This window comes from Carlito syrichta, unplaced genomic scaffold, assembly GCF_000164805.1.
Source record: "Carlito syrichta isolate Samal-C Ts95f unplaced genomic scaffold, Tarsius_syrichta-2.0.1 Scaffold287926, whole genome shotgun sequence".
Classification (NCBI taxonomy): domain Eukaryota; kingdom Metazoa; phylum Chordata; class Mammalia; order Primates; family Tarsiidae; genus Carlito; species Carlito syrichta.
The window spans coordinates 180,833-252,921 of record NW_007232022.1 but is presented as its reverse complement, the minus strand read 5'-3'; the positions used below and the strand labels follow the sequence as shown (position 1 = coordinate 252,921).

The following is a 72,089-nucleotide window of genomic DNA, read 5'->3' as shown; positions in this document are numbered from 1 at the left end:
CTCTGGTCTCTGGTTTTCAAGCCTACAGGGGGTCTGTGCCAGTCTCCCCCTTCATGGACCTAGAGCACCAGGACACCAGGACAGGGGGTTACTCAAAGTCCTTCCCCCCCATACCATCTCCTCAAGCTTCCCTCCCCAGGGCCAGGGTAGGAAGAATAGGGAAGGATCCAGAAGAGTCACCTCCTCCATCTGCCTGGCAGCCATGGCACCTGCCTTCCAATCAGGATGCCGTTACCGGGGTGACTGGCTTGGCTGGCAGTCCCCGAGGCTCCTGACTCTGCTAGGCCGGCCCCCTATCCTAATGAAGAGCTAATTAACATGAAGAGCATTGATTTAGCCAACTGCTGCCTTGTCAAATTACCGCTCAGCTCAGCAGCAGTTTCAAAGCTGCCTCTCCATTCAGAAAACATCATTCACGAAAAGCGTAGGGCTAAACCCTCCCCGTGTTTTTATTTGTATCTTCATTTACTTTTCTTTTTTTTTCAGTCAAAGGCTCACTCTGTTGCCCAGGCTGGAGTGCAGTGGCACAATCACGGCTCATTGCAGCCTCGACCTTCTTGGCTCAAATGATCCTCCTGTCTCAACCTCCCAAGTACCTGGGATGCACCACCATGCCTAGCTAATTTTTTCTTTCATCTTTCTGTAGAGACAAGATCTCGCTGTGTTGCCCAGGCTGGTCTCAAATTCCTAGGCTCAAGTAATCCTCCTGCCTCAGCCTCCAAAAGTGCTGGAATTACAGGTATGAATCACCGCCCCCAGCGCCATGTTTTTAAATAGCGGTTTCCCACACTTCTGCAATTAGAAGCATCACAGAGGTATCCCTCTCACTGCTTTCAAGGGGGGACTTTAGTGCATTTGGTAACATTAGTCCTTGCCTGGGGGATCAAGGTATTGGGGCAGGAATCGGGTTCCATTTTCTCTTCTGGTTCACAAACGTGTGTGTTGCCAAGAACAAGCAGGAGGCCATGGCTGGCTCTAGTTGTCTCAAAACCTTACAGGCAGGGGAGACATCATGCCTCCTGCGAGCCTAGTCTACGACAAGAGCCTCTTGGGTTTGTTTCAATTCCTCATTCTAAATGGTGATCATTCATCTCCTGGAGCGACCATACAGGAACAGCTGGGGCCAGACACCAACCTGAAGGCAAAACCAAGAAATCCAAGTTGTGTTCTCACAGGTGCTTAAGATAGGGTGGTGTCTTCATCATACTTTTACTTTCTGATCATTGATCTTTAACATCTACAAGAAGGCCACTCGTTGCTCCCACATAAACTTTGGCTCACCCAAAAACATCTGGAGACTTTGGATGGACCCCAAACCAGTCACAGGGAAAGGGATGTCACCCAGGTGTCACTTTCAAACATAGCTGGCCAGTCAGCCTCATGACCAAGTCCTGCACATCTCCTGAGTGGCCTGATCTGACTTGCTGTGTCCCCGCCAGGGAGCTGTCAGCATAATCAAAGTGTAAAATTCTTTCTGGTTTCTTCTAGACCTGTGTCTGGCCACAGCATCCCTCACCCAAGGCATTATGGCTAAAGCAAGTGGAGACCAAGATTCTAAATCTGTGACCACTGAAGGGTCATTCATTGAGGGATTTGACTGAAGGAAGTGAATTGGAAGCCAAGAAAAAATTCCAAGGAAAAAAAGGACCCTGAAAAGAGGTCATTACAGACTCAATCGCTCTCCTTTTTCAAATAGGCTTAATAGATTAGTCTAGAATTTGTTGGAGATATTTTTCATCTAGATTTCAGGGAGATACATGACATGACAACTTTATGTGGTGGTGGTGGTGGTGGTGGTGGTGGTGTCGCTGTTATTGTCTGAGTCAGAGTCTCACTTACAGCTACCACAGCCTCAACCCGCTGGGCTCAGACGATCCTTCTGCCTCAGTCTTCCAAGTAGTTGGGACTATAGGCACGTTGTCACACCCAACTAATTTTTTTTATTTATTGTAGAGACAAGGTCTTGATATGTTGCCCAGGCTGGTGTCGAACTTCTAGGCTCAGGCAATCCTCTCACCTCATCTCTCCCAAAGTGCTGGGATTACAGGCATGAGCCATGATGCCTGGCTAACATGACAACTTTATGAGGACATTGGAGCAATGTATCATTATACATCCAGATTGATGGGAAACCAATTCAACAAACGCTAACCCAGGACTATTGATTAAAGACAGTTGGCTTCAGGAAGGTCAGAGCTACTAACTAGGCTGCAACTGTGACTTGGAGAAGGATGTGGAAGGCATGCTTATCTAATTTGCAAATACCCTGAGGTTGAACACAGTCCTGAACAGGTCTGATGATAAAGTTAAGGTCGGTGAGTCACTTCTCTAATAGCAGAGCATTGTGATAAAGCGCACAGGCTCAGAGCCTGATCTATGTGGGATTGAATCCCAGCTCCACCGCTGGCTAGCCAGTAACCTTTGGCAGTGTTGACAAAAGGATGCCAAACTCTGTGAAATATTTCAGATGGCTTATTCTGAGCCAACCATGAGTGACCTGGCCTGGGACAGTCTTGAGAACCTGTGTCTACTGTGATTGAATTGCAATTTGGTTATATACATTTCAGTGAGACAAAAGTTACAAAAACCATAAATCAACTCATGTGAGATTTTCATGGTTTGGCCAGGAAAGAGGGACTTCTCCAAGCGGCAGCCTGCAGGATATAGGTGGATTGAAGGCTTTGTTAACTGGCACTTTGTTGTTCCTATCTAAGGAATTTTGGAAATCAGCAGAGGATAGAGTGCCCAGAGTCTGCGAGTCCACAAGAGATGGCTTTGCAGGGTCATAAAATATTTTGATTTCTTTTTTTTATCTGTTGTATGATGTTATGCCTGAATCAGGTTGAAAAACAAACTTCAGCACACAGGGTAATAGGGTCATAAAACCCTATTGGTAGGTCCCTATCAGGTGTGACGCCCCAAGCCTCTTAGTTAGAAATTTAGATAAGAGATAAAAAGCCCAGAGTTTAGTCCTCAGCAGATGACTTGGACTCTGACTGTCAGCTCCATCACTCAGTGAGCTTATTATTAGATCAATGAGAGGATTGAAAGGGAGAGTATCTGAAAAGTGCCTGGAAGAGAGTCAGTTTTCTATAGCTATTAGCCAGTGTTGCTGTTTGAGGACATCAGGCAACTCTCATTTTACCAGTCAAGGTCTCATCAAGAACAGACAGCACACTCAAATTAGGAGAATCTAAGAATGAGTTGATCACAAAGAGAATTTTTACAAAGGCGGGGTTAAGGTTTAAAAAACCCCAAAAATAGCACTGTAACCCACAGTAGCAGCTGCAGAGCTGTTAGCACCCGTGAGCCCAGAGGCTGAGGGGAGGAAGCAGATATCAGACTCAGAAGGAGAGAGAATAATGAAAAGAAGACCACCACGGGAGCTGTGACCTTGGGTTCAAGGACACAGGTGACCACGCTGGCAGGGAGTCAGGTGCATAAACAACTTCACCTTCCTTCAATTCCAGCTGGAACCACTCATTGGCCAAACCTAACCAGAAACCCAAGGACAGTGGGTCTGGAGGGACAGAAAGACACCTGGCACAAATATGTAACATTTAATGGGGACAAACGTAAAACCCTACCTGTAATTTCAAAAAAGCAACTAAAAAATAATCAAGATGGCAGATACTTGGCTAAAGAATCTGGAAACAATGACTTAGAGAGTTCAGTTAGCAACGAATCCAATATCCATTCATTCATTTATTCAGCAAATGTAGGAAATGCATGCTGTGTTCAGCAATATAGGAATAAATAGAGCAAGAATGTATCCTGAGCCAAGGACATACTGGCATACAGTCAGTGCTCAGTGAATGGAGTTGAACATGTGACTGAATCAAGTTAAGTATGGTCAGTCTTGAAAAGTCCAATGTTGACACAGGATGATTTGGTGGCAGCAACAACTAGGTGAGGGGGCCATGGGGTGGGGACAGATAGTGTCAGACTGGTCACAAAGTTTGCTGAGTGGTGGAAAGGAGATGGGGAGACCCTCTCCTGGACAGTAATGCAGGCTCCCTCAGGTCCCATCTACCAAGAGAAGCATGACATCCAAAAGCGTGATGCTTTCCCAGGCATCCTAAGTCAACCTCTTCTCAGCTGCCTCTGCCAATGGGCCAGGAGCACAGAGAGGGCAGGCGGCTGGCTTGGGCAGACTCCCGCTCTTGGGCAGGTATGGTCCCACCGCACCGTGTAGGGAGGGGCCCCTGAAAGCTGTCAGTCTGAAGGCCTTGGAGAGACACAAAGGGGGTGTGGACTTCTGCATGGATGGACGCCCAAGCCCAGTAACAGAGCAGAGCAGGGTGTGGTCCAGGGAGTGCCGGGGTCAGACTCTCGATCACCATCACCACCCAGGAAATGAGAAATCCAAACAGCAGAGTCAATGGGCAATCTCAGCTGATGGTTTGGCGAGAAGGTCAGCCCAGGGGTGCCCGCGGCTCCATCTGCTTGGCAGCATCCTCCGCCTCCCAGCCCCGGTCTGAGGCCCGAGGTGTGCTGATGTGGAAGAGGTGAAACAAAAAATAGCAGAAGCACTAAAAGGCATCAAAATGGATGAGTTCAAAAACTATTCTGAGCAGTGGGAAAAGTGTCTCTGTAGGTGTTTTGCATCAAACGGAGAATATTTGAAGCCAACTGACATTTAAACATGTAAGAATAAATACACCATTATTTTTATTAGCAGGCAGTGGTATGCATTCTCCACCTCCCAGCCCCAGTCTGAGGCCCGAGGCCTCCTGCAGGCCTGAGAGCCGCCTTTGGGAAGCCCCTCCCCATTATTTCCAAAAGTTCGGCAAATACGGGCTGCAAGACACCACGAAAAACCCAACCCAACCACCTACAAGCTTTATGATTTGGGGCAAGTCACTTCACACTTCTGAGCCTCAAATGGAAATATTCCTACTTCCCAGGAGTGTCGTGAGGAACAATGAACTGATGATGGTAAAATATTTAGCACGGCGCCTGGCACAGAGCAGAGGCTCACGGGTCCACGCCTTCCTCTTCCTCCCGCATCCCCTGGTTGATGCGTTCCAAGAGGAATCAGGGCAGGGCACTTCCAGGACAGTGGTTCTGAAAGCAACTGGAGTGAGGGGATGGAGTGATACCTGGGGCAACACCGCCATCACTGTGGCCTAGAGGAGGCCAGAACGTGAGAACGAGAGCCCTCCCAGTTCTGCCAGCTGTCAGTCCCCATCTTGGAAGTTCCCCAAGGACCATGGCAGGCCCATCAAGGCAAGGATGCCCAGGCAGTACCCTCAGCTGTAGACATCTGCAGAGTCCAGGGTTCAGTGACCAATCCCTGGTTCCCTCCTGACTCAGGGCCACTAGAGACTGAAGGGCATCCCGTCTTTCTGGGCCCATCCGTGAGCACTTAGCTGGGAGCTTCTGCTTTTTCTTATCTTTGACTCTCCTAGCATTTCTCCACATCACTAGCCAATGAGATGCATTTGCCAAAGGTCCATCCTCTGAGCCGTTTGAGTGCACAAACTTTCCAAAGGGGAAGCTCCTAGAATTCCAGGGTTCCAGGTGCCCAAGGGCTCTCAAAACTTTCAGGGGAACAGACCTCTTGAAGAAAGCAATTAGCAGTCTCCCCCAAAACGGCTAATACAAATAATGGTGTATTTATTCTTACATGTTTAAATGTCAGTAGACCTCAAAGTACTCTCCGTTTGATGCAATACACCTACAGGGACACTTTTCTCACTGTTCAGAATAGTTTTTGGATGCATCCATTTTGATGCCTTTTAGTGCTTCTGCTATTTTTTGTTTCACCTCTTCCACATCAGCAAAATGTTTCCCTTTGAGGAATTTTTTCATCTGGGGAAACAAAAGAAGTCACTCAGGCAAGATTAGGTGAATAAGGAGGGTGAGGCACAGGGGTCATGACATTTTTGGTCAAAAACTGCTAAACACTCATCTCGGTATGGGCAGGTGCGCTGGTAAATCGCCCATCACAAGATGGGCAAATGTGTTGAAAGAATCTCCAGAAAAAATTCACTGAAGCCAAACGTGGCCTCTCACAACAGCACTAGCTGGTACACTGATGCCGATGGGGTCCTAGAACACTTACCTAGTGGGGGAAGCCTGTACTACAAGGGGCCTGCCTTCGAAAGATAATTCCTGTTTGGTTTTTTTTGTTTTTGTTTTTGTTTGTTTGGTTCGCCTTCTTATACACAAAATATTCTTAAATTTCAGGATTTTCATAAGATCCCCTGCCATGGATCCATAGATCCCAGTTAAGAACCCTGACATCACCCAAGGGCCCTCACATTGCAGATGTGGGCGCTGAGCTCCAGAGAGGGGAAGGGACTTAGCCAAAATCACACAGGAGTTAACAACGGCAGAGCAAGGGAATGCTTTTTCCCATCATGCCTCTTGATAGCTCCCTCGAGCTTCTTGATGTTCCTCCCAGTGTGAGGACAGGAGAAATAAAAGATGAAACTACAGCTCTATATCCTGGCCAGAGACGGGGTCACCTGCCTACACTTTCTTTTGACTAACCCTGGAGAAATAGCCCGGCTCCTCTCCAGCTGCCAGAGCCATTTCCACCACTAGATGGCGCTTGCGCCGTGTGTTAGACTGGAGTTCCAGCCTGAAAACACTTGAACATGAGAGGCTCTAACTTCCTCCTCCTGACTACAGATGGGGAAACTGAGACCAAGAGAAAGTAAACAACTCCTGGAGTTATCCTGGGTAATTATCTTTCTTAACTAGGATCTTCAGTCTCCTTCATGCAACACCAAGTAAGGCATGTAGGCTACAATCCGTTTCCAACTTTGGGTTTCCTGGGCATTTCTTGGGGAGCGACTTGGGGAAGGGGGCCATCTTCAGACCTCTGGACCAGGCGAGCAAGGCACGGGCTTCTGAGCCCCTCACTCTGAGCCATCATGAACCCAGCTCTATGCTACCTGTTTGACACACAGGGCTTTGATGTAGGGTTTCATTCAAACAAAGGGTTCTGTGGCTAAAAATACTTGGAAAACCCCTGGCCTGGGTGGCCTCTGAGGTGCCTATGGCCCAGGATTCCACAGCTCTACTCCAGTAATATGAGTGGTTTCAAACACTCAGAAGTTTCCATACTGGCACAGTCATGTGACCCCAGTATCCTGGAGAAATTCTGGGGAGGCACCCGGCCAGTAGGGCAGAGCTGGGATTTAAACTCAGGCAGGCCTACAACTCCAGGCGGGAGCTCCTTCACAGTGTCAGCAATGCACGTTCACTGAGCATCTACATGGCTCCAGAGACTGACCTTCTACATGCTCAGCATAGCCACATTTGCTATTTAATCTGCCTCCCCCAACATGTGTCACTGTGTATAAGAATTATCTCCCCATTCTACAGATGAGAAAATGGAGTCTCAAATGATCTGTTTAAGACAGAAAAATGAGCTAAATGTTGTCAAGGATGAGATTACTTTGGTCTCCCAGTGTCTCCAAGGGAGCCCTAGGAATGAAAGGCAAGAAAATGGTGAGTACACCCGGAGCTGCCCCAAGGCTTCTCCCTGTGGTCACTGCCCCTGCCCTGGGGTCCATCTCTCCATCCCCCACTCATGCTCAGTTCTTCCCGCCTTTCTTGCCACCATGAATCCCCTGGCCGCACCAGCCTTGACTCCAGTTAACCCTCCGCTGACACAGAGCCCAGGAAGCCTGAAGCCTAGATTGGGCAGGAGTCTACTGGGCCCCAACTCACCCTGCCTGCAAGCCCACCACTAGGAGTGGCAACACTGGGGGCTGAAAACCCTCCCACAGGAAAACTAAAACCCCAAGGAAGACACTTATTTTCATCCAAAATCAGACATTTGAATCCCAGAGTGGATGAGAATCTGATCTTTTCTGGAGAGCTAAGAGAGAAGAAAACCCATGAGGACTCTTGGAAGGACACAAGGGTCACGGAGGGGTGGGGGGCTGTGCGTGCTGCAGATCTCCCCGCAGGCCCTGCTTCCTCGGACTCTCACGTCCTCGAGTGTCTGTTCAGGGCCGGGCCCTGTGCTGGCTGCAGCCGCAGAGATCCAGAAGGTCAGTCCTCGCCTGAGGAAGGCAGAAGCACACACACAGTGCCACGTGAGGGCCAGGGACGGAGCCGCCCCGTGGGCCCGTGGAAACCCAGGCAGAGGCCGTGGTCCTCCCCAGGGAGTCGGGGAAGGGGCCGAGAACCAGGAAGGCAAGTTCGGGCAGCTCCAGTGTTGTGTGTGTGAGTGCACGCGTGAGTGTGTGAGAATGCATGTGTGGGTGTGGGTGTGATTGTGTGAGTGTGAGAGTGTGTGTGTTTGTGTGTGAATGCATGTGAGGGCATGTGTGTGTGTGTGAATGTGCGTGTAAGTGTATGTGAGTGTGAGTCTGTGAGAGTGTATGTGAGAACGTGTGAGTGTATGTGAGGAGAGTGTGTGAGTGTGTATGTGAGAGAGTGTGTGAGTGCACGTGAGGGCATGTGCGAGTGTGGGGGGAAAGTGTGTTTGAGCGTGTGAGAGTTTGTGTGAATGTGTGTGTGAGCATGCGTGTGCACACATGTGCATACTGACCAGAGGAGATGAGGACCTTCTTTAAGCAAAAGGATACAAAACCAAAATTGAGGACAAATTCTAACATTGATTTAGAATTAGAAAAGATGTCACTGCAAGCTACAGTTTTTTTTTCAATGCTGGGAAATATTACCAACATCACAAAAATCAGAAAAGGAACCTGTTTTTATTAATATGCCTGACTTGCCTCGAAAATACTTTTCTCTTGCATGTATTTTTGTTCATTAAATCTTTGATATCCTCTGCATATGACAAGTGTGTGATGTCATTTTTTTGTCAATAAGACATAAAAACAAGTCAGTCTTTTCTCCAGCATGGTAGATCAGAACAAAAGTTTATTGTTGATAATTTCACAACTTATTATTTGTAAAGAGAAGTAAATATTGAAGATTGTTACCAATTGGGGTAAACCTCTGTCAAGGACCTTTTATAGCTCCTTCAAGATCCTCGACATCTTACACTGTAAGTTTTCTTTTGCAAGAGTTTATCTTAATTCTCTTTCAATTGAAGGCACATGTTAACCACCGTTACCAACATGCTTAGAGTTGCAGCACATTGTAGGTTTCATGTTATCTTTGTCAATGTTGGTATTTATTCCAAATCAACGAGGAATTTCCATCTTTTCCAAATATGTTCATAAGATTGGCTCCTCTTCATTAATTGGATAAACAAACCATCCAAGAACTAATCCGTTACTCACATTCAAAATTTACCTCTTCTTCATAATGAATTAATACAATATAAATGTTATAATTTACTCAATGCCAGGTTAGTGCCTGTAAATTTTGTTACCTATCCTTATAGCTTTTGTTTTATATTTCATTCATTTTTATTTAAATATCCTCTCAGTTCTTTAATCAATAAATTGAAAGGTATATCAATTTAAGGATGCCCTTGTATATGTCCAGGTCAAGATTCCACGATTTCCACGATTTCTCACTTATTGGGATGTCTCACAAACATCCCAATAAGTCTTCCCAAACTAACGTTAAAATTACGTGTGTGAGCTTTATGCATCTTCTTTAAATAAATTGTTTGCATCTTGTATCCGTATTTGAGTTTCTCTTCTAACCTTAAAAAAATGTGTTTGGTCTCCTTAAAATGCCATGAGCCCACATGGTAGGACTTGGCCTGGGAATTCGGGGTTCTGGCCAAGGAGAACTTGAATTGGGGGTACATGGGGTTCGTGTCAGGTTCACCGCCAGTTCGATGCAAAGTTAAGTTGTCATAGCCCTCTCAGCATAGGAGGGGCTCCCAGGGTGGTTCCCTCTACCCCTTGCGCCAGGTCCCCCGATGTCAGGTCCCCGAGATGTTGGGCCAGCAATCACCTGGATGTCACATGGCTCCTCCCCCATCGCGGACGCACAAGCAGGTGTGACAGAAGGCACGATGGAGTGGAAAGAGTCAGTGGGCTTAGCCAGTTGCAGTCAAAATACCTTTTGGCAAATTTTTTAAAAATTCAATGTCAAATGAACACTTATGAGGGCCCCTTCTGGACCCTGGGAGGTTCTGGGCACCAATTTTCCTTCGCTTCCTGTAAATAACACCTCTGTGGATAAAGGTGTGTCACAAGGAGCTAAGGGAATGCCAGGCAAAGGCAGCAGCACGAACGAAGGCGTAGAAACCATTTGTTCAAAAATAGATAAGCCCTGTGCAGCCAGGGAGACATGAGGTTGGTGAGATCCACCCAGGCCAGATGACCAAAGGCCCATGTTTCCAGCCAAGGATGTTAGACCACAGCTGGAGCAAGAGGCAGCACCGTGCTCCCAGATTATAGACACTGCTTGCCTTACCCTCTGCTTCCTGGGTTGTTTGTTTTTTGTTTTTGAGTTGGAGTCTCACTCTGTTGCCCAGACTGGAGTGCAGTGGCCGCTCCGGCCACTGCAGCCTTGACCCACTGGGCTCCGGCAATCCTTCTGCCTCAGCCTTCCGAGTAGCCGGAATTACAGGCACACGCTACCATGCCCAGCTGATTTTTATTTTTTTATTTTTTTATATAGAGATGAGGTCTCGCCAAGTTGCCCAGGTGGGTCTCGAACCCGCGGGCTCAGGCAATCCACTCACCTCAGCCTCCCAAAGCACAGGATTACAGGCTGAGCCACCGAGCCCAGCTCCTGGATTGTTTTTTTAACCCCTTGTCTTTTCTTTCCTTTATAACTAAGAGCTTTTTTCGGTGCTCTAGTCAAATGTCCAAGGAAGGAAGTTGGGGAGGAGGATTTGAGAGTACCTACTCTTTGAAAGCAGAACTTTAGAGATATGCAGAGTCCAGTCCCACCTCAAGTGATTCGGCTCTCCCCTCTGTAGGCATCCTGCATGGCCTCCCCTTGGACAGTTTTGTTCTCAACAGCGACGGCTCCATCAACAGGAAGCCAAGCATGTTGGCTGCGCAATGCCAGGCTGCATTCCCTGGAGTGGGCACTTCATGGTTCAGTGGCCTCACTCGCCACCTTGGGCTCATCTTGATTTAGTTTTCACATGCCTGCGAGGCGGCCGGGGCAGCTACTATTATTCCTATTTTACAGTTGAGGGAACCGAGGCCCGCAGGGGCTCAGATGACTCACTGTAAACAGGTTAACAAGGCCCCGCTTTCATGAGTCATCCTCCTGGGCCGAGGCCAGCTGGGCCCCAGCACTGCCTAGATTGTCCTGTCAGCTGTCACAGGACAACCTGCCTTGGGAGGCATGTCGGAGGTGATCCAGGCCGCCTCCGAGGGCCACGGTTGGCAGCGGGGCCACTGTCCTTCCCACCCACCTGCCACCCATGCCCCAGCCATGTTCTCAGGGCTGAACATTGTGTGATGTTGATCAACAAAAAATAACCTGACCTCTGATCCTCTACGAAACCCAAGAGGATCTCACCTTCCAGAAACCACTGTAGTCACACAATGAGTTAGAGAAAACAGATGGGGATGGGACACTTGGGACACGGGGATGAATGGAGCCACTCAGTAGTCCTGGCCTGCACAACCACCCAGGACTGGGAGCAGAGCAATGTCACTCGTTCCAAGCGCCATCCCCTTTGACATCTCCGGCTGGCTCAAAACTCACTACTTTCCAGAGTGCCAGGCTGGAAAAAGAGCAGGGGATGGAGCCGGTGTTTCCTTGCGAGAGCACACATTGAAAGCTCTACCAGTCATGAAATCCGATGTGCTGGGCCTCACACAAGCTCAGCCGCCGGGGACCTCATCCCAGAAGCTTCTGTCCCTCCCCCATGAGAAGGTAGTGAAAGAGAGTCATTGCCCATTCATTTCTTGGGAACCACTGGAGGGTTGCTGTAGAGTGCCCCGCCAAGAGTGGCACCTCCAACTTAGGGGTCTGTGGTGGAGAACGGATGGCTTCAGATCACAGGGCAGGTGGGGTACAAGGTGGCCTTGAATGAGGCTGCCTGATCTGCAACCCAAGATATGTGAAGTCGGGGTCCCTCCATGGAGTCTTGGCCGCCCCGATCTCTGCCCTTCTGAATCAAGGGAAAATGGGATTTGCCACAGGTCATGGACTTCCTTGGGCAGTGTGTATCCTTGCTTCTCACCCTGTCATGTGCACACAAATCCCCTGGGCATTTTCCTAAAACAGATTCTAACTCAGCAAGTCTGGGGCGGCCTGAGAGCCCGCATTTCTGACAAGCCCCCAGGTGATGCCAACGCTGTTCCGGTCTGCAGCCCACCCGCCAGGGCTCGTGGCTTGATATACTCCTAGGCCTCATTTCGTTTCCATCTGAGGCCAAGTAGGCAGGAGTGAGGGGCCAAGGGCAGGACAAACAGATGTCACGTGGAGCCGTAGCATCTGTGACAGCAGCAAGTGGGCCACTTCTCTTTAGAGAGCCTCTCATCCCAGGATTCAAAGGTGGCCCGTGGAGGCCCCGGAACAGTTTAATTTTTCCAGCATCCCCGCAAGGCATTGAATCAGCACTTACTGTTTTTCCTTCCTCTGCTCACCTAGAGCCCACATTATCAAACCAGGTACCCCGAGAGCTCCAAAGCTGGCCACGATCGTCAACGGGGGATATTCACCAATTTCATCACTTCATCACTTTGCAGGCCACATGTGTGATGGCTAAAAACCACTGATGCCAGACCTGTCGGTGTTGATCTGGATTTCACCTCCTATAAGCTGTGAGGCCTTAGAGAATCTCTCTGAACATTAGTTTCTTCATCAATGATACATGATAAAATAGGACTGAAGAGTGGAGATATCACATTAAGAACTGCCTATAAGTACTAGTGCATAATTAGTACCCAACAAATATTAGTTACCATAAACAATATTATAATTTTTTTTTTTGAGTCAGGATCTCAGTCTGTAACCCAGGCTGGAGTGCAGTCGTATAATCATAACTCACTGCATCTACGACCTCCAGGACTCAAGTGATCATCCTGCCTCAGCCTCAGAATCTCTGGGACTACGGTGCTCACCACCACACTTGGTTTGTTTCTTTGTTTATTTATTTATTTAGTAGAGATGAGGTCTCACTACATTGCTACATTCCTGGGCTCAAGCAATCCTCCTGCCTCAACCTACCGAAGTGTTAGGATTACAGGCATAAGCCACTGCCCCTGGCCTATAATGTATTATTATTCTGAATGAGAAACTACACCAAATCTCACTCTGCCCTAAAATTGGTTGGCCAGCTACTGGAAGCTGCTTCGGAGTCCAGGGTTCATTGCGCCTCCCTTGCCCCTCTAATATTACTCACCAATTGTCACTTGATGGAAGGCAGTGTTTGGGGAGAGAGCCCAGATGCCTTTGTCACCCCACCAATAAACCTCAGGAAACTTGACAAGCATGTCTGGGATTAAATATTTGTGTCAGGGTGTATTCACTTAGATTTAAACACAGGAGATTGTATTAGTGTCCCAGGGCTGCCAGAACAAAGTACCAAAAACCGGGTAGCTTAAAACAGTATAACTTATTCCCTCACGGTTCTGGAAGCCAGAGGTCTGAAATCAAGGTGTCAGGTGGGCCACCCTTCCTCTGAAGGCTCTAGGGGAGGCTCCTTCCTTCCCTCCAGATTCTGCTGGCTCCAGGCATCCCTTGGCCTGTGGCAGCACAGCTCCAGAGCATGAATTCATGTGAACGTATTTCTGTATCTCTCTGTCCTCTCCTCCTCTTATAAGGACCATCAGTCATTGGATGTAGAGTCTAACCTACATCTAGGGTGATCTCATCTCAAGATCACTAACTAATTATGTCTGCAAAAGCCCTATCTCCAAATCAGGTCATATTCTGAGATACTGGGTAGACATGAACTCTTATTCATTATTCAAAGTTGGCTGACATCACTCTCCCACTTCATTACCAAAAATGCCCTAAGCCCAGTGCTTGAGTACACTGCAGTGTGTACCCTCTGTGTATACATATGGCATGTGCAAGACACAAGGGCATTTGGGAGTGAAAGGCATTCCTTCCCTCCCATCCTTCCTTCCCATGGCAGAAGGTCCATGCCCAGAGAACAGCCTGGAAGACGTCACTCATAAACAACCCAAGGTGTTGGGAACATACAGCCTTGAGGAGTAAAGGACTAGGGTACTGGCAGCAAAGACATGTCATTACTGCCTGCAGTCCTTGAAGTTACAGGTGGATGGGGCATTATGGGTACTAGGAAGGCAGGGACTGAAGGGGAGTAGCGCTTTGTTTCATATGAAGAACTTTCCAAAGATGTGACCTCCTCCCCTTCTACCTCTCCCTGGAGTGAGGCTACTCCCTGAGGCTCCACTCTCAGCACCCTACCCAGGCGTCCAGGGCAGCCACTAGGTGGTCTTGATGCAGGAGAGGTGGCACCACATCCAGGTGCTTAGCCTCGCCCAATCCTCCTTCCTGAGCTCCAGATCTGGCCATCTGCTAGAAAGCTCCACCCACTGCTCACACAAGAACTGGAAGCCCAGTACATTCAACCCATCCATTATCTTTACCACCTTACCTAGACAGGTCTCCCTCCTCCATCCCACAGAACAGGGCATCTTGGCCTCGACACTCCTGGCTTTGTGGGCTGGATAACTCTCTGGTCTGGGAGACTGTCCCATGAATTGTGGAATGTTCACCAACCTCTGCTTTATCCCTGCTTTCTGCCCATGAGACACCAGTCACACCCCCAGCCCCCTGAATTGTGATCATCAAAAATGTCTCCAGCCAGGTGCAGTGGCTCATGCCTGTAATCCCAGCACTTTGGGAGGTGATGGCAAGAGGATAGCCTGACCCCAGGAGTTCGAGACAAGTCTGGGCAACTTGGCAAGACCTCGTCTCTACAATATATCAAAATATTAGCTGGGCATGGTGGCATGCATCTCTAGTTCCAGGCTGCGGTGGAAGGATGGCCTGAGCCTAGCAGGTCGAGGGTGCGGTGGCTGTGAGCAGGCCACTGCACTTCAGCCAGGAGAGGGAGACTCCTACTCAAACAGAAATAGGGAAAAAAATGTCTCCAGGTGTGGTCAAATGTCCCCTGGGGAGCAGAATCACCTGAATGGAGTCATGAAGGAACCTCCAGATAACTGATCCAACACATGAGGACCATCAATGGTGGACTGGATAAAGAAAATGTGGTACATACACACCATGGAAAACTACACAGCCATAAAAAGAACAAAATCATGTCCTTTGCAGCAACATGGATGCAGTGGAGGCCATTGTCTTAAGTGAATTAATGCAGAGACAGGAAATCAAATGCCACATGTTCTCATAAGTGGGAGCTAAATATCAGGTACACACAGACATAAAGATGGGGACAACAGACATTGGGAACTCCAAAAGTACAGAAAAGAAGGAAGGGAGCAAGGACTAAAAAATGACTCTTGAGTACTTAAGTCACTATTTGAGTGATGGGTTCAGTCGAAGCCAAAACCTCACCATCAGGCAAGGTATTCATGGAACAACCCTGCACATGGACCCCCCGAATCTAAAATAAATAAATAGCAAATATGAGGATGGCCTAAACCTGTCCTCCTCCCTCACCCTTCACCCAATGGGGCCTGCCTACTCTGCAGTGCCTGTGTTCCTCACCTTTCTCAAATCTACCCCAACCTCTCCAGCACCAGTGTTTAAGGCTCTACTTAGGGCTTTCTCTCCACCTGGACTATCAAAACAATCCCCTCATTATTCTCTCCACTGTTAATCTCATAGCATCGGCTCCATTGAATCCATTTTCTATACTGCCCCTGAATCTTCTTTCTAAAGCAAACACCTGGCCAGGTCCCTTCCCTTCTTAAAATCCCCAAATGGTTTCTAATGGCCAACCAGATGAAGTCTACATCAGTCCTCCCAAGAGAACTTCTGGGATGATGGGAATGTTTTATATCCGCACTGCCCAATATGGCAGCCACTGCAGTTATTTTTTGTTTGTTTGTTTGTTTTGTTTTTTTGAGTTGGAGTCTCACTCTGTCGCCCAGACTGGAGTGCAGTGGCCGCTCCCGGCCACCGCAGCCTCGACCTGCTGGGCTCCGGCGACCCTTCCACCTCAGCCTTCCAAGTAGCCGGAATTATAGGCCTGCGCTACCACGTCGAGTTGATTTTTTGATTTATTGTAGAGATGAGGTCTCGCTGCCCAGGCGGGTCTCAAACCCGCGGGCTCAGACAATCCACTCACTTCAGCCTCCCAAAGGCGCGGGATTATCTAAAGTTCATGAATTTACCAGACAGTGTGGGTCTACATATGTAGTGTGACCTACATATCCTTAAATGATCTTCTAGAACATCGGGTCTCAAATGGAGTCAGAATCAACCAGGAAGTTTTTCAAAAGCTCAGTCCTTAGTCAGCCAGAGTCTCTGGGATGGGGCGCAGGCAGTGGCACTCTTGAAGCTCCCCAGGTGATTCCCCTGTGCGTGTTAGGTGGGGAGCCATGGCTCTAGATCCCACCTACCTCTCAACCCCTCACCTCTGGGGTTCCCCAACACACATCCCCTGCCCAGTCCCAAACCATTCAGCTGTGCAGAGTAATTTGCATTTTCCAAAGGATACAATGCTACCTGATGTCTTTTTTTTTTCCCCTCTGGAGACAGGAGGTTTTATTGATATTGATGGGAGTAGAAAGGCCCCCAGGACCACAGGGGCTGAGTCGGTCAGTAGATGTATAAGGCCTGGGCACATGGAAGCAGGTTAGGGTACATTCATCTTCTCAGGATTCTGTGACTCCTTCCTGGAGGAAGGGAGAGAGCATCTTAGGGGTGCAATTCCAAGAGCAGCAGGGGCAGAGGTTAGAGATGGCTGAGAGCCTCTAACCCCAGAGGAGGCACCACAATAGGCAGCAGCAACTGTGGAAAGCTGGATGAACTGGTCAGTAGCAGAAAATAGGGAAGGGGTACTGGATTGGCCTCTTGGGAAGGGGTCCATCCTTGGCTTGGGTGAGCTCATGAGAATAACTAGTGTTTCCAAGCAGAGTGGAGCAGGGCCCAAAGCCCCTTTCTCTGCAGGCCTCTTTATGAAGAAAAAGGTAGTCGGAGAAAAAGGCATTCAGGGAGCCCCTTGGAAAGGGGTGCCAGAATTAGTCCGTAAGGCACAGCTGGGGTAGACAAGGCGCCAAGGCACAACTGGTGGGGGAATGGCAAGGGCAGCCTCCAAGCTGAGTGCCAGGGTCACAAAAGGATGCAGGACCACCCACGCTTGATGGGCGTGGGGTTGAGCACAGCCCGGACAGCCTCAGCAAATACTTCCTTGACACCATCCTGCTACAGGGCTGAGCATTCGAGGTAGTAGTGTACAGTGTGGATCTGCTTGGCCAGTGCCTGGCCCTGCTGCTGTGTGATGGGCACCTGGCCCTGCTCCTTGAGGCATCATAGGGTATCAGGCTGGGCTCTCAGGTCCTTCTTGGTGCCCACCAGGAGGATGGGCATGTCAGGCAGCGGTGGCATACTTCTGGATGCCACTTGTGCCACACGTTCTCATAGGAGGGCAGACTGGCAATGGAGAAACAGATGACAAAAACATTGGTCTGAGGGTAGGAGAGTGTGCAGAGGCAATCATACTCCTCCTGGCCCGCAGTGTCCCACAGGTTCAGATTCACTGTGCGCCCATCAACTGCACTCTGGGCGCTATAATTGTCAGACACCATGGGGATGTACTCCTTGGGAAAAGCGTTGGTTGTATAGCAGATGAGCAGGCACGTCTTGCCTACAGCCCTGTCACCCACCACCACACACTTGATACTCTGCACCGCGGGTGCAATTGCTGAAGCGGAGGCAGTGCCTCCTCCCTCTTCTGGGACCCTCTGAATGCAGTGACCTGGTGCCCTCCCCGCGGTGGGGGTACTAGGGTCAGTGGCAGTGACTCCGGGCTCGAGAAGGCTACCTGATGTCCTTATGTCCTCATTCACCTTCTGCCTCCACTGCCCAGAATGCTTCCATCTATCCTGTCTAAAATGACACCCAAACTTTGGGGGCTACAGGCCTGGACAGTGGCATCACCAAGCAATGTATAGGAAGAGGGACAAGAGCAGATTTGGATGGGAAGTACTTCCAGGTAGGGCAGGACCCCAAGTCCTCCAGAAAAGCCAGGTGGAGTGCCAAGCCTTTGCCCCCCAACCTGGAGAGGACAAGATGTTATAGTGGCCACCTCTCAAGGCAGAACATCTGAGAAACAAAACAGCCCAGGGTGACTGGGCTTCACCAGACGAGCCACCTGTTTTGGCTAGCTTTTCCAGATAAGTTCTCAAAGTTCTGCTTCACTTGGTCACTAGACACTAAATAAACCTCAGCCTCCTCATCCATAAAGCAAGGATAATTATGGCATCTACTTCATTGGGTTGTTAGGGGAATTACATGAGCTGACACATGTAAAGAGCTTAGGCCGGGTGTGATGGCTCACACCTATAATCCCAGCACTTTGGGAGACCAAGGTGTGAGGATTATTTGATGCCAGGAGTTCAAGACCATCCTGGGTGACACAGTGAGGCCCTATCTCTACAAAAATGATTTTTAAAAATTAGCCAGGCATCCTGGTGGTGCATGCCTGTAGTCTCAGCTACTCAGGAGGCGGAAACAGGAAGATCACATGAGCCTGGTACTTTGAGGCTGCAGTGAGCTATGATTGCAACACTGCACTCCAGCCTGAGTGACAGTAAGACCCTATCTCTTAAAAAAGGCAAAGGGCTTAGAATGGCACTTGGCACATGATAAGCACTAGGAAATGTTGCTATCATCAGTACTTTCGTGGACATGACGGAGACCCTATAAACATTTCATAATAGGGTGTTTTTATAGGTAAATTCTATTGAATGTTGCAATGTCCTATAAGCTATGTGTGCTTAGCCCTTGGTATTTATTATTTTATTTAATCCTCACAATGATGCTGATGTATTATGGGTACTATTATTACAGATGAGGGCACTGAGGCTCACAGCAGTTGATGACTTGTCCCAACGTCACACAGCTAATATGCGATGATGCCAGAATTTGAACTGGCTCCAAAGCCCATCCCCCCTCACACATGTCACCTCATCGACTCTTCAGAGGTCTGTAAACTGGGACTTCTCCCCATTTTACAGATGAAGTAATGGGCTCAGGGAAGTACAGCAAGCTGCTCACAGTGACGTAGTGAGGAAGAGGAAGGTAGAGTGAGGTTCAGGATCCAGGCTGACTTCAAAGCTACTCATGACCCGTAGCCCCTGGATCTCCACAAAGCCAGTGCAAGTAGTTTACAAAGAAATGCAGTCTTCTGGAGCCCAACCTACCAATAAGGTTTCTGCCTTTGTCATCAGAGCGTTGCCATGGTCTCTGCACACATTTAGCAATTAATTACCACTATTAATTTCCACTATTCCCTGGCTCATGGCATTCCTTCTTTCCTGTCAATTGCTGGCCCTGGAGCCACCCAGGCTGTGGTTCTGAGAAGGGCAGCTCACCCGCTGCAAGAGTATGCCCCAGCACAGACCCCTGCAAGCCCAGTTAGGTGTCGCAGATACTGCCCAAGGCCAGTCACCAGGACTGCTGGGAGCATCCAGATGCCTACACGTCCTAGCAGCCACACCTGGGGATGACTTGATGCGTCACCCAATGGAGCCACTATGGGACACTTAGAAAAACTCGGAGATCTCGGGTGTGGGAGATCCTGGACAGGGAGTTGGGACTGTGGTCCAGTCTCTGCTGCTGATGACACTGTCCTCACCACTAAATCTCCATGGGTTTCAGTTCTGCCCCGCTCCTTCCCTAATCTGCCTATCTTGGGACTTAGCATTCGTTTGCTCACCAGGTTCAGGAGCAAGGGGGTGAAATGGACACTTGCACACCCTTTTTGTTGGTACACACAGCTCACCTTTGGGCCAGCCATACTGCCCTCAGTGTATTTTTTTTTTTTTTTGAACCAAGGTCTCATGCAGTTACCCAGGCTACAGTGCAGTGGTGCAATCATAGCTCACTACAGCCTCAAATTCCTGGTCTCAAGTGGCCCTCCCATCACATCCAGCTAATATTGTGTTATGTTGTTTTTTGAGTTTTTTTTAGAGAGACAGGGTCTCACTATGCCACCCAGGCTGGTCTTAGACTCCTGGCCTCAAGAGATTGACCTATCATGCCCAGCTAATATTGTTATGATTTTGTTTATTTTTGTAGAGACAGGACCTCAATACGTTACCCAGACTAGTCTCAAACTCTTGGGCTCAAGAGATCCTCTGCTTTGACATCCCAAAATGCCAAGATTACAGGTGTCAGCTACCATGCCTGGCCAGGTGCACCCTGAGAGGCCATCCCTGTCCCAACCCTGTGTCCCCACTTCGGGTTGCATGATACTGTCTGATCGGCCACAGACGTCAGCAGGAAATGTGGCCTCCACACCGCCCCCATCCTTGTTGACCTCCTGATGTGGCAGGCTGAGCTGGTGCTGCAGGGGCACTGGTGAGGCAAACTGGTGGAAATACGTTCCCGGGACCCAGCTAGGCCTGGTCAGTGACTTCCAAACCCTGAAGAGCTAGAGGGGTGCATGTGGAGGGCAAGTCTGTGTCCCAGGCAGGCCTGGAGCGAAGGGGAGCATAGCCCAGCCAAGGACAGTGGCTAGGAAAGAGGCTGGCGGCTTCTCAAGGCTCCATTGATGCCCTGTGCAGTGCTGCTGGTTCCGGGTCAGGTTGTAGCGTGGTGTCAGGGGAAACAACCATTTCTGCCTCGCTCCAAAAAAGATTACCGGGACATCCTCAGGATCCCCACAAAAGAGGGTGGACATTCAGAGATCCAGGGTGGGTAATTCCAGAAGACCCAGGCATGGTGGACCCAGTGAAATGTAGAACCTCAGGCCTGTATGCAGATTCATGCGGGACCTGGGGCCTGGAACTTTGAGGTCATTGTGATCCCAGGAAAGACTCGAGTCTGAGGTGGCCGTGGAGCCCGCGGGGTGACAAGCAGGGCGGTGGCTGAGAGGTCTGACTCAGCAATGTGGCAGCTGGAGTGCCCAGCCGGGCTCTGCCAGGAACTGGGGGGAGACACACAACAGCCACCCCCTAACAATCCCCCTGGTTACAACACTCGTCCCGCATAAGGAGAGAAGGGTCAGCAGGGGTAGGTCTGAGGAGAAGGACCACATAACAGCGTGGACATGGGCATCTTGCAGTCATTGCCTCCTTCTGGGTTAGAAAGGGGCATGGACTTGGCCAGCCCAGCTCTGGGAGCCTGAGAAGGGAAGGACTCACCCAAGGCCACCCTACAGGTAAGCAGCAAAAGCCAGAACAGAGCCCAGGTCACATGGCACCTCCACAACACCTGGTCCCCTCCCCTATAACCACACAGAGCTGAGAAAGTTGGGTTTTCTCTCACACAGAGACGGCAGAGTTTCTACATACCCATGTTTACTCAGGCTGCCTGGCACAGAATATTTTCCTGTCATATTGCTGATGACTTGCCTTGTGATCATTATTATTAATGAGATGTGATCTCATATGATAGAGTCCTCTCCCTTGTGTGAAGTATTTTGAATCCCTCTTTTGCAGAGAGAAAAACTGAGGCTCAGATAGATTACGTAACTTATTTAAGATCACACAGCTAATTAGTGACAGGGTCAGGATTCAAACCCTTCATTGAGGCCCCACAGAAATGAGTCAGTGTCCCCCCACTCCTACACCCCCTTATGTGGGTCCAGGATTGTCTGTCCCTCTCTGACCCCACCCTGGCTGTGCAGATGACCAAGGGATAAGCTTTCAACTTGACTTTTAAAAATTGTGATTGGCCGTCGTGGCTCACGCCTATAATCCTAGCACTTTGGAAGGTCAAGGCAGGAGGATTGCTTGAGTCCAGGAGTTCAAGATCAGCCTAGGCAACATATGAGACCTTGTCTCTTCAAAAAAATTCGCTGGGCATGGTGGCGTGCACCTGTAATCCCAGCTACTCCGGAGGCTGAGGTGGGAAGATCACCTGGGCTCAGGAGGTGGAGGCTGCAGTGAGTTGTGATGGTGCCACCACACTCCAGTCTGGGTGACAGAGTGAGACCCAGTCTCAAAAAAAAGAAATGCTACCCTCAGTCTCAAAAGACAAGTTCCTGATGCCAACCCAAGAGAACTCTGAAAATCTTGGGGGGAGAGGCAAAGTCACTCTGCTCTGGAGGTACCCCTGAACTGAGTCAACACTGGCTAGACATCCCTCAGGTTCAAGGTGAGATTATCACCTCCCACCACACCAGTCCTGGAGTTTTCTCTGGAGTGGGGAGCAGGGTGGCTAACCCAGGGGTCAGCACTGCAGAGCATCTTTCCCCAAGGGAGCTATGGAGCTTACAGATCCTTAAGTCTTCACGAAGTCTATGTTCAGCCTTCGCAAGGAGATGAGCCCACGGAGTGCCACAGTGCACATCTTTGTACATGCAACAGCGAAAGAAAAGCCACCCTGCAGAACCAACACAGGCCTGAACTAGATGACATGTGTGCAGGACCCCTGACAGAGGCGGCGCTGGCTCATTTGTAAAGTGAGGAGGATGAGAAACATGCGGTCCCACGGGGAGTTTGAACATACAGATTAATCGCTGGGTGTAGGTGACCAGTACAGATAAATCTGACTTAAACAAAGAAATAGGAGGAAGGTGTGCCTTCTCCTGAAAAGCATTTTTATCAATTATCATCTCAAATTTTGAAATTTTATTTCCAATTCCAAAGCAATCCATGTTGTTTACTTTTTAGAAACAAATTTTAGACATAAAATACACAGAAGAGCATTTGCTCAAACCAAAATTAAGCCATTTTGCTAATCCCACCACTTTGTTGAGTCTATAAAGAAGAGGGTGCATCACCCCACTCCCAGTCCCTCTCTCCAGAGGTAACAACTATTAACTCCCGGAGGTAAGTATCCTTCCAGACTTTTATCTATGTTTAAATAAACCCATGTTGACATGCACAATAGATAAATAATGGTAAAGGCAGTCTAAGTATCTTCCGTATGCAAGAAGGAACAATAAGCCTGTTAAGCAAGAAAAAGAAGATAAAGTTTTGAAATATAAACAGAGAAAGAGCACCCTATTAGTGGATTGACTCTGCCAAGTGGCCTCCCACCCTGTGCCCCAGGTCAGTGGGCAGCTAGGGCTGCAGGGAGTGGCTGTGACTCAGTCTGACCACTGACCCAGGCAGACAGGGGAATGAAGGCAGGAAATGTCAGGAGTCCATCAGGCGCATGGGGCTTATCAATGTGGCATCGGCACATGCCTCTGGGGAGCATCAAGAAGTGCTCTGAATCGAGCTGACAGGCCCATTAGCTGCCAGCTCCGGCCACATCTTGCTGGACTGATGACCCAGCCCACAGCCAGCCGGAAGACACACCCAGATAGCAAGATCCTGTGGGTGCAATTGGGCATCATGCCCAATAAACACAAGTGCTGAGTATCGACTCAACACAGGGTGTTTTTTGCTGGTATCTCACGAAAGTCCCCACAACACCTCTGGAAGATAACTACTACTGACCCAGTTTATACATGGGGAAACTGAGGCTGAGAGGAGTGAAGTCCCCAACCAAAGATCACGTGAGTAGGGAGAAAGCCCAGCTTCTAATCACACACCCTATGGTCTCTTTCTCATCCATAGGGAAGATACCTTTCTCCCCACTTCACAGATGGGGAAACTGAGTCCCAGAGAGGTCAAAATCTACGCCCTCCCAATCAGAAAAAAACCCTATTCCTCCCTCCTGGGGCCGAACATGGGGGCAGTGCTGGGAAATTCAACAAGGGCGGGTTGCATAACATCCCTCGTTCTCCGCCAGAAGCTGCAAACACCCACTTTCCCCATTCACGAATCTGGGCAATGAGTGGTGGGAGTCAGGGAAAGATATTTTTAAAAGCTTGTCTTCAGTCAGGGAATTTCACAGTATAATTATATAGTGAGGACGCCAAATTAGCAGAAAAAGGGTACCCACCAGATGCAGCGGCGGCAACACACCACTGCCGACATCCAGCCCCATGTCCGCAGGTGACTGGTGGCCCCTGTGTGAGCTGAAGAACCCTCTCTTGAGATCCCAACACACGCGACTCTTGGACCCCTAGAAAGACACTGCCGGAAGACCCCGCGGAGATCCCTGACCCAACACCCTCACTTCACACTTAGGGAAACTGAAGTCCCAGAGGAGAAGTTCATCCTTGAAGCCACACCAAGGATAGGCTCGGGACTGTGCCCCAGCTCTGGTGCCTCCGACTCACCCTGCCTCTCTGGATCCCAGAGACAGAAATAGACCAGGCCTGGGCTTCTAGAGGCCAAAATGAACTCATGTGCGGTTCTCTGCATTGTTACCATGGTTATAAATAACAAGGGCTGTGGTGGAGCACAGCAAATTAGTTAATGATGAGAGACAAAACTTCCGACAGTGACACGTTCCGCATGAACAAATTGCTTTCCTAATTCGGTGGCAAGCTGGACCCCAGCGGCAGAGCAAGTATTGTAGTAATTACGGTAGGGGTGAGATCAGGCGCAGTTGTCATTCAGAGCCTGTCTCCGCCTGTCCCACTCTCTCCTCACCAAACAGGACATGAACAATGGCAGGTTCATGTGATCCGTGTCAGCCCCAGGTCAGCAGGAGAGGTGGTGGCTGTGTTCTCTGCGAGCCCCACAGGGAGGCAGCAGCTGGTCCCTGGCAGGAGGGTAGTCAGCTCTTAGAGGTCTGATTAAGAACGGGGTAAGGCTTTTTTTTTTTTTTTTTTTTTTGAGTTGCAGTCTCACTGTGTTGCCCAGACTGGAGTGCAGTGGCCGCTCCCGGCCACCGCAGCCTCGACCTGCTGGGCTCTGGCGATCCTTCTGCCTCAGACTTCCAAGTAGCCGGAATTACAGGCATGCGCTACCACACCCAGCTGATTTTTTGATTTATTGTAGAGATGAGGTCTCACTGCCCAGGCGGGTCTCGAACCCAGGCAATCCACTCACCTCAGCCTCCCAAAGGCGCGGGATTACAGGCTGAGCCACTAGTCCTCTTTCAGTGGGCAGCACGATTGGTTCCATGTTTTTGCTGTTGTGAATAATGCTGCAATAAACATGTGTGTGCCGGTGTCTTTTTTATAGAGTGATTTGAGTTCCTCCGGGTATATTTCCAGAAGGGAAATTGTGGGGTTGTATGGAAGGTCAATTTTTAGATCTTTTAGGAATCACCAAACTGTTTTCCACAGAGGTTGTACTAGTTTACACTCCCACCAACAGTGTAGAAGTGTTCTCTTTTCCCTGTATCCTCTCCAGCATCTGTTGTTTTGGGGGTTATTGATGATGGCCAAATATTATGCAGCCATAAATAAGGACAAAATTATGAACTTTGCAACAACTTGGATGGACTTAGAGTCTATAATACTGAGTGATCTATCACAGAAACAAAGAACTGAGTACCACATGTTCTCATTCATAAGCAGACCTTGAACAATTATCATAATACTATAAGAAAGGGATTGGCAGTCGTGGGAAACTGCCAGAAGAGTGGAGGTGGTTCACACCTCAACAACAAGGGTACCTGCATAATGAACATTTGTATACCTAACCCTGAATTGTACCCCACATGTTTAAAATTAAAAATTAAAAAAAAAGAAGTGGGTAATGCTAAGGACTTAAGTCTCCCAGGAGGCCTTGCTAGATCATTTGGCAAATTTTCTCTGTGTCATCAAGGACCTGGGGATCCTGGCTCCAGTCCTTACTGTGGTGGTTGTTTGAAAAACTGCAATGACTCCTCCCTGCATCCACTCCTCTTTGCAATGTGACTTTGCAGTCCCGCTTCAAGAGTAAGAATCCACTTCCCCTCCCGTGACTCTGGACTGTTCTATTCACTTGTTTTGCCCAACAGGATGTGTGGTTGTGTCATGAGTACTAAAACATTTATCTCTGACCCAGAAGTCTCGTGCCAGCATCCAGGAAATAGTCACAGGCTAACCTATTAGCATGTAAATAAGATGAAATCAAATTCTAGATTCAATACAAACCAGCCACGCTCTTGCCCTAGAACCATTGCAGTCTCTGTTCCCTCAACCCAGAACACTTTTCCCTCAGCAATCCACATGGTCTACTCTCAAATTCCATCAAATGTGTTAGTCCTGGTCCTGTGAGGAGCAGTTGCTGCAGTAAGATTAACCATGCAAGGCTTTTATTAGGGGAATTGCCTTGTGAGAGGAAATAGTGTTGGAGCAGGGGAAGAAGGGATTGCAGTGGGACAGTGGCACAATTCTGACCCCAAGGGAAGGAGGAAAGAGAAAAGGTTGAGTGGAAGAATCCTCTAGTGCTGTGCAAACTAAAGAAGTTTCAGCAAAGCCATTGGAAGTCCCTAAGCTCAAGTGCTGATGAGGCAGTCCTGTGTTTCCCAGAAGAGGTCAACCTTGTCAGGAAGAGGCCTGTGGGAGATGGTAACCTTGACACAAAAGCAGCCAGGGACTCCAAAGCAAACATGCTGTGGGCTTTGGTATTCTTCCCCAATATCTCCATATAAAAGAGCAAGTCCCCACCTCTCATTTCCCCAGCATTCTTCCCTGCTTTATACTTGTTTAATTGCACTTATCACTGATTATGTAAATACTTACTTACTTGTAAATTTTCCCATCTCTGACCACTAAAAGTCAAACCTCATGGCAGCAGAAATTTTTGTCTGTTTTGTTAGCCGCTATATCCCCAAAACATTAGGCTGGCATTCAAAATATATTTTTTAAATTGTTGAATGAATTAATTAATAATGAATAAAATAAGAAATGCTTCCTAATAGGTACTGAAAGACCACTTTCAAATTGTGCAAGTCCCACATTATAGGTTGGATGTTTGTGTCCTCCCAAAATTCATATGTTGAAGACCTAATCCCCGTGTGATGGTATTTGGAGACACGACTTCTGGGAGGTAGTTAGGATAGATAAGGTGATGAAAGTGGGGCTCCCATGATAGAATTAGTGCCCCTGTAAGAAGAAATCAGAGAACTTGCTCTCTCTCCACGAGCATTCAGAGGAAAAGGCCAAATGAGCACAGAGCAAGAAGGCAGCCATTAGCAAACCAGAAAGAGAGTTCTTAGCAGAAATCAAATCAGCCAGCTGGACTTCCCAGCCTCCAGCACTGTGAAAAAAGAAATGTCTTTTATTTAAGCCATCCAGTCTGTGGTCTGTATTTTGTTACGGCAGCCAAAGCTGACTAAGACACTTAAGTTCAATGTTAGGTCACACAGTGGAGCATCAGAAAATTTTCAGACCACTCCAAATAATGCTTCATGATACTCCAAATGTCAACAGGAAGTGGTACTGCCTTCTTAGTGGCTGCCACTAGTTGACAAGGAGACAGGAAATTGTATGTCTGTGGTCGCTGGTGGTAAATATACATGGGGAGGGGAAAGGAGACAATATCTTTGGCTAAGCCTCTAATTTCCCATCCACTTGCATTTCCTGTCTCAGAAAATTCCTGTGTCATCCTGGACACTCTCACGCAGCAGAGCCTGGAAAGACATGGTGACAGGCGATGATGGGCTGGCCCTGAGGTCTAATCAGCCCCTGAGCTCTGGGGGCAGTTTTCCCTACCTTGTTGCTATGGCAACAGAACCCAGCTGCAGGGGCCCACCTGTCACCAACACTGGGGCCAAACTCTGATTGCATCTCAACATGCCTGTCAGTGTGGGAAAGGAGGAAGCGAGCATGCAAAGGCCTTGCGTAGCTCTCGGAAATTGCAGGTGGCAGTTAGGAAGCAAGTACCGGATGCAAAGCTGTGGACTTTCCCAGCTGGATGCCTGGGCCCCTGGGAGTGTGCACAAAACCCCAAGGCTGCCCTCCTTCCATGGCCAGACAGCTGTGAACAGAAGCACTACCAGAAGCGCTCCCACAGGTGAGTACTACAACCCCAGAAATTACACCAAAGCCTCATCTCCTAGATGTGATACTTGTCCCCATATTTACCTTCAAACCAGAAGTGGGAATCCGGGCTCCATCCTGCTCCCCTGTCTGCTGGCCCATGTGACCCTCCCCCAATGACCTACTCTTTCCCCAGAATCGATGTCCTCTACAAGAGTAGAAAAGTCACACCAGGATGTGTCACTCCCAGATTGCCAGACAAGGGCCCCAGGCTCTATGTTCACACATCACCGAGGCCGTGGGTACGCCCTTCTCTTTGTGTCCCTCCCTTGCAGGCGCTGTGTGACCACCCCTCACCACACCATGGCCACTTTCCTGGGCCAGGTCCCTTTTTTCTCTCCACTTAGACTATTGCAGCAGCCTCCTGAACCATCCCCTGTGCTGCTGCTCTGCTCTGACCAGTGGGCCCTGAAGCCCCTCAGGGGCTCACAACATTTTCCATGAATACTACTCTACCAACTGCCAGCCTACCCCTCTCTCCATCAGGGCTCAAAGGTGATTACTCACACCAAGGGTTAAGGGACATCCCAGAAGGGAAGAAAGACATCTTCACATCGTTGTGACACTTCCCCATCTCCACCACCAGGGCCTGTGCCCCAAACCCTCCCTCTCCTGTAGGCCCAAACAGTAAGCATCACACATGTGTGCATGAGCAAACAGAGCCCTGAAGAGCAAGGTGTCACCAGTGCCAGCTGTATGCATGTGGTAGCTCTGCCTCTGTCAGGGCACCCTATTATGTCAGTCAATGTGGGCAGAGTATTTTCAGCTGTGAGACTACTCATGGCTACAAGTAACAGAAGCACAACGCAGCATTTCACATATTGATTATCTTCTACAAGAAGCCCTGAGGTAGGGCGATTCCAGGGTTGACCAGTTCAGCAGTTTGACATTATTAGGGACCCAGGTTCTTTCTGTTTTCTCTTTCTGCCATCATTAGCTTGAGGGGCCTCATCTCCCCTCATGGTCTTAAAATGTCTGCCACAGCTCCAGGCCTCACATGCGAACTAACAGGCAGCAGCAGAAAATGACTTTTTTTTCCTGAGTCGGAGGCTCATTCTGTCACCCAGGCCACACTCACGGCCACTGCAACCTCAACCTGCTGGGCTCAGGCAATCCTTTTGCCTCAGCCTACCAAGTAACTGGAACCATTAGCACATGCCACCATGCCTAGCTAATTTATTTTATTGTAGAGACAAGGTCTCGCCAAGTTACCCAGGCTGCTCTCGAACCCCTGGACTCAGGCAATCCTCTTATCCCCACCTTCCAAAGTGCTGGGATTACAGGAGTGAGCTACCACATTCAGCGAAAATTACTGTTTTATCTCTCACCTCTTCAGAGTCAGATACTCTTTCTCAGAATGCCATGTGTGCAAATATACTCAACCTCAAATTAAATGCACTCATAAACCATTTTTTCACCTGATGATTTGTCAAGAGGCCAAAAGATTAATACTGTCTGGGTTAGGGCAATAAAAATAAGGACTATCATTCTTTCTTGCAGAAGAATAAACTGTTATGAGTTTTATGAAAGAGAAGCAATATCTGTCAGTATTATAAAGGGTATTTGCAGCTGGGCATGATGCCACACACCTGTAGACCCAGCTACTTAGGAGGCTGAGGTGAGAGGATCACTAGAGCCCAGGAGTTCGAGCCTGCAGTAAGCTATGATCGCACCACTGCACTCAACCTGGAAGACAGAGTGAGACCCTGTCTCTTAAAGAAAAAAAAAAAAATCTGTTCTTTCATCCAGAAATTCCAAATTTAAAACAACTAAAGGATTTATAGTAAAAAAATCTTCTCTCACTTCCCTTTTCTTGGTGACTCTGTTTCCCTCTCCAGGAGCAATCTATGTTACCAGTTTCTTGTTCATCCTTCCAGCGAAGTTCTACACATCTATGTACAAATACCACTAAATATATATTTTTATTTTCCTACAAAAATACTTATGCTGTATTACAAATATACAAAGCATGTTATAATATTGTTTATAAAAACAAAAGATTGCACTCTGATTATTAAATTATTATATATCCATCTAAAAAAGCAAAAACTTTGTACTGATACAGAATAATCTCCAAGACATATTAACTGAAAAACAAGGTGCATAACAGTACACATAGCATAGTTCCATTTGTGCAAAATAAAAATATATATTTAGTGGTATTTGCACATAGGTGTGTAGAACTTCCCTGGAAGGATGAACAAGAAACTGGTAACATAGATTGCCCCTGGAGAGGGAAACTGAGTCACCAAGAACAGGGAAGTGAGAGAAGACTTTTTACTATAAACCCTTTAGTTGTTTTAAATTTGGTACCCTATGAATTTATTATCTATTAGTAAATTAGATATAAAACAATTGAAATGAAAAGGTACACTGAAAGTATGAAAACTGTAATTAGCATGTGCTGGTGTAGAGTGTTGGAAATGGATATTATATTAGTTTCCTATACTGCATAAGAAATCATCACAAACTTAGCAGCTTAAAACACATATTTTTCATCTCACAGTTTCCACGGGTCAGGAGTCCAGCCACAGCTTGACTGGGTTCTGTACACAAGGTTTCACAATCAAGTATTGATTGGGCTGCATTCTCATCAGGAGGCTTGACTGGGGAAGAACCCAATTCCAATTTAACAGAATTCATTTGGCTGAGGGTCCCGGATTTTTGCTGGCTTTTATCTGGAGGCCACTCTTAGATTCTAGAGTCTTCCTTCACTTCCTTGCCATGTGGCTGCTTACATCATCAAGCCCAGGAGGGAAGCCTTTCTCCCCAGTCTGCTAAGATGGAGTCTTATGTAACAAAACATAACAGCAGAGTGAGATACCATCACCTTTGCCATATTCCAGAAGCAAGTCCAGGCCCCACACCCATGTATAGGCACAAAGACTTGAACACTAGGAGATGGTAATCATTGGGGAACACCTTAGAATCTATTAGCAGGAGATAAGGTGCTTGAGGAGACAAGCATCTCTGTGCTTCCATATTTTCCTTAACATTTATTGCACAATTCCTATATACCAGGGGGTCCCTCCTGCCTTGCAGCTTAAGGTTTCTGGGGGCTGCATTCTGAACTAATCCTGTCTATCCCCTGCTCCCCCGAGGAAGCAGGGTGAGGAGATCCAGTTAAAAGGGTCCGGGCAAGAGCCAAGACCAAGAAAAAAGCAAAACCTATTGTGTTCTGTGTTGGGAACCATCAAGGAAAAATAGAGACACACAGACTGTCAAGCAGTCTGGGTCCTCTCCTATCCCCAAGTTGACTTTCCTAGTAACGGGAGCTACTCACTGTGGAGGTGGCCTACTGAGACTGGGGACAAGTGAGGTCTTCAGACACCCAGTTCCTTTTGTTCAACTCCCTTCCAAAGCATCATCTTTGTCCTGAGTGCTCCCTCACTGCTAGGGTCTTCTACCACCCTGGGCAGGGCATGGTCTCCCCCAGATCAAGAAACATGAGCTTTATTTATATTGACCAGTGTCCTAGGGGTCCTCCAGGCAAGGCCACTCTGGTTGAACCCTCCATGCCCTCCTATCTCCTCTGGCCACATCCCTCACTTCCAAGGTTCCCACTTAAAAGAAAAGTCACGAATTTTCTCCCAGACCCCCTTGTAAACTTTTGTGATGAAAGTTCCTTGGCTAGCTCCAGGGCTATGCACTTCATACTAGACTTGTAAGAACAGGATGTGCATTAATGTGTCACCAGCGTCATCATAGTACCTACTATGCATTGACTGTTACACATATCTAGGCTGCAATTCTGCTAGTGGGTGTCTGGGGTTCCCATGTGACCCATGTGTAACCTCAGACCCAGAGAATTTTGGAATTGCCAGAGGCCACCCAGCTTGTGAATGAAGGAACAGGATTCAAATCCAAGCCTGTAGGACTGAAAGCCCCAGTCCTTCCTCTCCATGCGGCTGCCCACTGCTCAGTCATGCCAGATCACATGGTCAGTATTCAGCACAGCGACCACATAGTGACTCACAGCATCTCTGACTCCTCAAGGAGGGCCTCCTCACACCCACAGAAAGATAGATTTCACTGCCTTCCTTCTAGAAGCCTGGCAGAGGGACCTGGGAGTGCCCTGGGCTCAAAGCTCAGAGTCTCTCTCTCTCTCTCTCTCTCTGTCATGTTTAAGAGACTCTGAAGTAGCTGACCTGGCACCCAGGCCTTGTCTCCTTGCCCCTCTGCATGGGAAAAGAAGAGCTATTTCTGGGACACCCTTATGACTCCCCTCTCCTGCCACAAAAGGCAATAGCATCAAACCTGGTACTGACAGGTGCTCCAACGTCACTGGATCCAAATGTGTTCTTCCTCTCCACCCATCCTCCCCCAGGCCATCTCAGCTTCTGCTCACAAAACCTCAGTGATAGTGAGTTCACTACTGGACAAGGGCAGCTCAAGCCAAGCAAACCTAGGCCTCCTCTCCAAGGGCTGAATTTAGAAACCCAGCCAATGAGGGGACCTCTCATCAAGTCAAGACACCGGGAGAGGCCAAGAGCAGTGGCTCAAGCCTAAAATCCCAGCACTAAGGGAGCTCAAGACAAGAGGACTGCTTGAGCTCAGGAGTTTGAGACCAGACTAGGCAACATAATGAGACCTCATCTCTACAAAAAAAATTAAAGAATAAGCTGAGTGTAGTGGCACATGCCTGTAGTCCTAGCTACTCAGGAGGCTGAGGCAGAAGGATCACCTAAGCCTGGAAGGTTGAGGTTGCGGTGAGCAGTGATTGTCCCACTGCACTTCTGCCTGGGTCACAGAGTAAGACTCCAACAGAGAGAGAGAGAGAGAGAGAGAGAAAGAGAGAGAGAGAGAAGGGAGGGAGGCAGGGAGGGGAGGGAGGAAACACAGGGAGGAACTTCTTGGTGGAGAGATTCTTTAAAACTAAATGTGGAAATAAAGCATTACAGAATGAGAAGCTAATCCTCATCCACCACTGATGGGTCCTGTCTTAGTCCATTTTATGCTGCTTTAACAGAACACCTGAGACTGGATCATTTATAAAGAATAGAAACTGCTCACAATTCTGGAGGCTGGGGGGGCCCAAGAGCTAGGCTCCGGCACCTGGTGTCTGGTAAGGGCCTTCTTGCTGCATCCTCCCATGGCAGAAGGTGGAAGGACACACGAGTGAATGTTGCATGAAGTCTCTTCTATAAGGACTTTAATCCCATTCATGAGAAGAGGCGCCCTCACGGTCTGGTCACCTCCTAGCAGCCCCATCTCTGAATACTATCACATTGATCATTAAGTTTCAACACCTGAATTTTGGTGGGGACACATTCAAGCCATAGCAATCCCTGCACCTCCCGGGATAGTGCTTAGACTTCCCAGTGTGTCACCCAGGCCCGCCACCCCTCAAAGGGCCCAGCATCGTAACACAGGCCCATCACCTGCTGCACCCTGCTTGTGTTCACTCGACACTCCAGCCAGCCAGCCCCACCACCCAGCTGTTCCCTGAAAAGATCCTTTTGTACTCCCCGCCTTGAGAGGTGACAGTTCCCCATCCCAGACTGCCCCTTCCCCTCTGCACTCCTTCACTTGTTCTTGTGCATCATCTGAGCCTCAGTTCAGTCGTCAGTTCTTCAGTGAAGCCTCTGCTGGCCCCTGCGAGTCAGTCCCTCCCTCCTCTCCAAGTAAAGGTTTCCATTTCCTGAGTACCCGATGAGGCACTCTGTTTGGACTAGGCGTGTGTCAACTCTAGCTTTCATTAGAACCTTTTGTAGAAATCATTAGTATCCTTTTTATTTAGAAAGGGAGGGAGGAAGGGAGGAAGAAAGAAAGAGGTCTGGCACAGTGGTTCATGTCTGTAATCCCACCACCTTGGGAGGTAGAGGCAAGAGGAATGCCTGAGCCCAGGGGTTCACCTAGACAACTTGGCGAGACTCGTCTCTACAGTAAATCAAAAAATTATCTGGGCATGGTAGTACACACCTGTAGTTCCAGCTACTCAGGAGGCTGAGGCAGAAGGATCACCTGAGCCCAGGAGGTCAAGGCTGCGGTGACTGTGAGCGTGCCACTGCACTCCAGCCTGGGTGACAGAATGAGACTCCAACTTAAAAAAGAAAAAAATAGAAACTTAGAGATGCTACCTAGACCAGGACTACATGGGCATATTGGATCCAGAGTTTAAATACAGTTCCCTCCCCTCTTTCCACAACTACCATGTACTGGGATCCTTCCTTCCCCTTGAGGCCAGTGGTTCTTAAACTCTTCTAGACTTTGATCCTTAGTACCAAATACATTTTGTATTATAATCTAGTGCTCACCTACACACACAAAAGTCATAGAACATCTGTCCTTTCTATTTTCAGTACCCTTCCAGCGCCTCTATTTTCATTTTCCTAAATGCTGGTCAGGATCCACTAGATGGATTTTGTGATCCACTAATGGGGTGAGGACCCCCAGTTTTAAAACACTGCTTTGGACTGGCAGCGCTTGCATTCAAGGACCTTGCACGGGGTCTGCACACAGTCGGTGCTCAATATATCCCCAAGCCTGACTTCCACTGAGCCAGTATTCCACCTCAGCCTTGGGAAAATCACAAATTCCCCCAAAGCCAATAGACAAGACAATCCTGGTGGTGAAGCCATTCCTCCCAGTGTTAAGTTCAGAAAGCAGCAGAAGCTTCCAGGTGAAAAGGTGGGAATTGAGCCTCCCTGAGAGAACACTGCTAGTCAATAGGTCCAAGGCAGCAGCTCTGCACAAGGCTCTCTGGTCCTACGGCCAGGGTCGGGACCTGCCATGGTGGTCTTGGAGACAGAGGCACAGACTTTCGGAAGCTATCAGCTCCCTGTGCCACCCTCCCTGGGTGGTGGCATGTGCCAGCGGGGCAGTGACAGGCAAGCGAGTCTCGTCAGCCCCGGATTTCGCCTCTGACTAAACAAAGACTGAGCTCACTAGGAAGCTGGGTTCTAAATTTAGCACCAAACTCTGGGAAACTGGTGCATTTGCCCCCAGCGCCTGTGGCAAAGCGGGCTAGAAAGTTACTGCTCTATTTTTCTCACTCTGCCTGGGCTGTCCTGATGCCCAGGAGTCCCGCTGACTCACCAGGGCCCCCAAGCTGGTGGGAACCGCACCTTCATGACCTTCCTCTGAAAGGCTGCTGCCCTGCTGGGGAAAGGAGGCACAGGTGAAACCCTCAGGGCTCTCTCAGTGTCCAAGGCCTGACAGGCCTTACTCCCCACCCCCCCGACACCCATGGGCTCCATCACCACCTGTCTCTGCAGCCTTCCTCATGCCCCACCCACCTCACAGCCTGAGCTGGGCCTGGTCCCAACTGGCTCTGGGCTGGAGGTGTGAGGGGGAGGCTTGGGGAGGTCTCAGGCCACCGTCCCACTCCTTCTTCGTACTCTTGGGCTTAGGGGAGTGTCCCTGGGTAATGACAACTCCTTCCCCATCATCCTGCCCAAAAAGCTTTTCTTGCAAGAGTGAGCACTGGTGTCCAGAGCTCTTAAATCACAGATTGCAGCTGGGCTCCCTGAGTCCTTGAGTCGTCTCCCTTAATCCTCACACAAATCTTGTGAGGTAGGGACTATGATGAGCCCATTTTACATAGTGGAAAACTGAGGCTTGCAGAGGTTCACTGACTTGCCCGACATTATACACCTGGGCCAGTCCAATGCCACAGTCCTGCTTTTAACAGCTCCTCTCCACTTGCCTCTGTGCCTGGGGACCTCTCCCGGGGCCTGGCACCTGGATCTAGATAGAGCCTGGGACTTTGCTCAACAGTTGCTACCGCCAACACCCCACAGCCTGTGAAACACAGCCTGGGTTAGGATGAGGCTCTGAACTAGAGTCCCTTGCTGGCTGTGTGGGCCTGGGCATGAGGCTCAGTTTCCCCAACTGTAAAAGGGGGTGGCTTTGTAATCTGTTGAGTGGGCTACTCTGGACTCCATTTCCCAGGATACCCTTGTGTATTTCTGGCTAGGGTGGGACACAGGAGACTTTTTGGGGGCGGCCGTAGAGGGCCGAAGTAAAGCTGGCAGCCATTTTGTAGCTCACGCAGGTTGCCACTTACCTGCTGGCTAACCTCATTGGTGTGGTGCCTGCAACTCTCCTACCTTCAGCTTCTTGACTTTCTGGCCAGGTCTGTGTGTTCAGCTCCATGACAGAGGACCAGCATCCCTGCGGAACACTTAAACTGTCACAAGTGGAGGAGGCAAGAGCTGACACAGTCTGCAGTCTGTCCTTGTGGTGTACACCTCCTCCTCCTCCTGAATTGCCTGGGATTTTCCCCATTTTATAAATCAAACAAAAAGTCTTCAGTCTCAGGAACTCCCTAAGGCCTGGAGAAAGAGGATAGTTACTCACTGTGTTCCAGTTTGTGTCACGGGGTCCAGCAGGTCATCTCTCCTTTTCATCCATTTCCTTTCCCAGCTGCCTGCTCCGTGTGTTGAAGGACCAGCATCAGATGCAAAGAAACAGCCTCACAGAGACAGCTTAACCAACCCCACATAGTGAAGGTCAAACCTCTGCAACAAATCTTGATAGATAGATAGATAGATAGATAGATAGATAGATAGATAGATAGATAGATAGATATAGATGATAGGCTGGTGATTGAAAGGTAGATTGATGTGATATACAGATGACCGATGGCTGTAGTGGTAAAGGGATGATATATTCAATAAATAGATAATGATAGAGAGATGAGGATGATAGATAATGATCGATAGATGATGATAGCAAGATTAGACAGATAGATAATGATAGAGAGAGAATAGTGATGATGATAATGATAGAAGATAGACAGACAGACAGACTAGAGAGAGATCATTATCAGGTGGTAACAATGTTTGTTTCATGGAGCTGTAAGCATTAGGTGAGGTATGCACACACATGGTGTCTGGCACAGAGGAAGCAGTCAATAAATATTAGATCTCATTGATAGTTAACAAGGGTCACAAATTGCTTGTGTGTCAAATGACAGTTGCAATAGCTGCTTGCCTGATCCTCCGAGCCACACGTAGGTAAAGCTAGTCTAGAATGATAGCAGTTATCTTTGAATGGGTGTTGACTGGGAGGAGCATGAGGGAACCCAAGGGGTGCCGGCCATGTTCTACACCTGATGGTGGTGGGGACTTCATGGGTATATGCACATGCAAAGCCTCACTGGGCTGTACACAGAAGATGTGCACACTTTACTGCGATATGTTATAACCCAACACAATATTAATTTTTAAAATTTTGTAATGGAAAAAACAGAAAAATGATCGAATTCCCCTCTGGCATCAGTTTCCTGTATAACCTCACATAATGTCTTTGGACCACATCCATAAAGTGGGTGAGCCTCGCCAGGGGTGAGGGAACCGGGCCATATGATCCCCTTGTCCCCAGATTCTCTGGATCTTTGTTTCAAAACAAGCAGGAAAAAAGAGGCAGCTACAAAGAAGGCCAAACAACTGAGGTATGGTCCCAGGTGACAGGAACGGTGCTTTTTATGGGATGCCTGGGACTTGCATTTCTAGGTTCTGTCCTTTGGACAAAGACAATTATGGGTTTGTGTCTACACAGGAAACGCTCATGAAAGTGCTATAGAAAGGCCAGAATGCTAGGGATGAACAGAAACCATGAGATGTAGTTTGGTAGCCATCACTGGGACATGGCAAGGGAAGGTGTATGCCCAAGACCTCATCACCTGGAGAAGGAAGGATGGAAATGCCCATGATTATAGACCCACTACGCACCGGGCTCAGCACCAGGGTCTTCACATGTACCATCCCATTTTACCCAGCAAGGGTACAATGTGCAGTCATTAAAAATGACAGATTGTCCATTTTTTTTACTCATTTGCATTTTCTAATTTTTACTATATGTGTACAGCAAAAAAACTACAGAAATTAAAAATTAAGAAATACATAATGGTCAGAGAAGTTATTTTTCTCTCAGTAATGAGAGGCAACTGTCTTCTAAAGTCAGGAATCAATTGAACACAATCCTACACAGTCCTAAATTAATGCACAGTTAGGCTGTTATTGCACCAGCTGGATCATCCAGGGACTGTGATTGTCCCAGTTGCCAAAGTGTTTGATTTCAACTTTGATTATCTGAACACGGGCTTGGTTAGAAGGAGAGGAGTCCAGGGCGATAGAAAACAGTCAAAGCACTACCGGACTCTGTTGCTATAGCAACAGCACAGTAAAGCTATTTAGCTGTTAACTCCTGAGAGAAAAGGCAGGACAAAAATTAGTGTAAAGTTATAGCACAATTTGGACTGCAGGCACTTAACCTCTCTCCCCCCAGCACTCCTGAGAGTATACTCAGCATGTTCCCAGCTAGCTGTAACTATATTTGAACTAGAGAGAGAGAGAGAGAGTACAGGTATTTGAAGATGATACCTAGAACAACGCTTTCAAAGTACATTGTGCAAACAAATCCCCAAATCCCCCAGGGACTTGGTTAAAAGGCAGAATCTGGCTAGGTGATAGGGATGTTGCTGGCCCACAAACCACTTCACTTTGAGTAGGAAAGCCCTAGTCCAGAATGTTCAGCTTTTGCGAAGAAAGAAACCAGACCAGCATGTCTTGTTCTCTGCTGAGTCCTCAGGCTCTAGCATGTACCTGATACAAAGGTATGTGGGAGAGGGGAAGGAGGCTCCACACATGCTATACCAATGAGCAAATGAATGAATAAATGAATATTGGATTCATTCACATTTATACTGGTCATTTTAGCCAGGAAGTAATGCCCTTGGTAAATGATGAAAGAGCTAGTCTTCTTTCCTCTCTGGGCTTCTGGTCACATTTTAATAGGTCCTGACTTATTGTATTTTATTCTTCCAGAAATTACTATTAATAGATAGGTATATATCTTTGTTCCTGATACAAATGAGAGTATACTATGAGCATTGCTTCATGTCTTGTGGCTTTAAGAATATGTGTATTGGAGATTGCTGAGGTCTGAATGTTTGTGTCATCCCCAGATTCATAAGTTAAAACCTGACCCAGCTTGATTGTAGCTTTGCTGGAGGCTGCAGCTAGGCCTCCAGCAAATAGCAAATACCTCCAGGTATGACAATGATGTCTCTGTTTAGGGCCCTCAGGGCAGGATTCATCAAATTCAATATGCAATGGAAGCTGTTAAACAAGGTTCAGTCACAGTTGGTATAAATCAAAAGCCCATGCAGTGTTGGTTGCACTGAAAAGGGTATCGTCGGAGCTTATAGCTCATCAGAAAAAAATTCTCCATGTTGACAATCATATTGGTATCTCAATTGTGGGGCTTACTGCTGATGCTAGACTGTTATGATATTTTATGCACCGGAAGTGTGTGGATTCCGGATTTGTGTTTGACAGACCACTTCCTGTGTCTCATCTTCTATCTCTAATTGGAAGCAAGACCCAGATACCAACACAAAGATATGGCCAGAGACTATGTGGTGTTGGGGTACTTATTGCTGGCTATGACGATATGGGCCCTCACATTTTCCAAACCTGTACATCTACTTTCTTGACTGCAGAGCTACGTCCATTGGCACCTGTTCTCAAGCAGCTCATACTTACTTGGAGAGACATATGCCTGAATTTATGGAGTGTAATTTAAATGAACTGGTTGATCGTGGTCTGCATGCTTTAAGAGAGACACTTCCTGCAGGGCAGGACTTTACAACAAAGAATGTTTCCATTGGAATCATTGGTGAAGATTTGAAGTTTACCATCTATGATGATGATGGTAAGTCTCCCTTCCTGGAAGGTTTTGAAGAAAGGCCACAGAGAAGGGCACAGCCTACTCAACCTGCTGGTGAACCTTCAGACAAGGCTGATGAACCAATGGAACATTAAGTGATAAACCAGTCTATATGTGCATTATTAAATATGCAAGAATGTAGGAACACCTACCTTGACAATAATCTATGCTTTGAACCAAATTTGCAGAGCGGTGGAATGGTATATTGTAGAAATCAGCCCAGATGTGAGTTTTTTCTAAGCAGTCTTGCTGAAACCATATGAAGGGGTGCATTTTTCTTTGAGAATATCTGCAATACCATTTTCTAGAGAAGATAGGTATTTGACTAATGTTTTTATATGAAGAAAATCGTGTCTTTGCAGTTTTAAAGACAACTGTGAAATAAAATAGTTTCACCTCCTGTAAAAAATAAAATAAAATAAAACCTGACCCCCAAGGTGATGGTATTAAGAGGTAGGGTTTTGAGAAGTGATTGGGTCATGAGGCTAAAACCCTCAAGAATAGCATTAGTGCCCTCATAAAGGAAACCTCAGAGAGCTCGTTAGCCCTTTTGCCCTTTCGCCATGTGAAGATGTAGAGAATGTGTCACCTATAAAGAATGGGTTCTCAACAGACACTAAACCTGCTGGCACCTTGACCTTGGACTTTCCAGCCTCCAGAACTGTGAGCAGTACGTTTCTGTTTTCTATAAATTACTCGGTCTCAGGTATTTTTGTTATAGTAGCCCAAATGGACTAAGAGAGAGACTGTTCCATATCTGCACATGTAGCTCTGCTTCTATCCTTTAAGTAGCCAGATAGGAGTCTGTTCCAAATACACTTTTGTTTTGCTGGACATTTTTTACTTTACAAGTCCTTTGCTATTTCAAACTATGCTATGATAAACACTCTTGTTTTATGTTTTTGTGCACATGAAAGTAATCTGTTGGATAAATTCCAACTGGATGTGTAGTAGGTAAATCAAAGAATGTGCATATTTTTTATGATGCTAGATAATATTTAATTGCCTACCCAAGAAGTTGCACCAATTTGACACCCTCATCAACATTTTATAAGAATGTCTCTTTCCCTACACTTTACATTCTATATACTGACAGTTTTTAACCTTATCAATCTGATAAATGAAGAGGAGTCTTTGTTTTCATTTGATCTCATTAAATATGAATGAGATCAGGTATCTTTCCACATATTTCTATACCATCCTATTAACTAGTAAAGTGTTATTTTGGAAGGTTATCAATTGTGTATTGATTTGGGAACCAGCAGTCTGAATTCTCTTATCATTTCTGATAGTTTTTTTCAGTTGATTCCTTGGGTTTTTCAGTTATACAATGATAGCATTTAAAAATGATAAGTTGATTTTTCCTTTATATTTTTTATTCTTTTTTAAAACTTTTATTGTGGTGGAAAAAACCTACAAGATTTACCCTCTTAACAAAAATTTAATCGCCCAGTACTGTAGAGTTAACTATAAGCACAATAGTGTACAGCAGATCTCTAGAACCTTTTAATCCTGAATAACTGGAACTTTGTACACATTGAATAGCAACTTCAAATTTCCCTACCCCCACAGTCCTTGGCAACCACCACTCTATTTTTTGGTTTTCTATGTGTTTGGTTACTTTTGATACTTCATACAAGTAGAAGCATTTAGTATTTATCTTGTGGTTAGTTCATTTCACTTAGCACAACGTCTTCCAGGTTCATCCATGTTACCCCATCTGGTAAGAATTTCTTCTTTAGAGACTGAGTAATAGCCCATTGTACGTATATGCCACACCTTCTTTCTCCATTCATTCATCGAGGGATGTTTAGTTTGTTTCCTTCCACATCTTGGCTTACAATTTTTACACCCTATTTCTTTCTCTTATTGGTTAGTACTCTGAAAAACTTTAGATACTAATGGTGAGAGTGGGCATTCTTTTCTTGTTCCTGATTTTAATAGTGTTGATATGTTTTCATCATGAAGAAAAATGGTGGCTTTTGGTTTATGATACATTTTTTCCTTATTAAGAAAATATCTGTTCTGCTAAGTTTCCTCAATTTCTATTTTATCGAACATTTTTACCAAGAATAATAATAAATGAAGTCCTAATATTGAAACATCTTTAACTCCTGGAAGGGTTCCACTTGGTTATGGGTCTATCTTTTTTTAAATGTGCTACTGGTTTTCATTTGCTATTATTTTATTGGGATTTGGTATTGATCTTCATAAGTGAAGTTCATCTCTATTAATCTTTTTTATGCTTTGTTGGATTTTAAATCCATGACACTGGCTTAGTACAAAATTTGCAGTGTTCCTTTTGTAGTCCTCTAATACAACTTAAGGGTTTTGCAATTCAAGTTTCCTTCAAGTTTGATAGAAGTTATGTTTTCTTTTTTAAGTTTTATTTTATTTTTAATTGACATATAATAGTTGTGCATATTTATGGGGTACAACATGATATTTTGACACATGTATACACTGTGTAATTAAATCAGAGCAATCACCTTAAACAGTTATCATTTTGTGGTAAGAACATTCAGAATCCTCTCTTCTAGCAATTTTGAAATATATAATATATTATTGTTAACTATAGTCACCCAGAGTTCAATTTTTTTTTTGGAAAAAAAAGCTCGTAAAGTCATAAATAGCCGAGCAATGGGGAAGTGATTCAATATATCTGGAATAGAATACCACAGAGCTGCTTAAAGAGAGGGGTTAGCTCTTTGGCAAATGTCTCATTTTATTCCACAACAATTGATCAGGTTGGTGTAGGTTTTCTATCAATAACACACAACCAATTTTGAAAGTTTATATTTTCCTAGAAAGTAATGCTTTTTTTTTCAAATTTCTTTACATAGATATAACTGTTTTCTTAAAACTTGTTTAATTTTCTCTGCATCTATGGTTACTTTTTATTCCAATTTCAAATGTTACATGTTTGTGCATTCTCTCTTTTTGTCTGCTAGCTAATGATTTACCTATTTCATTATGTACACATTTTAACTTAGCTAGCTCTTGGATTTATGTGTTAATTGTTCTATTTCTAAACCAGTCATTTCTGTTCTCATTTTTTAAGTGTTTCTATTTGTTTTGTTACATTTGGTTTTCAATTTTCTAAATTATTGGGTTGTAATAAAAATTAGTTTTACACCTTTATGCTTAGTAATTTCTATGGTCTGACTGTTTGTGTCTCTCAAAAATTCATATGTTGAAATCCTCACCCCAATGTGATGCTATTAAGAGGTAGAACCTTTGGGAGGTTTGGATCATGAGAGCAGAGCCCTCACAATTGGAATCAGTGCACTTGTAGGACAGGCCCCAGGGAGACTCCCTTGACCCTTTCTGCATGTGAGGAAATGAGAAGGTGCCATCTTTTAACCAGAAACAGGCATTCACCAGACACTGAATCTGCTACTACCTTGATCTTGGATTTCCCATCCTCCAGAACTGTGAGAAATAAACTTCTGTTGTTTAAAAGCTGCCCACAGCAAAGGAAATGATTCAGAATGAAGAGACAACCTGTAGAATGGAAGAAAGTATTTGAAAAATATTTATCCAACAAAGGACTAATATCCAGAATATACAGGAAACTCAACGAACTCAACAGCAAAAAAAAAAAATACAATAATAATTAATAATAACCTAAAATAATCTCATTTAAGGTGGGCAAAGGATCTGTATAGACACTTCTCAAAAGAAGACATACAAATAGCAAATAGGTATATTAAAAATGTTTGACATCACTAATCATCAGGGAAGTTCCAATCAAAAACCACAATGATATATTATCATTAGACTGGATCTTGTTGAAAAAGGCAAAAAATAACAAATGCTGGTAAGAATGCAGAGAAAAGAGAACTCTTATAGCTGTTGATGAAACTATAAATTAGTATATGAAGCCTTCTCCAAAAACAAAAAATAGAACCACCAAATAATCCAGCAATCCCCCTACTGGGTATTTAAGGAAAGGAAGTCAGTATATCAAAAGGATACCAGCACCCCCATGTTTATTGCAACACTCTTTACAATAACTGAAATATGGAATCAACCTAAGTATCCATCAATATATAAATGAATAAAGAAAATGTTGCATATATACAATGGAATACTATTTAGCCATAAAACATGAAATTCTGACATTCACAGCAACATGACTGGAACCAGAGGTGATTATGTTACTTAAACAAGTCAAGCACAGAAAGATACATATCGTATGCTCTCACTCATATATGGGAGCTAAAGAAGTTGATCTCATGGAAGTAGAGAGCAGAATGATAGTTATCAGAGGTTGGGAAAAGGGGAAGGATGGAAAGAGGCTGTATAATGGGTACAAACATACAGTTAAATGGAAAAATAAGTGCTAGTGCTCAACAGCACAGTAGGGTGACTGTAGTTAACAACAATGCACTGTATATTTCAAAATAACCAGAAAGGAAAACTAGAAATACTCCCAATACAAAGAAATGACAAGTGTTCAAGGTGCTGGAGATCCTAAATCCTCTAATGTAATCATTACCCATTGTATACATGTATCAAAATATCACAAATACCCCATACATATGTACAATTATTATGTGTCAATTTTTAATTTTGTTTAAAGTTACCCAGTCAATGGTACTCTGTTATAGCAGCCTAAATGGACTAAGACAGTAACAGAAGGCTCTGAGAATATCTCTAGCTGTTTCCTCCAAATCTGTGCTGTCCAGTACAGTACCTACTATTGCATGTGGCTAAATTTGTTTTAAGTAATTAAAATGAAATAAAACAAAAAATTCAGTTCCCATTAAATTAGGCATATTTTAACAGTCCAATTGCCATATGTGGCTTGGGACTAGCTGTCTTGGACTTCAGAACTGTCGAACTTTTTTTCTGTTGGATCCCAATGCGAGATAATTGTTTGGGTTCAAACTTCTACAGTTACAAGTGCCAAAAACACAACTAACACTCATTTAAGCCCTGGATCCATTCGTTCAAGACCTGCAAAGCCCTGAGGTACAGTGGGACAGCTGGATTTAATGCTTCATTTCTCTTCACTTGGTTCTGTTCATCTGAGCTTCCTCAAATTGTTTGGCGAGGGTTCTATCTCCCTCTCCCTCTCAGTTCTCTTTCTTTGTTTGACTTTTCTCTGCTCAGCATAGCAGGGCAAATCTTGAGCTACAAAGTCAGGCTTCCTGAATATGAATCCTTGTTCCACCATCATACTCAGCCTATCTCTGTTTCAGTGTCCCTCATTTGTTAAGTAAGGATATAATAAAGCCTATCTCATAGAGTTGTTGCACAGTTTATGTCATGTGCTGTGGCTCACGTCTATAATCCCAGCACTTCAGGAGGCCCAGATGGGAGGACTGCTTGAGCCCAGAAGTTTGAGATCAGCCTAGGCAACACAGCGAGACCTGATCTCTACAAAAAAATTAAAAAATTAGCCAGACATGGTGGCACATGCCTGTAGTCCCAGCTACTTGGAAGGTTGAGGCAGAAGGATCGCTTAAGCCCAGGAGGTCAAAGCTGCAGTAAGGCATGACATGACATGAATTCCAGTCATATCCTGGCTCAAAAAAAAAACTCAACATCAATAAAAAGCAGTGCCTGGTTCATAGTAAGTGCTCAACAAAGACTAGCTGTTATATTAGTACGAAATGTTCTCTCCATGTGACTATTTGGCCACTGGCAGCCACAGGCTCATGTTGTCTAAACCTAATATTCCTAGTAGAAAAGACAGTCTTCCCCATTAGCTGGAAAAATCTCAGCTAGGACTCTGATTCATCCAATTTGGGTCTTTAAATGTGCATCTTTAAAACAATCACTGTGATCCAGATCATTGATTATTCTTGATTGTCCAAGCCTGGGACATGTGCCCCACTTCGTGGCCAAAGTAAGATTAGTAACTGTGATTCTCAACCCCATCAAAACAATAGATACCATTTTTACAAAATGGGTTACTTCTGCTGGAGGATAGATATGGAAAAGTATGCTGGGTCATCAGAAACTATAGCAAATGGTATACCCCTAGAATATCCAAATGTACACAAACATACATGCACACACACATCCATGCATTGCTTTCCAGGCATGTAATTTTTAAATGCCCACTTAACACAATTCAGCTATCTTACATACAGCAAACATACATAAACATTTGTCAAAATAAGACAACCTCAAAGCTATATCCAATTTCTGTGTCTAGTTCCAAGTCCAGAATCCCTGAGTATTGTGCATTTCCCTTGATCAGATCTGAATGTGGTACCCAATGATCATGCACCCTGACTAAATGATACCTTGAACTACCCCAAAACACACCCAAGACACAATGGGAAAGAGTTGATGGTACACACACACACACACACACGCACACACACACACACACACACACACACACAATGTTGAGAAAATGGAAAATAAGAAACAAATAGGTATAGTCTCCAATCAACAGTGCAAGCCACATCCTGCTGTACAAGGATAGCAAAGACTCCATTATCTAGTCATGGGGTGAATTTCTTGGTCAGTCATTATGGGTGCCCTGAATTTTGCACACTGAGGAAATCTCCCTTGTCTGATGTTCTGCATTACCATGTATCAAAGAGACGAGGAGAGATTTTCCTTCCAGAGGACCTACTGCCCTGGAAACCTGTTGGCATAACTAAGGAGGCCTAGGGTTGCCACTGGGTAGGGGCAGTCATTGACCCGATTTGCCAGTTTGAGGTTATCAGGCCATATCACTTCTTTAAACTTCTGGTCTTGTACCAGAAAGCAGTTTTCTGATATCACCTTCGAGGTGGAATTTCCACAAGAGAAATCCTGCCAAGTTATAGTCTTTGAATCTGACCCCCTCTGTTGTCATTTCTGTCACTTCAAAATAATTCTTCCATCAAATTTGGACTGAATTGACTTTTGGTAAAGAGACTTTTGGTACCTTTTATATTGCATCTGAATTTTTCTAAAATTTTTAAAGAACAACCAACCTGATTTAAGTATACTTGAAAATAACACAAGGAGAACATTTTCTAAGACATTCAAACATTAGTTCCTTCATAATCACATACAGGCTGAAAAACTCACCCACTCTCCAGAAGTTCAATGCGGAACAAAGATCTACTTTTTGTATAAGATGACTGATAGGCACATTCATAATTATATTGTCAGCCATTTCTGCCATCAAAATTCAGAGTCAAAAGTACCTAGCACTCTGTTTGAAAACCAGATAAAATGTCAGTGTATCAAACTTCGGGGTGCTGTCTCTAAAGCTGCAATTGAAACTCATTCATGTCTGTAAGACAACAGTCTCCCCACTCTTCCTTAATCCTATAGAGGTGTCTGTATAAAATAAACAAAGAAGCTCATAGGTACATAAGTTAACCGTCCTGTTGGATGGATAGGCTCTCATTTGACAGAGCAGTCTGGCAGTTATCTGTTTCTTTTTATCAGATCAGAGCTCTGTATCGATCAAGATTCTGGGCTGCAAGCAACAGAGACCGATCTAGCTGATTACACAAAAAGGGATTTCAGTAAAGGAGAGTGCACTGCTCTCTGAACTGTCGGAAGATCTATGACTGGAGTCTAGGATTTCTAGACCAGTGATCTAAAGCCACACCACAGAATTATCCTGCTGATGATGCCTCCTTCACTGTGTCACCACCTCTGTCCCCTGGTTCCACTCCATGTGCAGACACTCCATCCCTGGAAGACAGACGTCTCAGCAGCACCCACATCAGAAACATGGATTCCCCCCAGAACCGCCTCCTCGTGTTGCTCTCGTTCAAGTTAACATCTCAAGTAGGTGACTCTGAATAGCAGAGATGAGGCCATGCCTACATCCTAGATTCCAGGAAAGCCAGGGAAATGAGTTTTCAAGGGTCTCCCTTGGAGAAGTTGGGACTTGGAAGGGTGATGTTCTCTAGAGATAGCGATGTGGCTCAAATGATTCTAAACATCCATAAAATGTGGTCAAATGATTCAAATGATGCCCATTTCAATCATCAGACAAGATTTTTCAGCCATGAAATTTGATTTGGAATAGTTGCCAAAATTCCACATCTTTAGGAGTTGTAGACAGCAACTCCCAGAAGCCTACAAATTGTCACATAGAGAAATACAATTGGGAGCAAGAAATATCTCTCTACCTTCTTCCCCACACACTTATTAAGTTCACTCTAAGTAGACCATTGTTGAATAAATTTCATGATGAGTAAATTTGACTTAGATGGGTTTACTCCTCTCTAAAAAGGTGATATGAGACTGGATGCAGGGGCACACACCTGTAATCCCAGAACTTTGGAGGCCAAGGCAGGAGATTCACTTGTGGCCAGGAGTTCAAGATAAGCCTGGACTATATAGTGAGACTGCCCCATTTCTTCAAAAAAAAATGTTAAATAAAAGCAAATAAAGAAATAGAAGGTGATATGAGACATCTCTTCCAGAGAATTATGAGACTTATTTTGGCATTCCCCCACTAGTGGGTCTCCTGAATATATCTGGCACAGCTGGATGTTTATCCTCAATGTTATTAGTCACCTGACTTAGTGTCTGCTTCTTCTGGTTAGATGAAGTCTCTGAATGGCTACCTTCTTTGTGTCTTTTTCTCCCTCTGAATATCAGAAGCTGTAGTCAAGTATCAGTTTTGATCTCTATGCTTTGATAAACTGATTTTGTTTCCCTTCACATCTGGACTGATCTAATGCACTCACCAAGATGGTGGCAGGTGAAAGACCAAGACTTGGGCGTTAGGATCACCATCGAGGCTGCTGTTAAAAAGGAACATTGTCTTCTATCCCATTCCAGCACCCTCCACAGCCCTCCACTGAAAGCAAATTAAATCGTCATTGATAATAGAGAACATTTGTCAATCCTCCTACAGATAGGGTTCAGTATGAAAGAACCATGTTGCCGGGCTCGGTGGCTCAGCCTGTAATCCCGCGCCTTTGGGAGGCTGAGGTGAGTGGATTGCCTGAGCCCGCGGGTTCGAGACCCGCCTGGGCAGCGAGACCTCATCTCTACAATAAATCAAAAAATCAGCCGGGCGTGGTAGCGCATGCCTGTAATTCCGGCTACTTGGAAGGCTGAGGCGGAAGGATCGCCAGAGCCCAGCAGGTCGAGGCTGCGGTGGCCGGAAGCGGCCACTGCACTCCAGTCTGGGGGACAGAGTGAGACTTCCACTCAAAAAAAAAAAAAAAAGAAAGAACCATGTTAATTGAAAAAGAGTGGGTCTTCATTTACATACCACAATTTCTGAAGTCTCTTCTGGAGCATTCTAATCCACATTTTGTAGGTAGGTTGAAAGAGAGCAGGCCAGATTCTGATTCCTACCCACCTCCCCCCAACACCGCCACCCAGCCCAGTACCGCAATACCATAGACACGAGATAAACTAAGTGAATATGATCTTGTATATTGGTGGCCTGGACCACACAAATCTCTTTCCTTTTATGTCCTCAAGTTTAATTTTAAAACACACTGCTAATAAAAGCAATAATATACTGCCTTTCCTCCTCCTACCTCCATATTTTTTGCTGACCTGGTATCTACATCCCTACCACAAAAGAATAGGGGCCCACCACTATGTCTTGATGTATTAAGTTATTGCAATATTGATTTTTTGCTATATTGAATAAGGATGCTGCTATCTAAAACTACCCCCTTCCCTCAGCTGTTCCCCGTTGTCCCAATATAGCTATACCATGAGCTAGAGCTCTTTTGATTACCTTTGTCTATATGAGCAATAAACCAACACAATATTTCTTGTTTCATCGAGAAGCTTCCCCTCTCCGAGAAGGTTTATAACCCTGGCTTTCTTTCAGCTGTTTCTCCTTCCTTCTACATTTCTATTTCTGTGGCATACTTTCGCCTTTGCATTTTTAACACTGATATAATTTGCATTCTGTTCGGTAACAAAAATTAAGTTGTCTTTGCTTTGCCTAGAGGGTAAAACTAAATGCTGGAACTCAACAAGCAGTGTTTACATTATTGTAATTATGGGATGAAAATCACTGCAGCACCAGGTAATACAGGATTACTCCTCCCCCTCTTGCATCACTGTTTGCTTTTCCTGAGGTTTCTAATTATACTCTCATTCTATTATCAGTACCTCCATTTTTCCCAACCTACTCCATAATATCACCTATTTTCTCACATCCCCTTTTCCCCCAAGGGCCTCTTTAGTGGAGCATTCGGCCTGCCCAAATGCCCCTATGGCTGTCATTACTCTGATTTTCGGGTTGGTTCCTCAGCTTCCTGAATGCCAGGTCTTCATTTTCCTTGGTTTACCCCTTCACTTAGCAGCACATTTTTCAATAGTTCCCCTAGAAAAAGCGGATGTACGAGGTAACACTTCAGAGTCCAGGCATGTCTGAAAATATTTAATTTCTCCTTTCTCATTTTAGTTGGGCTGGGTATAGAATTCTAGGTTACAAATTTTTCTATCAACCACCACAACAAATCACAACATATTGAATACAGAAGTAGGTATGGAGCTCCAGCTGTCTTCTACTAAGCCAGACATAAAAAAGGTTGTCAAAAATGTGCTTTCTCATTAAAATGTTATTTATGTTAACATACAATGAGTTAATGACTTTTAAGTGGATTAATAAAATATTTTAAATAATTGCTTTCTTAAAACTTTGAAAGCTTTGCTGTATTGCAATCTGGTGTCAGGCTCTGCAGATGAGAAAGTCATTGCTATTCTAAACTTTGTTCTTCTAGAGATGACCTGTGTTATCTCTTAAGCAATTCTGGTGATCCAACATCTCACAGCAATGTAGCTACGTGGTGGTCTTCCCCATTCCCTGTTCACAGCACTCAGTGTACGCTCTTAATCAAATAATTTGTACCTATCTCAGGACAATGATCTTGTTTTTTTAAAAATAACTTTTTCGCTTCACTTTCTCTGTTCTAACTTTCTGGAATTCCAATTATTCAGATGTTGACACATCTTAATTGATCATCTGTGACTCATCATTTTTTTCCTCTCATCTTTTCCACTTATTTGTCTTTTTATTCAACTTCCTAAAGTATTTCCTCAAATTTATCTTCCAACTTTTCCTTTACACTCTCTTTGGCAATGTCGTTTGTCATGTTTCAGTGCCATCTTTCCCCTAATCATTACTTTTTCGTGGCATCCTTTTGCTGATTAATGAATACATCTTCTAGAATTTCTGTGGATACTAATTAGAGATGCTTTGTTTCTTAAGTTCCTTTTTTCCCCAAAAATTAATCTATTGTTTCCAGGTCTTTTTTTCAGTTTATTTGGTCTCCCTCTTTTATGTTGTTGGATTTCTTCAAATGTTTAGTGATCTTTAATTTCCCTTCATAAACAAGAGTGAAACAATAAAGCTGAGAGGTCTGTGCATGCACATGGCCTCGTTTGCTTAGAGTGACAAGCAAGGAACCAGCTGGGGATCCGGAAGGGTGACTCCTAAAAACCCAAATGGGATGTTCAGGCTCAGGACCAATTCTATAAAGAGAACATATTTTCCCCCAAAGGACAGACACCTGGGTGTGTGTATGCTGTCTAGGGGGCTGGGTGCGGGGGCCCTGCCCTGCAAGGGTCGGAGGTCCCTTTGAGGTGTGATGGCATCGGCAACTTACAAAAGAAAGAAGACACTGGAGAGAGAGAAAGGGACTGGACTCCTGCTTAGTAAGCAGAAGCCATTTATTGAATGTTATCCTAGGGCTTTTATCCCCAAACTCTGCAAAGTCATCATCACAGGAAACAAAAGGTAGCATGTGCCTTTCACATGAACAGGTCCAGGTACACAAAGGACACCCCCACTCTCAAGCAAATGTTCTTTCATACATAAGGAAGAACATGCAGAAGAACAACCACAAATTGTCTTTTTGTATCTTATGCTACCTTAATGTTTCCCAAATCAGTTTGTGTGTCTTTAATTGTATTACAACTACATCATGTTGAATTAACATCACTCAATGTCTAAACCCAAAACCACCATAGTGAATTATTAACTTCTACTATTCTGTACTAATTCAAACTAGTTTTTATTAAAACAATTGCTGTTATGGTTACACTCTCCTAGTACCAGCTGGCCTAATTCAAACTTTACTGGCCCCCCTAAATCAAACTGAATTAACCATACTTTTATAACAAAATGATTACTTAAATTTTTTTAATTTATATAAACTATTTTCTAAAACCAATATCTATAAATTTTTTAAATCACATTAAGAGAACCTGTGACCTGCACTAAGGCTCCTCACTGTGACTCAAAGTTAAACTTAAATTGTTTAAAAGCAAAAACCATAAACCGTGGAAAATGGGAATAGACTCCCAAGTTAGCTGTGTTCGTTCCGGTTTCAGAGTCCTTCGTTAGAGCCCATAGGTGCCTTTCCTGGTTACTTGTGCCAAATGGAAAAGGAGGGAGGGAATGGGGTCAACAACTCCCAAACACATCCTAGTGGTCTCGGGGTGCACGGCCCTCCCTGATCCCTGACCCCTGACGCTCAGTGGGCCTCCGTGGCCAGCTCCCAACAGCTGGGAAATGGATGGTCAATTACTGAAAATAGAACTGTTTGACCACTGAAGCTTAACTCCATCTCTATCATGGAGCCCCCCTCCTGCCTTCCTCTGCTCCCCACAAGCATGGGATTTGCACCTCCAGCTCCACAAGGAGATTCGACCAGGAGGTCTCTAACAGGTGACCATCTCTTCTGCAGAACATCTCTGCCCCACTAAAACCAGTCTCCACTTAAAGTCTCTTCTCTTGACAGAGTAATGATTTCCATCAAAAGAAAAAATAGATTCTGTTCTACTCCCTCTGGATATTAGTTTCTTCTATTTATCTCATCCCTCCTCCTCCTCCTCCTCATCCTCCTCATTCCTTCTTCTTTCTTCTGCAAGCCATAAGCTGGCCAAGAGCACCCACGAGCATTTGCTTCATTCTTTCTTGGGCCTTCAGAGATTGTTAAAAATAATAAACTCCCAGCTCTTGCTGACTGTGGCACTTGCGTGTTCACAATCCATCAGGTGGCATCATCTAACATTACAACAGCTTCGTCATAATTACCAAAACCAAGGATTTTATTATACATCGAGTGTGTTCCTGCCATATGGTTTTGAAAGACACTTCATTTCTCAAAAGAAAGGCTCATTTAGGAAATGTGAATATTTAAAATCGTCCCCCTACCCACAGCATTGTAGCTTTTTGAAGTTCTTTTGCTTTCTACTGTTGCAACTTACTTGCTCAGGGGTGAATGTGGAATGTGATCTGTTATGTTCCCAGCATCTCTGTCCTACTCCCCAGTTTTTTGGGCCGTTCTGTCACTTGGGGTGTGGGTCAGGCTCTGTCATCAGCCCAGGTGAGTCACATTTCTGCTGATCTGTCTTTTGCACCAAGGAGATCTCAAATGCCTGTGGTCCTGGCTAGAGCTGTTTGTACGTTCACTGAGATCCTTGCATTCACATTTAGTTATATTTTAAATTCCAGCAGAGTGGATCCAGATCCCATCTTCTGGAATCCTCTTGCATCCTTCTCTGCCTCTTGTCTGACTGATGTCAATAGCTAGGGGAAGTTTGGTTGTCACCGTATCCTTTGGGTGAGGGCCTCTTTAGCTGAGGTTCCCTTTGGAGGTACCAACCCTCATGAGACACCCCTCCAGTGCCATACACAGGATCATGCTTCCCAAAGATGGAGGAAAGATGCTCCCACAGGAGACATTTGAAAAGTGGGAAATCTGGAACATGAGGCTCTGTTCAATCAGATTTTTTTTCAAAGACTTAAGCTAATTCTGTTCAATGTTTATAAAAGACTAGACGGGCCAAAATCTCCATGTGAAAAGGCTTCATCTGAAATATCTGAGAGGCATTGAAGTCAGTGGGGAAGCTGTGCTTTGCAAGGTTAGTAACACAAAAGTCTCTGTCAAAGCTTTGAGAAGATGGTGCTAAATGCCAGCCAGCCAAGGAACAAAGCAAGCAAATATATAAGCCTACTGTGTGGAGGGCCCACTATATGCCAAACACTTATGGATGCTTTCTAATAGGAAGGGAGGGAGGGAGAGAGGAGAAGAGAGGAAGAAGGAAGGGAAAGAAAGACATCAGTTAGTGACAAAAGAAAAAATTATGCAAAGAATTAAAATAGGGGCTAGGTGCAGTGGCTCATGCCTATAATCCCAACACTTTGAGAGGCCGAGGTGGGACCAGCCTGGGAAACATAGGGAGACCCCTGAATTTTGTTTTAATTAGCCAGGAGTGGTGGCACATGCTTGTAATTACAGCTACTCGGGAGGCTGAGATAGAAGGATCACTTGAAGCCAGGAGGTCAAGGCTGCAATGAGCTATGATGGTGCCACTGCACTCCAACCCAGACAACAGAGTAAGACCCTGTCTCTAAAAAAAATAAAATAAAGAATTAAAATAGGGCAATTGAGCAGCAAGTGGCAGAGGGCTACTTCGTTTTACATATTCAGGGAAAGTCCCTCTGAGAAGATGAAATTTGAATTACAGAAACAGTCATGCAGAAATACATAGATGATCTCCTCAGACCCCGTGATATATGTGCTGTCACCATATTATACACGAGGATACAAAAAGTAGACATAAATGCAGAAAATATTCAATAACTGATTCTGGTCATCCAGTTGGTGAAGAATAAACCAGCCCGGTGCTCCTTCTCCCTCCATCACTAGCTTTAATTCTGCAACAGACTTGAAGAAGCAAAACAATTCTTGGAATATTCTAGAGCTATCTGTCTGGTCTTAGCTCTGGATATTTCTCAGGCAGGAACAGTAGAGAGTTAGAGGTAAATTGAACACCAGTTCTCTAAAACAAGTTCTTTAAGGGACACAGACTGAGGGCTATGACATACAGAGGCACAGGCTGGCACTGCCCAACTCTAAGGGTGACATCCGTACAAGCTACAGTGTGAGTGGCAGCCACCCCCCACCAGGACTTTGACAAACATCTACGTGCTCCCTAACCTGGATGACGTACTGCAGAATTTGTCTCAGGGTCCAGGTTGAATCTGAAAATATCGAATGATTTTTTTTTTCTGAAAAAGCAAAGAAAAAGATCCTGTGGTATTATCTGGTAAAGAATTCCAGTATGTCCCAAGGTGGATGCAAGAGGACCACTTCCAGGGCTGATGTTGAATGAGAGCCTGCCTTCTTTGGTGATAGCATGGAGAGTTGTAAAGCAGACTATTCAGCACAGGTTAGACATGGATAGATACATTTCTTTTTAGGCATGTGTAAATTAAAATAGGGTAAGCGTTCAGATTATCTTTCTTACTGGTAAATGAGCTCCATTCAATTGACCGGGCACACCAGACCTAACCACCTGTGGGCTAAAATGTGACTCTACCAGCACAGTGAATCACAGAAACAACAGGGAATTATCCAAAACACAGACATGATATTCTAAGAAAAGCCCAAATCTAGCTAGGCAATAACTTTAATTATTTAGAAAGTCCTTGTGACCTTAGAAGTTTGAGAGATGGTAATCAAAACTCGTGACCAGATACCGGCAGCCCACTGCTCTTAGCTCACAGTTTGCTTAATCATGTTTATAAAAGTATACAGAGCTTCTTGTCAAAGGCAAACATATGTTCTTTCTCTTAAGTCACCTATGCATATTGGGCATGTGTCCTTTCTAATAAATTCTGTCTTAAACTATACTTGGGACTCACTCTGAAACACTTTTCTGTGGCAAAGTCAAAGAATCCATGGAGGAACACACCACACCCCACCCAGCATCATCTCCATACAGTTTCCTTCTCCTTCTATGCTTCCCCAATACACCTTCCTCCGGAGTTTCTTACAAAACCTTCTTGTGATAGCCTCTATAAATGCTGTTTTAAAATGTATGGTTCCGGTGGATGTTGGAGAAATACGATGAAAACAAAATCTCCTCCTAATCCAGAAAACTTCTCCACAAAGATAGAGGAAGAGAAAGAAAACAAATTGATTACTGAATAAACATTAAATCAGAATGCGATGTATGTCTCAGGTAATTCATGGAGAGATTGCAAAGACAAAAGGAACTCTCACCCTTTTATTTGGCCAAGTGGATGCAGTCCATTGCTTACATCTTCTCATGATAAGTAATAACTAGTCCTCTAGCAAAAGACTCGACAGTACCATTTGTCACATGTAATTCATCTTAAATGCACTTGACAGTTGAAGTGACCGCCTGGATTACCTAATTGGCTTTATCCAAAGGGAAAACTGACTTCTCATATCTTTGAGGGGTGGTAGTTTTGCAACCTGGAGGCTCCTACTCGCCCACTGATATTGGGAGATGGGGGTGCCATCTTTCCTGCTAAATATATTTCAAAGCAATAGTCTCCAGGTCAAGAGAGACATGTCTGGGTCTCTGGGTCACAAAGCTGGCAAGAGGTTTATTTTGCTTTTAAAAAGATTTGCATACAATTCAAAGAGACAGAGGAAAAAAACTTACAATTACAAGTTTTCTAAAGCAAATGCTCTAAGAAAATAAGGGGTTGTCTTTTCCCTTATTTTTGACAGGAAAAACTAAGCCTCTGATTTTTCCTGATTGGTATTTGTTTTAATGTGGACATGAGGAAGCTATTGACAAAATTTGGTTTTAAAAAATAAATGAAATGATTCTAAGGAGGAAAAAAGAAGGTAAAATTTCTGAAAGATGAGCCTTGAGGGGAAATGAAAGTCACTCCTCTGGGTGATGTAAAGTGACTTTATGCAAAATGACTTGCACGTTTTTAAGTAGCTTCAAAAGTCAGTGACTGCACAACCAACAGCGGTTGCTATGGTAGCAAAAGTTAGTGTTATTCCCTCTACTTGGTGATGGATTGTCTGAGCGGCTGCTGGTACAGGAAACCATGTTCCTCATGTGGAGTTTTTCATCATGGCACCATGCTACTGGCAGGAATAGGCTGAGCATACCGTGTGGAAATCAGAGTGTGAAAGCAAAGCACAGGCACAACATGAGGTCTAAGCAGCCGTGAGTCAGAAATGAGAGCAACATGGGAAATGAGAAGTGCGTGGGTTGCTCCTTTCTAACCAATCCTTACTGTGGATCAGGGAGGGCAACTGAGTGGTCACTGTTTGCTGCACAGAAACTTAGGCGTTATACATACATGATCCCCTCTAGTTCCTCAGATAACAAGATACACGTCTCTGGGTCCATTTAACAGGTGAGGAAGTAAAGACTTGTGAAAGCAAAGACCACACACATCCAAGGTCACAGAGTCAGTGGCAGAGTCAGGAACAGACTCTAGGCTCTTCATCTCAAAGTGGGAGGAATTGACAGTCTTGATCTGAGAGGAAATTTGGAGAAGAAATCAGTTTTATAGGAATAGGAAGTGGTTGGTCTCAGTCAGAGTAGGGACGATAAGTGTCATCAGTGATTTAGGTTTGGATTATCTAGAAAGAGAAAACAAGAGAGGAAGTTGATGGCACAGATGAGTGTATCATTAGGATATCAGGCCCAGGAGGGTGAGGATGTTTGTCTATTTCACTTACTGCTCAATCTCCAGGTCCTAGATTAGTGCTTGGTACATGGAAAGTTCTCAATAAAAAATTATTGAATGAATTCTTTCAGTAACACAAAACTGAGGGAAGAACACAGTGGGTGTTTAACCAGTAGATTCAGAATCTCAACAAAGACTAAAACATATAAAGAACTGCAAAGGAGCCGGGCTTGGTGGCTCAGCCTGTAATCCCGTGCCTTTGGGAGGCTGAGGTGAGTGGATTGCCTGAGCCCGCGGGTTCGAGACCTGCCTGGGCAGTGAGACCTCATCTCTACAATAAACCAAAAAATCAGCCGGGCTTGGTATAGTGCATGCCTGTAATTCCGGCAACTCAGAAGGCTGAGGCGGAAGGATCGCCGGAGCCCAGCAGGCGAGGCTGCAGTGGCCGGGAGCAAAGCACAGGCACAACATGAGGTCTGGGCGACTGAGTGAGACTCTAACTCAAAAAAAAAAAAAAAGAACTGCAAAGGATCTAAGGTTTTACCCTATTAAGAAGTTGACAAGTTAGCATACCACAGTTTCCTAGATGCTGGCAGAAGACACAAGATTCCTGGGTCAGAGACAAAGGACTGCATGCTCACCAAAACAGCAACAACCATAGTATCAGCATTCAGCATTTTTTTTTTGTCCCAGAGGGTGATCTAAAAAGAGCCAGGTGACACCTGCATACTCAGTGATTTGCATTTCAAAAGAGGAACACTGAGGTTAGGGAACACAAATCTTTTTTAATGGGCAGTAAGCATGCCTGCTTATTGCTCCACAGGGAAAGTGATCTCTAACTTCCATAGTTATTTGCTATATAGATATCATTGAAGACAACAATCTGGTCAAAGTTTCTGCTTATAAGACATAGAGAAGCCAGGCTCGGTGGCTCAGCCTATAATCCCACACCTTGTGAGGCTGAGGTGAGTGGATTGCCTGAGTCCACGGGTTCGAGACCTGCCTGGGCAACTTGGCGAGACCTCATCTCTACAATAAATCAAAAAATTAGCCGGGTGTGGTAGCGCGCGCCTGTAGTTCCAGCTACTTGGAAGGTTGAGGCGGAAGGATCGCTGGAGCCCAGCAGGTCGAGGCTGCAGTGGCCAGGAGCGGCCACTGCACTCCAGTCTGGGTGACAGAGTGAGACTCCAACTCAAAAAAAAAAAAAAAGACATCGAGAAACATGAAAATCCCATGGCAAATTGTCTCCCAACAATAAACTAGAACAATTTTCCCTGGCCAGAGGATCACCACTCTATGTTAATGATATTGGGAAACCCACATGCAGGTGAAATAAAGGGTAAATGCAGACAGAGCCTCAACACAGACCATAATATCCTCCCTGAGGTCTGGGGAAAAGTTTTAAAAGGTGGTAACTTTGACATTATAACAGTTCAGCAATCAGATTCACAGGGAATAAAAGGAAGAGACACAGAAGTGACCTATAGCAAAGGCTTAATTCCATGAATACATGGGACCTTAAATACCTTAGTCTAGATTTCCCTGGTTCACATGACGAAATTAATCTATTTGAGAATTAACCCCAAGAAGCAGAAGTGAGGTACAGGGGAAGTAAGATGGTGAAGAAGAAAAAGCTGACCTAAGGACGCATTAGCAAATTGACCACCTGCAGGGACAACAGTGCTTGGCCCCATAGAACCTTCTGGAGTCAAAGGAAATGCATCCAGAACCATCTAATTCAGAGATGAAAGAGGAAGCATATATCCACAGGCTCTGTACACACACACACACACCCCGCTCCTCCATCCACCTGTCATGGGGATGAACTTGGCTTGAACATCCAGTTGCACATGAGTGAGTTCCAATCAGGCTCCTGGGGTTCTGCATGTCTGGGACAGGAAGCGAGAGGTTCTGGCCTGAGGAAAGGAGCTATCGAGCGGCCCCTAAATGAAACTGGCCACAACCTGTGATGACTAAACTGGCTTTTCTTATTTTCAATGCCAAATTCTTAGCTTTTAATGTGATTTACTCTCCAGCCTGACTCTAGCAGATAAAAAAGGAAAAATTTTGTGACCCTGTAAATCTGTCTCTTGGGAACTCTGGTATCTTTTAAAACAAGCACCTGCTCTGTTTGACAACTGCCACCACCACCCACAAAACTTCACCTATGTATCGAGAAACTTCGCTCCCTTATCCTCCTCAAACTGCCTGTTTCCTATACTGCTCTCAAGTTTCCCTAGATAACTATCCAACTAGTTGTCAGTTGGAAAATGCTTGAATCCACCTATAGCCCTGCCCACCCCTATCCCTTGGAAATGTTCCACCTCCCCGGACTGAACCAATGTAAATCTCACATGATTGATTTCTGGTTTCTTATAACTTCTGTCTTCCTAAATTGTATGTAGCCAAGCTACCATTCAACCACAGTGGGCACATGTTCTTGGGGATGCAGGCCACAGGTCTGGGTCCTCAAACTGACCAGAACAAATCATCTTAAAATATGGTACAGTGTTTGGCATCTTTTCATCAACACTGGTGTGGAATGGGTCCCACAGGGAGGCTGGAGTAGGAGGTGAGGCTGAAAGGATCTGGAATAACACGCCATTGAGGTTGTGTGCACCCCACCCTTGTGCCATGTAGAGTTCCACATGTCCTTCGCTAAGGTCAGCTCGTCACAGAGTCCCCTCCAAGGAAGTGGTCCGCCACAGTCTCTTCACAGGTAACACGCAGCTGGCCCTGGAGCCATCACTGGTCTTCCTCCTCCTCTGTCACTCCCTGTAGACTTCCTTCCCTCTCAGCCAGCATAGGGTCCAAGGGAAGTTTGCTGAAAATCACCTGACAAAAGGCAGAAGAATGGGAGAAAAGACATATACACTGTTTAACTGTACACGGGGAAGAACTGCAGGATGACTATCTCAACCCCTCTATGGCATTCACAAGCTTATATACCACCTTGAGGTTAAGGAAGGAATGGGTTCTTGGATCATGACAAAGCAGATGGTGGGGATTCAGGTTGTAGTAGCAAGATAGGTTCATGGAAGGAGAGAAGAGGAAGCCTGGCCAGCAAAGGTGGGCTTGTTATATAGACACAATCTCAAAGGTAGCAGCTCTCAGAATCAATAGCAAATGTTTCTTTAAAGGTGTCAGACTCAGTTAATCCTTTGTAGTTCCAGAAAAGGGAAAATTTCAGAGAAAGTCTGGCAGCATCGAGGCAGGTTCTCTCCAGATGCAAATCTTCCCCACAAAAGTCAGCTTTTCTGGGTTGCTTCTGTTCACAGATTCTCTGAATAGCCATCATAAAAGATGCCGAAGCATTTTGGGGGTGAAATATGTTGGTTTCCTTCACCGGCATGCAGATCTATGTCACTCACCAGGCAGGATGATCCAGCTCTTCACCACGGAAGGGTCTGTACCTTAACTGCCACCCCAATGGGACTATGGTTGCTGAAATGGCCCGCTCATACCACCAGGCATGGAAACACCATGAAGCTCCAGAGAACCCTCTAAGCTCCAGACCTGTTCCTCCCTGTCTCCATTGTATAGCAGCAAACCCAGCGCCCATGGTCTTTAGGACAGTTACATAACCGCCCCCCCAAAGTTGAATGTCAGTTCTTTCACACCTCAACAATCACTATTGCATACACATGGGCAGCTTCTACCTCAAGGCCTGGAGACTCCCTGCCCGAAGGCTCCCTCTGACCGGGGGAACACATTCAGCTCACTCTCAGAGAAGGCCGGGGTAGTTAGAAGGGAACACTGGGGATAGAATCAACTAACGATGCCTAGGTTTGGCAGATAAGCCCCCCAGCCATGTGGCCCGACTGGTGGGACTGGGACAACTCTGAGGCAGGTTCCACATCATCTCCTGGACCTCCTGGAGGTCCTTGGAATGACTGAGCCTATTGACCCACAGTGGTATCCTGCTCACCAACACATACCAGCTGGACATCCTTCCCTGCCCTGTCTCGCTTTCTCACTCCCCTATAGGCGTTTCCCGGAATCACTCTCAAACTTCATCCATAAGGTCTAGTGTCAGAGTCTGATTCCATGGGAACCCAATCCAAGATGCTGGCCTCAGAAATGGCCCTGGAAAGCAGACATCAGGGTAGGATTCTGGAATCAGATCTCCCACCAGCCAGGAAGCAAGAAGAATCACAATTCTGGTGGTACTTGCAGCGATACTCACCCCTGCCACACTGTGGCATCACAGTCTCCACAACTCTCATGTGTGGTGGGGTGGGAAGGGCACAGGGGAAGAGGATGTATGGGCTTATATAGCTCTGGCATCTGGAAGCATCAGGGGATGGTGGTAATTATAAGAACCGTGGCATTGACTAGCTGTTAGTGACCATGGGAACCAGGAAGAAAGAAAATAACACGCACAGGCCAGCCAGATATCAACTCAGTATCAAAGCCAGAAAGGGACCACGAGGCATCTAAAAAGGCCCTTAGCTCCAAAAGCTGGAGGGTCGACTGTACTGAAAATCAAGCCCAACACAGAACCCACCCACATCACCCGAGCATCACTGTGGTCAGGCACTCAGTACTTCTTGCTGTGAACACCCCTGCTCCCTACCCAGGGGCCTTCTCCCGCAGTTAGCACATGCTCAGCTCCCATTCGGGTCAGGACAGGGAGCTGTGGAGGTGATGTTTCACCTGCCACAGGAACAGTGGCAGTTAGTGTACAAACACCCCGGCTTCCCTGCCCCTGGGGAGACAACTCTAAGGCACGTTTCACATCTCCCAGAGGGCCCCACAGGACTGGGTGCCTGCTTCCCATGGCAGCAACCTGCTTATGAACACCCTGTGATGGCTTCCTTCTTCAACCTGTCTTATGCCCACATGCCCCTTGCGGCATTTCCTGGAATCGTCTTCTAAACAAACTATTTGCACTCAAATCCTGGTCCCAGGACCTACCTCTGGAAGAATCCACTCTAAGACACCAGTATAAGGATTTTCTTTGCCTCCTGAACCATGGGCATAAGGAGTCAAAGTGATCAACCAGATGTCAGTCGTAGCTCTGCATTCAGAGGAACTCTTACTGTGCCTCCCGATGGAAGCATTGGGAAACAGGACCTCGGATCCAACAGAATCTAAGTGTGAGGGACTAGGAAGCACTTCCTAAGAGTCACTGAGAGCGACAGTGAGGGGGCCCAAATCCACTTCCGCAGCTTCCCAGACCTGCATATTCCAGCTCCTAGTGACACGGGTCACTCACCAGTTCAGTGCCCATATTGCACCCTAAAGTTCAGCACACCAACCAAGCAGGGTATTGTCCCAGAGCTGACCCCTTAGCGAAGCCTTCAACGGGTCACATCTCTGTTGCATAGGCAGACTCTTCCAGCTGATGAGTAGACCAAGGCAACCCAATGCCGCATACCACTGTCAGCCCTTCCTTTTCCATAAAATAGAACCCTTGTGCTGGAGTCATGCTATTCAGAATACCATGCCAGTTCAGTCTGCCCACAGATGGGAGTGGGCACCACAGATCTAGAAGGCAAATTCACATCTAAAGTAGGCAAAGATAAAAAATGAATCAATTGCTGCCCCTTTAAAAGAGGGAGGGCCTGATGTGATCAACCTGTCATCAGATAGCAGACAGCCTTCCTCAAGCAGTGGGGCCTTATCCATGGCTCACATCAGTCTTGACTTTATTCTTACTGATCTGCAATAAGTCTTAATATACTTAAGATATTCATCATTTGCTATCTATGCAAATTATTTATTTTTATTTTAAGTTTTGATTATGATGCATTTATAGATACAGAAGTATCTGATTTTGTTTTTAGCAAAGTCTATCACTACTGTTATTTATTTTGCCTTTGTTGTTGTTTTTCTCATTCTGAGGTTATATAAATATTCAGCAATATTCTCTAGTATTCTGATAACCTCCCCCCACCCTTCTCTCTCTCTCTCTCTCTCTCTCTCTCTCTCTCTCTCTCTCTCTCCTCTCTCTCTCTCACTCTCTCTCTTCCTCCCACCCCCTTTTCTTAACAATAGATGTTTTAGCTGTCTGGTGTGAGGTAGGGATCTTTTTTTCCCAAATGATTAACCAGTACTCCTAACACTGCATACTGTATCACCCAATCTTTCATCACTGGTTTGAGATGCTGTCATCACCATATGCTAAATTTTTCTACTTTCTTGGCCTGTGTTGAAATTTTTCTCCCCTTTTCCATTTATTTATCAGTTCATGTGGTACTACTACTGAACTGTTTCCATTATCCTAGCTTAATGTATCTGGTTGGAAAATCTCCCCTTCTTTATTAACCTTCTGGTTACTATGCACACATTTTCTAAGGGAAACTTCAATAGGAATTGGGGAGAGCCATCCCAAAGCATTGGAGATGGAGGAAAGGAGGAGAGGTTTCAAGGCCCAGGTGAGCGAGAAGACCCAAGCAAACTGCGACCCAAGTCATACACAGCCTGCCTCAATCCAAAAGAGAACATGGTTCTGTTGCAGCAGGCCAAGCAAACTGTCCTCACGTGCACTCTGAAGGACAGAAGGGCTGACCAAACCAAAGCTCGGATGACCCACTCTCCCAGCAATTAGGGAGGGCTAGGAACCTCTGGGGGAAAAATGTTTTTTTTCCTACACTTATAACTGCAGGAGTCAGGAAGTCGACATGTTAAAACGGAGGCTGGAGAAGGAGTCGTTCAGGGAGAGGTATTCAAAATGTGAAAGTCTTTTGCCCCATTTGAATCCTTTGAGAAAGCTGGGGCGAGGTCACAGAAGAAAGAAAAGATCTGTCAAACTTAATGGGAAAGACCAGGGAGTGGTCACAGACTCACTAGCAAGCAGGTCTCGGTTTGAGCTGGGAGATTAAGAGGGAGCTGTCAGATGCAAATGACAAGATGGACCAAGAATGTCAGAGACTGGAGAAAGAATGGAAAAGCACATTGAAAATTATAACTTTTGAATCGGTTGGACATTTTGACAGGTAAGAGATATTCACACCGTAAGAACTGTAATCTCCCACAAGGAAAGGGGGGCAGGTTAAGAGGCACCTCTGTCTATAGCTGTATCTGACGTATTCCCTTCCAAATAAGGGTTAAAACTGAAAAGAAAAGGAAGAAGGCTGTCACTGCAGAAGCAGTCTGTGAGGACAGAGAGCTGGTACCGGCAGACGAAGGCCTGTGTGATCCATTTGCTCAGTGATTTAGTTACTCCTCCCCCAACAAATCGGAATATTGCTCAACTGGAAAAACGCACTCCAATGATGCAGACCTCAGGATGTTTTTACTGTGTGTGTGTTTTGAATGAGTACAACAGGTTTGGTTTTTGTTTTTGTTTTTTCTCACAGGGTATGTACTGATTAATTAGGAAATAATTTGTTTCTAAAATGATTCCCTGAGTTTTCCAAGTCAAATGTTAATCGTTTGGACTTTTTGAACGTTTTCATGATGAAAATGAAATGAGAAGTTAAGAGATCTAAATTCGGCTTTATAAATCAGTGTGTTTACTGGAATTTTTGTGCCAAATAAAGGCAAGTGAACATGCACTTTGATTTGTGAGTAAAATGCATGAACATTTGTTTTATGGGGTGTGCAAGGGAACATGACCAAGGATGTTCAATATAGTGTTATTTAATGTGGTCGAGGCTGGAGGCCATCTGGGTGTCCATTCCTGGCAGAACATGCAGAATAGACTTCCTGGAGTTCTCTACAGCAGTTACAATCATATAACAGTACAGATAGACCTTAGAAACACAGGGAGGCAGGGAATTCACCACACTCCTTGGAAGAAACAATGGAATTTGTAACATAATGCCAATAACAATTAAAAATGCATGCCCACAAAACAACAGTGCACATTCACAGAAAGACACACAAACAACACAATCCTCCTCAAATATGTTAGAATGGTCTCCTACAGGGAAGAGAATAATCAGAGCAGGGAATGATGATAAAAAGAAAAGAAAAAAGACTGTTTTATAATGCTTTTTCTTTTTTTTTATTTTATGTGTACTTCATATTTAAATTGTGGTTTTTTTCCCCTTCTAAATCAGGAAGAAAGCCTCCCACCCACAATATTCTAGGGAGAGAGATGAATATTCACCAACTAACTTCTGAAATTGACATTTATTTTATGATTCAAGAAGAAAAGGTGGTGGGAATAAATAACATAACTAGGGAATTTAATCCATGAAATTGGGAAAACAAATTAGGTTTTATTAATAAAATTTGATCTGAGTACATTCATCAGCTTGAGGGATTTATTCACTTGGTGATTTTAATTTGGATGGGGAGAAATTTTAATTAGTGACTTTGCTTATTTTTATAGGAATTTTTTTCCCCTGTAGTTTGGGTATGAATTCACCACTGAATGCAAAACCCGTCACTCAGACATGACATTTTCATTCAGTAATGACTTTTGCATACAAACAGCAACAAAATTCACTGAGAAATTCTACAGGATGATTAGTCCCTAATACTGTTTTTTGCTTCTGTTTTATGTGGCCCTGGGATTACAGCTACATCTGTGTCTTTTCAGCTTATTCTTAGCAGCTGAGACAAGATTGTTAGCAGCACCTGGGCCCAACTAAGCCTCTTGATGAGGTAGGTCTTCCAGCTCAGACCTGTTGGGAGAGGGATCCTAATTAAGCGGGCCTATTACTCGGAGCTCCTTTTGGCCTGCCTAGGCCTTGCTCAGAGCTGGGCATTCAACTCTTGCTTTTGGGTGAGAAGTCAGAACCTCACAGGGAGGCAGGGAATTCACCACACTCCTTGCTGAGCCTTTCAGTGGCACTAATGGGAAGCTCTGCTGGGGAGCACCATCAAGCACAAACTAGAAACCTCAGGGACCTTCCAGCATGAGAATGCCCTCCCAGCAGAGAAGTACTTATCTCTCTGTTATCCCCCTCCTGCCCAGAATTAGAGAGGCAGTGCTCATTGTTCTAATTCTCTACTTCCTTGAACTGAGTGTTGAGAGTCTTTGAATAAGTACCCTCTCAAACAACAGAAGAAAGAGGTACGGTGTAAGCAAACTCAGGGAGCAGAAGCTGCAGAGATGTTCATGGCATATGGATATGCAAAGCCAGGAGTCCTATTTCAGTTATCTATTACTGTGGAACACAGTGGCTTAAAACAAGAACCATCTCATTTGCTCAAGAGTCTGAAAGTCAGAAATGCAGACGGGACCCAGCTGGGCAATTCTTCTGCTGGTATATTCTCCCTCCACTGCTTGGTTGGTGACTGGGCTGAGTAGAAGGTCTAAGATGTCTTCATTCACATGTCTGATGGCTCACTGCTCCTCCATGTGGTTTACCTCTGTCTCCACGTCTCCACGTGTTTTCTTCATATAATCTCTCTCTCAAGTAGTATGGCCTAGACTTCCAGCACAGTGGCTGGGCTGTAAGAGGAAAAGGCCCAAAATGCAAATATTTATCAAGCTTCTGCCAGCATCATGCGTGCTAATGCCCCATTGACTAAAGCAAATCACATGACCAAGATCAAGTCCATGTGGGAGGAGACTACATAAGTACTGAATACTGAGCGGTACAGTTCTTTAGCAGTCACAAAGTAATGGTCTACCACAATTTCTAATTACAGCTCTTGCAGCCAGAAGACACCATTGGATTGGGAGAGGAAGGGACAGCCCAGCAATCCAGGCAGAGGGAATCCCTTGTTGCTCTGGAAGAGTCTGGAGTTTTATTAGCTGCTAAAGAGCCTGACCAGAATGTTGCATGTGACTCCATGGCAATCAGCAGTGTGGCCTCTCCAGCTCAGCTACAATGAGAATAAGAAGCCTCCAGAAACAGGAGCCAGTGAATGAAGGTATCCTGAGCAAGCCTGAAAAGGAATGGAAGATTAGACAGAAGTTCCATAAGTTTAGGATGGTATCTAGGCCCAAGAGTGGGAAATGGAAGGATAAACACCCCCAGCTCCCTAGCCCCTCAGGTGTGTTCCATATCACTTCCCAAACTCCCTGCAAGATTTAGCTCCAGCTGTCCACAAAATAACCTGCTCATCAATGCACCCTTTAATGGTTTCCATCCCTTCCCTGTTACACATCTCCCCTCCCAAGGCTTCACCTCCTAAATAAACCACTTACACTCAAATTGAGCCTCAGGGCCGGCTTTTGAGGAAACCTAGGTTAAGATATTGAAGATTTGGACCACTAGATGATCTCAAGAGTCATTCACAGCTTGACAAGTCCATGATCTGATCAGCAATGTGTGGTGCAAACTTGACATTAGACAGGCATGGGCTTCAACCTCAGTTCTGCCAGTTCTGTGGAGCTTTTGTTTCCAAAGAGGGCCACCAGCTACCCTTCTCAACATCCCTGGGTGCACGAGCCACCCCTCTCCCCAAGAAATGGAGTCCCTTTCCCCTCTCCTTGATTCTGAGCTGGCCTGGTCATATGACTCGCTTTGACCAGGAGAATGACAGTGATACTCTGGGACTTCTCAGTCAAGGCCTTTAAAAGCTTGTAGCTTTCACTCTTTTGCTTTCTTGGCAGCCAGCCACCATGTCAAGAGCCCCGAGAAGTCCCAACCAGTTCCCAGCTGTTTTAGCCATCCTAGCTGAGGGGGGTGGCCGCTGAGAGCTTTTGAGATGTGCAGGTGAAGACACCATTAGCTGCCAATAACTCCCCTGTATTCCTCCTAATAACAACTAAGGCCTTTCCTTTGTTTTTTGGGCAGAGAACTGCATTGTGCCATCTGAGGAGTTTACAATTGTAAATGGCAAGGCTGCGCGTGTGTATGAGTATGCAAGTGTGTGGCGTGTAGGCGGAGTGTTTGAAACAGGCTGTGCAGTCTCCCGCCCCTCACAGCCTCCCTCCTACAGACCAGGCCTCAGTCACACCTGCCCCCTGGAGGCCCAGCCCAGACTGCTAAGTCATCAAGCCCCCAGAGTAGGCGTGGGACCTCACTGGGCCAGCACCTCATGTAGCACTTGAGGCCGGCGGGGAAGCTTTCCCATCCGCCCTCTGGAAGCCCCCTAGGATGCTAGCCTCTCCTTTGATGCTCACCTCCCAGCCTCCAGCATCTCACCCATTCACCCTCTACAACCTCCCCGCCCCCATACTCCCTATTAGCTGGGGCCCTGAATCCCGACACTCTGGCAAACAAACTCCCTCCCTTCCCTCCTCCTCCTGAGCTGTGGTCCTCCTGAGGATGGGCTTTCCCTGCACCCCCTGGAGGGTTACTGCTCATCCTCATGCACATCCCCCCACTCCCACCCTACCCACCCCCCCTTCCCCGCCCCGGGTCGGGAAGTCTGCCCTTGGCCCTCTGCAGCTCGGTATCCCCCTCCGGCCATACCTCTGGCCGTAGGGCGAGGCAGTCCCAGCCAGCCCCAGCTCCTGATTGGTCTAAGCCAATCACGGGGCCCACAGTCTCTTGCCAGTGATTGGTGCAAGGGTTAGCATGTGACCCAATTCTGGCGATAAAATGAGAAGGTTGGTCAGCTTGGGTACTTCTGGGAAATGATTCCCTGCTCTTAGGATGGAGATCCCAGGAGCAATGTGGATGGGTCTGGGTAGGATTTCTGGATCGGCTGCCACCATCTTGCAATGAAGCTGACACTGAAGTCACAAGGCAGAGAGATGGAAGGAACCTCTATAAGATGATTCTGTTACTGAGCCTGGTAACCTGAAAACTCTCCTGCCTCCGGGCTTCTTATCAAGTAGGATAATACAAAGTATTGTTATATGTTTGTTATGTGTGGTCAGCTCCCTCTCAGCCTACAGAGGAGTAAACCAGTGTCCAGTCAGTGTTCAATCTGACCCCTGGGGTCCCAAGTCAGACTTCTCAGACAGCCCTGGGTTTCTCCTGCCTCCTGGGGGTCTCCTGCCTGTGCACTCAGACACCTGCATGGATCTAGATCAGAGACCACCCGGGTGACTTACAACCAGATCTGGCGCCAAATTGACTACTCTGGTACCTGCCACAGAACAGGTGTGACCTTGCCTGTGATGGCCCCTTCCACCCAAAACTGGTGAGGGCGGCCTGTACTCCAGATCCCTCTTCATGGCCTTACAAGACCCAGAGTTCCTCTCCAGCTCGGCTTCCAAACTGGCTTTGTGATGTTCCCTCTGCTTCAGACACACTGTTCATTCACTTAAACTTTTTTCCAGCACATGACGAGTGCCTGGCACTGTGTGAGGAGAGGACACAAAGGTGAGGCCGAGGTAGCCCCAACCCTTGGATACAGGCTCTAGTGAGAGCCCAGGGGTGTAGATGACAACAGTATGAGGTGTCAGGTGCTATGAGGGACGTGTGTGTCTACCATGGAGATTTAGGGCCCAGAGGAGCAAAGGAAGGTGTCACAGAAGAGATGACACTGGACCTCTTGGGATGGATAGGGGTTGGGTGGATGGGAGGAGGACATTAGTGCATTGTTGGCAGCCTCTGTTCCTTGACTTAACCATACAGTAGTCTGCCCTTGCCTTTGTGGCTTGGTCTGGGAACCCCTCCGAAAGCACAAGTCATAAAGCACATCCTCTGAGAAGCCACCCATGACTCCCAAGGCAGGGGGTCCCCTCTCTGCTCCCACATCTTTACACCCATTTACTTGTAAGAATTTGTACTCACCTTATTTGCTTATATGTTCCCTTCACTAGACTATGGGGAAAGCACTGGGTCATACTCACTCTTACATGCCCAGCACCTGGCCCAGTGGCTGGCATGTACTAGACACCTGATAAACCCCTTGTCCCCTTCCAGCCATGGTTTCCAAGGGGCTGACCAGACATTGACATGGTTGAGGAAAGGAATGACTGACTACAGGAAGCCCTGTCTTCTGGACAGCCTCTACAGAGAGGAGTCCAATTACTAAGCCAAGTGGATCATCCCCAGTCTTAGAGACCTTTCCGCTCAAGACCACCATGTATGGTGATTCAGGTTGTTTACCACACAAAGACATCCAGTCAAAGGGGCAAGGAGGGATGGAAATCCAGTCAACTTTCTATTTGTCAAACCTTTGCCCTTGCACACACAGTGTTACAGCCACCCACAAGGGCACCTTTTTCTGCTACGCACAAAAGCTCTGTGCAGACTAGCTGTGGTCCCTGTCCTCTTGTGACAGACCCCTTGCCTATCACACAGCTCCCCTGACAGGCCCAAGCCCAAGGGGTACCAGGGTCTAACCAGAGAGTTCTTGCTGAAGGATAGTTGTGATGAAGAGAAAACATAATTTGCTGTAGCTGTTTAGCACTGATTTACACTGTTCTGTCTTCTGGAAGGTACACAAAGATAATGCATCTACCTGCAATGTACATCATGTTTGCTTTAAATCACAAGGGAAGGTGTGATCCTTAACACTCATTACAAGCATCAGTTACAAGGACCCATCAAAGGGTCCACTGAGCAAGAGAGGTGGAGTCAGATAAAAGGTCAGCACTCAGAAATGCTCATTCTAAGGATCTAGACAGCTATTCAAGCTGCATAACAAACTTAGCTCTGAATTTTCAGGTGACTAGAGTGCAAAGGGAATCTTGATTAGTTATACAAGTCTTCATGCAATCAACCAAACATCCTTCCAATACTGATGGCTGCCTGCTCTCTGCCAGGTGCTGTGTTAGTCAAGACGGACATGACCCCCATCCTCAAGGACCTTCCATTATAGTAGGGAAAATCTATTTCTAAATATACAGGTAAACAAACAAGTAAAATCACTGCAAATTCTAAAATGTGTAATGAAACCAACCAAGTGAAAGACTGTGAAAGAGAATAGGTTAGATGAGAGATCGATTTATAATAAAGTGATCAGAGAAGGCACCTCTGGGGACAAAAAAATAGGCTGAGGCCTCTAGGACAAAAAGGAACTAGGGAAGCTAGCAGGTGGGACTAGTATGTGCCAAGGTCCTGTGGCAGGAAAGTAGCTGGATAAAAACATTCAACCCAGTCCCCTACTGCAAATTCAAGCAAGTTATGACCCAGGTGCTGGACCAATTCAGGTTTGAGGCAGGGTAGTTTCAAGCAATCAAGAGCCCTACAAGGTGAGGTTAGACATTCAGTGACCACTCCCATCAGTCTAAGCTAGTGTCCAATCTTGGAGCCAGGGATTCCAAGTGTCCCACCATGATAAGCCCAGAACCCTGAGGTTCTTCCCACTAGGATGATGGAACACCTATATATAACGTGTACCTGGATATTCCTTGGAAGTTCCCTGCATTCTTGCCCCCTCAAGCCGTGTACACTTGAGCCAATGACACCCAAACCAGCCATGCAAAGACAGTAAAAGGAACAGAGAACCCTGGATGCAATTTGCTTGTAACTTTCATTCATTTGTTCAAACAGTCTGTAATTCTTTGTCACCTCCTGTATGTGTCAGGCCCTGTGCTTCCCATACTGAGAGGATGTGGAAAGGGTAGGAGCCCACTTGGGGCTTTTCTCCCACCCAGGCCTGTCCCTCCATCTGAAGTGGCCATCACCCATCTCCCCGGACCAAATTCCACTCTTCTTCCAAGGGGATGCTGTCATTGTTTGTTTAGCAGCTACTATGCACCAGGCACTATCCTGAGCACTGGGACGTGGAGATGATTGTGTTTCAGGAGCTTAGAGTCTAGTGAGGAAGACACCAAGCAAATTGGTCCGCAGGGGACTAAGTGATTCCTCCTGCGGCGTGGGTTTGGAAGGAGAAGCACGTGGATTCTGTGAAGCGCTAATTTGGGGACTTGGCCCATCCATGGATCAGGGAGGGCAGGGCAGAGAATTCACTCTGGTCTGATAATCCTATGTGGAATCAACAAATGGAAAATAGGAACAGAGGGGGGAAACCCAGACCCACCTCATGAGCTCGGCTCCCCCAGCCCACGTTTAGCAAGACACAGACCTCACAGTGTGTCTGCATTGCAAGGACCCTGCCATTGGACCAGGGACCCCTTCCTCACTGCATAGCCAGGCCTAGACTCTTGTCCTCCATGAGCCTCAGTTTCTCTACCTGTAGAACAGGGGCAGCATCTCCCCCATGGGGCTGCTGGGAGACTTTGATGAGAGATGCTTATTAAACAGTACAGTGTGTGGGGCTGTGGTTAATTCCTCCCACACTATGACAGCCACATGTTCCTCTCTTGTCATTAACGGTGCTCTCTCTCTGAAGCTCCCAGATGTGTCGGCCCCATCATCCTGTGGACTTGCTGATATGCACCGTTTTTTTTTTATCCCCCTCACAAAGGTACGAGATGCTTGCCTAAGCTCAGATCCCCCTGTTCTTGCTGTCCAATTCCGATTTGACAGCATGTTGCAAGTATCTGTTTGACACTGTCGACAACCAAAATAGAAATCCCATCTCCAGCTACCCTGGATACAGCTTGTCACCATCTTTAGAAGATGAACTTGGTGATGGGCCCACTTAGGATTCTTT

At 45.9% G+C, this 72,089-nt stretch overlaps 2 pseudogenes across 1 annotated transcript; one reads left to right on the top strand and one right to left on the bottom strand.

Moving 5' to 3' along the window:
• Nucleotides 1-16,502: 16,502 nt before the first annotated feature.
• Nucleotides 16,503-23,853, bottom strand: LOC103255192 (annotated as a pseudogene). Its single transcript, XR_504008.1, has 3 exons — nucleotides 23,809-23,853; nucleotides 20,207-20,401; nucleotides 16,503-17,648 (listed from the first exon to the last, which is right to left on the bottom strand). The product of XR_504008.1 is annotated as a rho-related GTP-binding protein RhoG-like (transcript).
• A 3,478-nt stretch (nucleotides 23,854-27,331) lies between these two features.
• LOC103255191 lies at nucleotides 27,332-39,501 on the top strand (annotated as a pseudogene).
• The last annotated feature ends 32,588 nt before the right edge of the window (nucleotides 39,502-72,089 follow it).